The sequence below is a fragment of the Pollachius pollachius genome (assembly GCF_949987615.1).
Source record: "Pollachius pollachius genome assembly, chromosome: 5".
Classification (NCBI taxonomy): domain Eukaryota; kingdom Metazoa; phylum Chordata; class Actinopteri; order Gadiformes; family Gadidae; genus Pollachius; species Pollachius pollachius.
In genome coordinates, this window is record NC_136938.1 from 21283373 (window position 1) to 21355461 (window position 72089).

Below are 72089 nucleotides of genomic sequence, written 5' to 3' on the forward strand. Positions count from 1 at the left end.
GCGAGGCCTCACTATTGCATCTCCAATGTCTATTCAGGAACCTGTGCTCAAAACGACGGGATTAAAGCCAGTACATTGATTCACACATAAATCTTGTCTAAATTAAACGTTAATCTATTAATATAGGATTACTGAAAAATGTCCTATAGGTAATGGTTCCTTGCCATTAATAATACATCTATGTTAGTCACCAACCACATGGACACAACTCAATTAAATAAGGCTTTTGTACATTTTAGATTCAGTGTTTGACGTACTCTTATTCGAGTTCTTAGAGTAGGTCCGGCAGGGATTGCATCGGGTCAACAGTATCATGTAAATCCACCCACCAACTCAAATTTATGAAAAATATGACTGCATACATATTTGAGGGCTTGGCATTTCATGGCTTGTTTTGGACACCCAATAATGAATGACTGATTGGAACTAAATAATCCACCAGGAAAACATCTACCTTAAGTGTGTACTATAACAATAAGAGCACAACAGAATTCCCTGTATTTTCCATACATTGAGACAGGTAGAGGTATTGTTTTCATTCAACACAGATGTGTCCTGTTAAACACAACAATACAAATAAACAAAAACAAATCGCATTGACTGCAGTCTACCTGTATGATGCATTATTTCGGGCATCAAACAAAATTGTCCCTTTGGACAAAGGAAAAAGCCCAAACGGTATATTGTAACCCAGACCTCGTTTCCATGACCCAGCATCCTCTGCGTACTGTGAGCTGCCACCTCTGGGTGAGCCAGCTCTGAGACCTGGGGATGTCCTACATCTTTCAAGACACAGGTCAGCGGGGCCGGCCGGGGAGGAAGTACCTAACGCCGGGTCTCCTCTAGAGGGCAGCGCCTCAGAAGAGTGAAGGACCTTTTCACGGAATCCATCAGTGCGCACTGACAAACCCACCTGGGTCTGCATACCCCCCGGGCCTCTTATTGATATAGACTTCTATTTATATTACTGTTCCATTTCCATATACTACTGTTCTCAGACGCACGCACGCACACGCACACACACACTACACATAATAGAATCACTCGGTCATTTGAATATCTTTATTTATTTTACGTAAGAAACCCTGATTGAGAGTGCCGTGTGGAGACCCCAGGGGGGCACACTCAGCAGGTTAGAGAGAGGGGGTCTCCACGCTCAGAAGCCATGCGCAGGCAGCATGTTAGGTACAGCACAGTAGTACTACGTTAAGATCCAGTTAAAAACCAAATCACAAACCCCAACGGCCCCCCGCACGTACACATTAAGAGCGCTGGTTCACTCTCACATCGTCCATAAAAGTAAACCAAAACAAATATAAAACAGCGTTTTATACGGGACCGTTCAAACCTAAAAGAAATAGCCCAAGGTGGTTGTTTACTGTGTGGATTCTAATCAAGCAGGAGACGCCCAGACAGCAGGCGTGACGAACGGACTACGACCCTAGTTTTACAGAACAACGTAACCAAGGTGATCGTCTCATCAGCTAACGCACTGTGTTGCCTCACTAAACACCATGGCCAGATTTAGACGAAACTAACCGTTTCAGACACACGACTGTTGACCCCCCCCCCCCCCCCACCAACAGAGTAAAATATGACAGACATTCCCAAGCATCTCGAACCTCAACCGTCAAGATGGTCCCACACGCATAAATTAAAAAATAAATACAATCTTTTTCTTCCTGCCACTGGTGGCCAATAGACCACCAGCCAATAGACTAGGTGACTCTAGCAGGGCAGTTGCAAAGTAAAGGTGGCGAAACGCACACAAGAGCATAGGGAAGCAAAGAAACACATTTCACGCACAATAAGTTGTCTTTGTAGTACTGGATTTAAGGTGACCCCATGAGACAACCTGAGATGAGGGAAAGATACCATTGATCGTAGCAGGGACAGGAGTTCGCAGACATTGCAGAAGAAGAGTGGATAAAACTAAACTAATTGAACTGAACCAAATTATTCCCAGGTGAATCGGTAAAAAAGAAATACTGTTCTGTAATTGTTGGCAATGCAATGCCTCAAAATGTTGACATTCTCTCTTCCCGTTAATGACAAGAGACAAATGTTGAAAGTGAAATAGCAAAAATGAAGACATGTAACTTGTCCTTTGAGTGCAAACTTGGCCATTGCCTGTTCTCCAAATAAACACATACGGCTGGTGTCATATTCAAAAGGATAGCATTATTATGAAGGCTACGTATTACAACCATCACATAGAAACCAAACATCTCCTAACGATCCTCAGCTTATGTTGTTGTTTGTACAACTCTACGACTGCTTATCTCACATATTGATCCCATTTGACTGCCTTTCTCTTCAAAACAGACATGCATATAGACACAGGTATGCTTGGACACACACACACACACACACACACACACACACACACACCTGTGTCTAAAGGATGTGTCTGTGTGGAACACACACACACATACATGCACAAAGACGTCCATTACAGAGCATGAAAACATTTCCTTGACAAAATGGATTGAGACTTTGAACCCAGAATATTAAAAAATAAAACATAACGGATTCTGTGGTTGCCCACCCATCTGACTCATGTGAAGAGGGCTCAGGAGCCCGTCCCTTTGGTTGGAACTGGAGACGCCATGTTTGTGCTTAGTTTGCTCGTCCTCTGAACTAAAGAGTGCAGCCGCTGTCATCAGCCCAGACCGAGCATTGCATGAGCGAACTGGCCAGCAGGTCTTTGGATTCACCATGGCTGATAGTAAAAAATAAAAGTATCTATGGCTTTTGACAATGTCTTTCCCCATCACTATCGCTCAAAATATACATCTTGTGGATTCCCCGACAAACGGATAAGAGTACAAGGGAAAAGAAAAGTTATGTAGTTGAGCATGCTTGCCAAAAAAATATATCAAGAAATAATTTGGGTTATATTAACAGTAAATGGATTTTAATCATAGAGGCTATATAAAAATAACTTCAAAATACGTTCAGATAAAGGTTATTATTTTATAGATTTAAGGAGAGCAGCAAAAAGCAAGTGAAATTGAGTTTCATTCCCATCTTCTAGTGTGAATATTGCGATTGGAAGACCCTCTTCAACTAGACGGCCCCTAATGTAGGGGACTTATTCAACCCCTTTTTAGCCTGGCAAATACCTGGAAACCTTAGATTTAATTTGAAACATATTGCTTGTTGTTTTATGCATAGATACCAAAAACAAATCAAGTACTTTGTGAACAATTCCCCACCATGAAAATTATTTTAACCCCATCACCAGGGCCTTCCAGAGTAGGGACTTTGAAAAAGGCTTTGTTGCAGTGCTCAGAAACTATAGAGTTCTTAGTGGTGGCTTATTTCGAGCGAGTTCCCAGCCGTATCTTCTTAATGCCAGACGTGTGTCACACGTGAAAGACAGAGAGCCACTCTAGTACATGGCTAAGGGCGGTCCCTGTTGGAGCGGCGGTGATCGACAGTCACTCTACTCCGACTTCTGGACTACTTGGGGTTGAAGAGCTGCAGGTCCAGGCGCACCCACACCTCTCCCGTGGGCACCTCGTGGAGCAGCAGGCGCCGCGTGGCCGCGCCTTTGTTCTCAAGCTCCTTCTTGATGGTCGCCACGGGAACCTCGGTGCGGCCCAGGAAGTCTGCGGGAGGGGGAGGAGCCAGGTGGGGAGGGAGGGAACGGGACGGAGGAGAGGCGAAGAGTGGGAAGTAAGTCAGGGAGAAAGTAACAACAAAACAACTATGAAAAAAATAATTGAGAAAGATTTGTCCTCGAAATGTCAACACGTAACAATGAATAAAAAGCTCACCGAGATACGGTTTACAACCAACACGGAAAAACGAAATCAACAAAAAATGCGAAATTAAATAACTGAAATCCTGCTCCAAATTATTTGTCTTGAGGGTGTAGAACAGAGGAGAAGTGGCATTGGCCTCGATTAAGAGCGGAGCGCAGAAGAAAGGCACGGCGGGGCGTTGGACCGACCGTCGGGGGAGAACTGGTCCCTCTCGAAGATGGTGATGCAGAGCACGTCCTGGTAGAGGTCCCGGATGTGGAACTGGCAGTTGAAGTTCCACTTGGGGTTGAGCGTGTCGTTGAGGGTCCTGGACGTGTACATCTGAGCCCCCATGGTCACCTCGCAGTAGGGGTTGCTCTTACCTGCAAGGGGGGGAGAGATGAGGAGAAGAGGAGAGGAGAATGAGAGGAAAGTAGAAGAGAGATAGGCGTGGACAGAAAAGAGGAGGGAGAGGAGGTGGGAGAGAGGAGAGGATGTGAGACAAGGGATAGTGGGAAAGGAGAGAGGAGAAATAGAGGAGAGGAGAGGAAAGAGGAGAAAGAGAGGAGGGGAAAGGAACGAAGCAATGGAGAAAAACATGTATAAAAAAAGTGAATAAAGAAACAATGTTCGTAACAAAGAGAGAAACGAACACAGAATCGAATGACTGAGGCAGGTTCAGGAGGTCCGTGCTCACCGTGGGCCTTGTTGGCCTTGAGCTCGGTGGCCTCCAAGATGGTGACCAGCAGCCGCCCGATCCCACTGGGCTTCAGAGAACGAGCTGGAAGAACACACACGCACAGTCCAGCCTCAAGTTGTGTTGGAGTCATCCCAATTCATACGTGTGCAACTAGCGGGGACGTGCCAATACAAATAAATCATAAAACGCACAATAACTATAAGAGGACAAGAGTGAACAAGGGATTTAAAGTACTGGTATATTTATAGCAAAATACAATTATGTAGCTGTAAAAACTAAACCATTCCCTGTTTTCATGTTGCGTGCGTGTGTGCGTGCGTGCGTGCGTACAAACCCTGATAGGCTTTCTCTCTTTTCTTCTTCTCTGTCTCGATGAAGTTTTCAGAAGCAGCCTTAACCTTCTGAACCCACGCCGTCCTGCAAGCAAGCATTTAATTCACTGTCATTAGCATACACATTTTACATATTCACTTTTTTACACACGAAATGCGTGCGTGCGCATGTTTTCATGTATGTGTGTTTGTTTTTGTTTGTACGCCTAAGTACATATAATGTAGATGTGTGTGTGTGTGTACACGTGCATGAGTGTGTGTCTGAGTGTGAGTGTGAGTGTGTGTGCATCTGTGGGCATGCCTGTGCACATATGCATGCATATGTGTGCGTACCTCTCATTGATGTTGTCGGTCTTGAGGATGTACACTCTGTCGATGTGTGAGATGTGGAAGATGGGTTCATCGCTGGAAGGGTCCGGAAGCTTCACCAGGACTTCGTTTAGAAACACAGGCTGGGGAACGAGAGAGGACCAGCTCAAACGTTAACCATTAATAGCGTGGTCCACGTAGAAGGTCCCAACAATTAGATTGATTACACGTTTTTTTATCTTCAAAAAAAGAAAAGAAATACATAATACAAAAACATTCAAATCAAAAGGGGAGGACTAAAAGCGGGCTCATGTTGGGTCGTACCACCACTTGGAACGGGGTGGTTGTGTGTATGTCGGGTCATACCACCACATAGAATGGGGTGGTTGTGTGTCTATGTCGGGTCGTACCAACACATGAAACGGGGTTGTTGTGTGTCTATGTGGGGTTGTACCACCACATGAGACGGGGTGGTTGTGTGTCTATGTCGGGTCGTACCACCACATGGAGCGGGGTGGTTGTGTGTCTATGTCGGGTCGTACCACCACATGGAGCGGTGTTGGCACTGAGGCTCACCGGCTTGTACATCTTGAGCTGTATGTTGTTCTTGTTGCTAAACAGTTTGTCGGGACCAGATGAGGTGAACTGTTTGGAGGTGTGTGTGAGCAGGAGGAAGTCGTTAAAGAGGAACGCCCACAGCTCCTTGTTGCTCTTGGCCTTGTGCATCTGGGAGATATGAGAGAGGGAGGCCAGATGGAGACACAAGAGGGGCCGCACTCGGAGGTCAGCCATGGGTAAATATAGTTATATATAGGACAACACAGCCTGCCACAAGACGGAGGAGTAAAACCACTCAATATGCTCAACATCGTTTAGCTGCACTATTTAGAACGTTATTATTATTTTATTTCTTTGTATATATATATTTATATATAGATGAACGACATAATCTTATTCACACTTTACTCTGCTTTCATGCCCTCAATTGCCCCACCACCTTAATTAGCGCAATACGGAGTAGACTTGGTCCTGAAATTAACCCCACAATGTACTGAATTGCGAATAGATTTGGAACCAGGAATGTTTCTGAATCGAGAATCAATTTTGATTCGAAATTGTGACCCCCAAGAATCAAAATCGAATCGTGAGAAACCTAAAGATTTACACCCCTACTATTTAGCTGACGTCCACTTCAACAAAGGGACTTACAGCTGCACGTTGCTAAGGAACAGGTCAGGGTGAGGCGCAAGCTGCGGACGTTGGGAATCAAACCCGGTATCTTTCTACTTGGGGTCTAGCTGCCCTAGCAGCTACACTCTTCTGCACTTAAGATGTAAATAAATAGTAATACATTTAATTATTTCAGTTACATAAAGACGTTCCACTCACCTTGCCGCTGTGCAGCAGTTTCCTGGGGCCCAGGCAGTTAGTGAGGGAGTTAAACACCAGGTTCTGTGGACAGAGTAACAGTATGAGCGGCGCATCTCTCTGGATACATTCAAGTGAGGAACATACGCCAACACTTTTACATCATCCGTATTGCTTTAGGCATATCGCAAGTTTGAACTTAGGAATGTATAGTGAATGTGTAGTGTGCATCACAACGTGTCCCTGTGATCCCGTCAGGGTAATCAGAACTCGTTTCCAGTCGTGACGGTTGAAGCGGTGACTGTCCAGTGGTTCTGACAGTGGGCGGAGGAGTGACTCACCTCACTGACTCCGTCGCACTGCACGTGGTTCTGAATCCACTCCAGCCGATCCGAGTTCTCCTTCTCCCGCACGCCCTCGTTCACCTGGTGGAGCATAACGTTTGGATTGTTTAATCTTTGATTCGCCTCCGGAACCTCGTCCACTGTGGAGAAGAGGCTTGAGGGATGGGGACAGCAGAGTGACGCGAGGAGAGGGGAGGAGAGGAGAGGGGAGGAGAGGGGGACAGGAGGAGAGGGGAGGAGAGGAGAGGGGAGGGGAGGGGAGGAGAGGAGAGGAAAGGGGGACAGGAGGAGAGGAGAGGAGAGGAGAGGGGAGGAGAGGAGAGGAGAGGAGAGGGGGACGGGAGGAGAGGGGAGGAGAGGAGAGGGGAGGAGAGGAGAGGAGAGGGGGACGGGAGGAGAGGGGAGGAGAGGAGAGGGGAGGAGAGAGGGATGGGAGGAGAGGGGAGGAGAGGAGAGGGAGACAGGAGGAGAGGAGAGGGAGAGGAGAGGGGGACAGGAGGAGAGGAGAGGGGAGGGGAGGAGAGGAGAGGAGAGGGGGACGGGAGGAGAGGGGAGGAGAGGGGAACGGGAGGAGAGGAGAGGAGAGGAGGACAGGAGGAGAGGAGAGGGGGAGTCACCTGCTGACACAGCTCCTCGGCCCTCTCCAGGGCCTCCTTCAGGGGGCCCCTGTCTGCGTGGCCCTCGGCTGTACTCTCCAGGATCTGTGAGACACACACAGCACGTTTTCTAGTGTTTGAGGACCCTTGGACATCAGTGCACACTGAGATGTGGGCGGTGTTGGTCCGGGTCTTACGTTCTTGATGTGGAGGGGGTAGCGCGTGATTCTCTGCATGGGTTTCAGTAGGAAGCTGGACAATGGCATTCCTTTGCACCTGTAGTCAGTGGCTAGTTTCTGTGGTCAGGAAAAAATTTCACACGGTTAAAAGGAATAAATATCAAATAACCAGAACAAATACAATTATAATTCCACTATGCATACTATGGAAAAAAAATGCAGCCCCTAAGCTCACATTTCATCCATATTCTAACTTTGTACTCCTCTCTTCTCAGCCCTATTCTCCCTTTATCCTCCTGATCCCATTTAAATCTGTACATTAAGTCACTCAGCAGCCACTTGTATCCAAAGCATCTCTCTCCCTCTCTCTCTCTCCCCAAACTCCCCGACACCCTTCACCTTGAGGAAGTCCTTGAACTCGGGCTGGTTGTCGGTGCGAGTCTGGAGCAGGGAGGCGCCGTTGATCTGGCAGGAGCAGAAGCGGATGTAGGGCTGCAGGTGGGCTAGCTCGGTGGCCAGGATGTCTCCGATCACCTGCACCGGCATGTTGTCCCCGCCCGTCTTCTTACGCACACGCAGCGCCCTGGCGTGAACACACGCAAGCACAGACACACACACGCACGCGCATAAGCAGACACAAACACACGCATAAGAACACACACACACACACACACACACACACACGATATTTATCTAAACACATACGCTTACTATATTTATACTGTGTACAACATAAAACCAAGGCCAGATGAAAAAATGTCCTTGGGTTTTAGAGATAAAGCGAAGAAAACCCATCATTGAATAGTTGAGTAGAAGTTTATCTTATTTTGGGGACAGCAAGCTGCCTCCTCAAACTCTCCTGTTGTCTTTCGATCATCCAACGATCGTCGACATCTGCGGAGGCTATTAACGCGTCATGTTGGATCATTGGTTGCTTTCATTGGTTGCTTACTTCAGTAGTTTGGTGTTGCAGGCGATCAACTCCTTCCAGTTGACAAACATCATGCCCATCTCTGCTTCAGTCAAGCGGCCGGACTCGGACATGGGCTTATGGAAAACCTGGGAGCAAAGCAAACACGCATGCTCAAAAGGGGTGATTCAATCTAAATAGAGACCACAACACACCTTTGTAAGGTGATAATGCGGGAGTTACTGACACCTTAACCCTGGCCATTTTGCACAATACACTTTGTACATCTCCCTGTCTATCCAGTTTTTGTTTTACATATATTTATAATGTTCATTTCTGTTAAAACTTATGTATCTTATTTTAATTTGAGTATATTTTTATCCTATTGTATTTTGTTCTTTTTTGAGCACAGATAGTACCTGGTATGTCGACCAAACATTTTGCGGCATATCCTGTATGTGGATGTGACAAATAGAAACCTTTAAATCTTTGAGTTACCTCCAGGACGATCTGCAGGTCTTCCACGTATTTCTCCTCGGTCTCCATCAGCTCGTGGACGTAGCCCTGTCTCTTCCTCTCCTGGGGGCTCATGGTTTCAAGGCTGGACAGGTTCGCACACCCTGGACCCAGCAAGAGGGTAAGGGAGAGGGGGGGGGGGGGGGGGAGACCCCAAAACAAATGGGGGGCTTCTTAAGACAAGTGTACGAAGAACATAACTTCTTGTGTGAATCCATGGCATTGTACGGCATTTACCAACAACTTTGTTTGGTTAATTTTATTCATTTCTATTTTTTCCCTGTGTCACGGTGAAACCCCTTCTCATGAAAAGTGCTATGATAAGAGATAGACACACGTAGTGGCGGTGTCTTAGCGTTGACGTCAACCTCTGACTCAATACCTTTCCCCTGACAATTCAATAACACTCCTTCTTGTGCACACGTTAACCAACGCTCCACAGCAACAGCCACACACCAAAACGAAAAACACTGCAAAACGAAAACCGGCATCAGACACGACACTGCAATCCGCTTACCTGGATCTGCGTGGCTATGAGAGCTTGCGTGCACCTCTCCCAGACCGGCTGTTTTCTGTTCACCTCTATCTGACCCTTGACCTCCCTCCCCCCCTGATCCAACGCCGTCTTCTCCCTCCGTGCCACCCCACAGGGCCAGGAAGTTAAACCCGCACTGGCTCTGTCCACTCATGGCACTGGAGTCACCGTGCACCCTGTGGTATCTCCTGCCTCGTAGACCCCCCTGTGGTTCCCTTCTCTCCACTGCTCTTCCCCTGACTGTCTGTCCTGTCCTCCAGAGGTTCTGGTCGGAGACTAAAGCCAGTCTAAGCCCCAGCTGCCAAATCTGTTTGTACCAAAACATGGTGCCCTGCCAAAGGAATGGAGTTCAGAGTCCACTGACACATTTAAGGCCCTACAATCATTAAAGACTGTATAATGAAAAACAATTATGTAGTTAGTAAGATACTTTATTCTTATTCCTAAGAGCCTCTGGAATGAAATCAGTTTGTAGAGAGCAAAGGTCCCCAATTTGAATACTGCATAGGAAATGTGATGTTTAATCAAACAAGCACTTTGGTTTAAAAGACTATTGAGTGCATTTTATATAAATGTTGTCTAACAGAGGTGAAATGTAGGGTTCAATCTTCAATGTTTTATTAGCATGTGTAACATTGCTATGTCTTTCTGGAGAAATATCAGCCAATCTTATGTTCCTTGTATGTACTGAAAACATGCACAATGATGTGATGATGTGTCCCCCCACACACACACAGTCACACTATAACTTAGAAAAGCACTATAACTCCCTTTCAAACCGGAATATAATGTTTAATTTCACTCCAAAAATATATATTAAGACACATTTTCATATTTTTTATATATTCAAGATAAATATTATTGAAATCTCTTAAGGATAAACCATCATTATGTTTTCCGAAAATGATTCGATAACACAAAATCAGGATCGAAGTCTGAATCATTTTATCTGTTAACTATTTCTACACCACAATATTGGTTAATTGCTAAATCAATAGTAACATATTTGGAAGCACCATTATATGTATCCATTATATGCTGTCCCACAGCCTTTGTGGGAAGGCATAAAAATGGAAAGATGCAACTCCTGCCCCAAGTGGACTAAGCTAATTTCCTCCCCCATACATGTGCACACACACTCAAGCAAACACACACACGCACACCTAAATACATACATTGCATAGATTTAGATTCTTTAAAATAACTTAATCCACAAAATTAAGGCAATATAGATGGGCCACTATGTGATTCTGCATAGTTTGATCATATCTTTGCTCCATGCCTACGAAATACATTTGAACATGGTTGTTCTATTTTCACAGGGAAACCCAATATTGTTTGCCCAAAGCACATGTACACACACACACACACACACACACACACACACACACACACACACACACACACACACACACACACACACACACACACACACACACACACACACACACACACACACACACAAGGTAAACCACTTACAATATTCTAATCACAACCTAAACTTCAAGAGCAGAGTTTATGCCTTTGGCTTCTCAAGAAGTATCCCACACTTCTAGCTGATTCTAGCATGTTCAACATCTTATCAAAACCACCAATATCTTGAACTGTTATAGGCCTAGTGTAAGAGTGTCTGTTTCCAGAAATGTCTGCATCCTAAAGTCCTACAATAGGGCTAATGTAATAGCAACTGTACACTCTCTTTTGGGCAATACTGAAGAGCAACACAGGTCCTTGTAAGGGTTTTAAACCACAAGCCTGGCCAAAGATTGACAAATTGAGAGAGAGAGAAATAGTGGGCTACTTCAGAGTGCTTGAGACACAGAGCAGAAGAGAGGAACGCGATGATGACACAGCCCCCTTAACACCGAACAGGAAGTCACCATGGAAACAGAGACAGGCGATAATGAGGTGTACTCAAGGAAGAGCAAGGTGTGAAATAAAGGAAAATTAAAAAGGGTAGGGAAGGACAGGACAGGGAGACGAGAGGAGACGCCAAAGAGACCCACAATCCTACTGCTTCACCAGTGCCTGTGGTTTGTGTCCCCCGCTGTGATTGGAGGATATCGGTTCAGATTCAAAACCAGGAACCAGTCACGCAGTTTGGGCTGGACTTCTGACTTGATGAGAGTGACCTCTTGATTCTTGCTCAGAAACAAGTTGTTTAAAGAACAAAATAAGTGTCTCGGCTTTAGTTTATCAGTTAATTTAAAGACTCAATATAATAGTTATAATCTCCCTATAATACTTATCTATTTCTACATCCTGCATTGTGTATGCTCTCCATCTAGCTCACTCACACACAAACACTGACGCACACAAAAACATTTAATCAGAGAGGGTGGAGCCTTAACAAGGGGGCGGTGTCTCTGTAAACTCCGCCCACTCTGAGAAGTGTGACAGTGGGTCTCTCTGAAGCCCGGAGGAGAGGAAGAGGAGGGAGAGGAGAACTTTCTACCAGCCTAGAAAAACGAACAGACACAAAGGGGCAAACAAGGAAAACACAAAAGGAGTACAGGTAGGAGACAATGGGGAGGAGGGAAAAGGAGTAATCAATAACAACAGCTATGGATGGATGGATATTGAAAGAGAAAATGAGCACATTGAAAAAGGATGGAGATGAATAGGATGACAAATAGGAGAATATAGGGAGCTCATGTCTTGTGTCTGTCTGTGTCTCATCTATTGTGCAATGAGGATGTATAACATTTCTAATTATGGTAGAAAGAAATTTCTACTGCAGTAGGAAAGATAATACTGGAACCCAGCACTTTCTTTTGGGCACTGTGTGTTGATGTGTAGTCCTGTGTTTTTCAACCAATTCAGAATTTTCTTCATTCAATCAACTACTAGCAAGTCCCAGTAAGAAGGGTGTCAATCTTTCAACCCTTTTAACAACCCTTTTTTTCTGTCTTAACCTCTGTTGCAATTTGAGATTTTCGAATGTAAAGTGCTTTAAAAAATAAAATGTATCATTATTATTATTATTATTATTACAAAGAAACAGCCCGTTTTACTCACATTGCTGGCTGGGATCGCACTCTGTAGTGGTCATCTGGATGTAATTGGTCGGGAACAACCCCGTGACCCCGTTGAGTTCGCCTTTCCACCAATCAGGATCATTCTTGTTCAAAACATTGATCAGCTGCCCTTTGGAGAAGCTCATCTCGTCACCGTTCGCCGCCGTGTAGTCGTAAATGGCTATCACCTGACACACTGGAAGACAGACGGATTGGAGAGCCCTTTAAAAGGGGTGTGTGTGTGTGTGTGTGTGTGTGTGTGTGTGTGTGTGTGTGTGTGTGTGTGTGTGTGTGTGTGTGTGTGTGTGTGTGTGTGTGTGTGTGTGTGTGTGTGTGTGTGTGTGTGTGTGTGTGTGTGTGTGTGTGTGTGTGTGTGTGTGTGTGTGTGTTACCTGGTAGAGGTGCAGGTGTGGACTTTCCGCTGTTGGCTCCCAGCACGGTAACATGAGTTGCAGGGAACCAACCCTTCTGTCGTTTCTTACCCCGGGCCTGAATGCGCACACACACAAGAACACACACACACACACACACACCTAAAAGGTTTGTACCTTTCCATTAACCGTAGCACGCAGAGTGCTCTCTCTACCTCTGCATTTTTTAACAGAACCATCAGAAGAGTCTTTGGGGTTGGAGGTGGGAGGTCAATAGGAGTATACATCATGATAGCTCACCCCGGCCTACCCTCTAGTGACCTTGGCCGTGGGGGTTGGAAGGCCTCCAGCTATATCTGGCTCCACTCGCTACAGTTATTTAAACCCTGGACGCTGTGCGTTGGAGCTGTCTCTGAGCCAGTGAAATGAGAATACCAACACCTCCGTTTGCAAGACAAAATGCTGAATTTAAATGTTTTCATTCTACTATGTATCATATGCGAGTAACATGCCGAACTGACCTAGGGTCTGTTGGACTCTCAGTTCTATCCCCAACGCCCGAAGTCTAACCTGTAGGCATCCTTGAGCAAGAAACCATACCTTAAAAAATGGAGAATCCAGAATCTGTGTCTGTCGCACGCCTGTAATAAGTCATAATTTCATGACCTGAATAAAATGATTTGATGGCTCACCGGTCTGTGATTTTTCGGGGTTGGATACTTTTCAAGTCTAACTTACTCTAGCTGGTTTCTCCAAACGTTGCCTACCTTAACGACGCATATCTGAACTGTGAGTCACTTTCCACAAAAGCATCTGCTAATTGACTGAATGGTTAAAGATATTATACCACCAAGTGTGAGTGTGATTAGCCGTTACAAGCCGTTCTCATCTGTCCGTCATACATCTAGGTGGACACGCCCACTTGTGATGTCAGAAGAGGCAGCTTTTCAAAACGGCGTGGCCTGGTAGTATAATATGTCACCTTTAAGGTTTGAGGTTAAGGTTACTATGGCGACGGGAGACGGCCCACTGACCTGGAGCTCCCCGAGCCACCAGCCAGAGACGTTCCTGCTGAGGATGAGCACCAGCTGGCCCGGGGCCAAGCTCAGCTGACCCAGGCCTGAGGAGGTGTAGGCTGTGATCACCTGGCCGATCTCTGCACCCAACCACACACACACACACACACACACACACACACAGTCAGTGAGGGACAACATACTGACACATAGATATGAGGATCAAATAGCATTTGTATAAAAAGAAGAAAAAAAAGAAACTGATATGCAATCGGTCCTACCATTTTTCTTTTTGCCTGAAAGGCTGGATGTCTGAAACAACAGCAGAAATATCTTTGTTATTGAAGCACCGCATATCTATTCAAGCAGGGCAACCAATTATATTCGGTGGGTTCTGCATTGGACATTACCATGTCTGAGAGTCAGTGGGTGTAAGAGGTCACCGGCTATAATTCAACACTGTGTGATTTGGTTTTGTCAACCCGGGATAGTCGGTGACGGTGCCGAAAGGAAGAAATACCCCAAAAACTGACAAAAGCCAAAAAAAGAGCAAAGAAAATACAGTGAATGATTAGTGAGCTTACATCGCTCTCTTTGGGCTTGACGTAGTTGCTAGGGAACAGGCCGATCCGGTCGCCGATGGCGCCCTTCCACCACTCGCCCTCCCGCTGGCTCACCAGGATGACATCGCCCTCCTGGAAGGTCAGGTCGCCCGTCTGGGGAGACTCGTAGGTGAACAACGCCACGTACTCTGGGGAGCAAAGAGGGGGGGAGGTGAGGCTTGTTAAAACAGACGGACAGACAGACAGACAGACAGACAGACAGACAGAAAGAACGCGAGGCAGAGGCCCAGGGTCAGGAAACGAGGAAAGAGAGACGGTGATGGTTTAACAGTTGATTAGTTATGCAAGAAGTGCAGAGTGAGCGCACATGCAATAAATAAATAACAGGTCTTTTCTTTCTCTATGGCTAAACGTACTAAAGTTATTCCGATGTTGCTTTCTAACTAAAAGCAGTACATGAAAAATTCATGTAATTCATTGCCAGGCAAACACAGCTATACAGGTGGTGTGGTACCTGTCGACCTAGTGGACAAACTTAGTCAATAGAAAACAAACATAACATTAGGTAGGTATATAGGGGAACTTCGACATTTTGAATTAGGCCAAGATGAGTAATTCAATATGTATTAGGGTGAAGATAGAAGAAGCAGTAAATGGAAGTTTGCCATCTTACCTTCCAACATCTGGCTCGCGTCTGAACCGTCAGGAGTGGAAAAGACAGTGCTGGAACACACACACAGTGGTAATCATCACAACACTGCGGTATAGGCCCTGTGCAGGAACACTCTGAACTCACATTCGGTTTCATGATGTCACGGAGCATAGTCAGCTATGAAATGTATGAGCGTGACATTTAAGATAACATCCATTTATTTTGTCCTTGTAAGATTTAAATGAAAAACTTGATATTGAAGTTGATCTCAATTGCATTTAAAGTAAGAACAAATTTTACTAGTTTGTAAATGTTTTCAATGACTTTGCATTTTCTATGTCTTGGTGGCCATTAGAGTAGATGACCCACTTTCAACCCTTTGGGAATTGGCAAAAACATTCTCTAAACTCATGATAAAGATCCGCATTAGAAGCTATATTTTGACCTATGGGTTTTATTGTATGTGATCAGTGAAGGTCCATGAACTAGTTTGCTAGTTCACCAAGTCAGTTTCATTTTAGTTCTACTTTACTTTACTTTTTGAATTGCATATTATATTCCAGATCTTGGCAATTTGCAATTTTCCCCCCAAATGTTTATCACCATGAACTGAGGGTCCAAACAAACCCCTCAAAATAAGCAAAAGACCCAGAAAAGCCCCTCTGAGCACATAAACAGGACCTACTCCACGCTGGCCTCTGCGTCCCCCAGCAGGGTGACGTAGGTCTTGGGGAACCAGCCCTGGGCACCGCCCAGCTCGCCCAGCCACCAGCTGTCCTGCTGCTCCAGCACGCGGATCACGTCGTCCTTGCTGAAGTTCAGGTGGCTGTCCGTCTTGGCTGTCCAGGAACACAAGGCCTTGGCCTGCAGGTTACCCACCACCTGGGGGGAGGGAAGGAGAGAGAGAGAGAGAGAGAGAGAGACAAAAAAAAAAGATAAAGAGAGAGAAAGACAAAAAGAGAGAGCGAGAGGGAGAAAGAGAAAAAGAAAAGAGTGAGAGAAAGAGAATGAGATAAAAAAAGAGACAGAGAGAGAGTGAGAGAAACATTTACATTGTACTGTCAATAAAGACTACTACGGTGATGAGTGAAGACTAGTCCAAGTCCGTCAATCTTTGCTACGGTTCTGGAAAATATTTTGATTCACTCCGTCCACAACCTCATTTTTATCCTCTGTACCTTGACCTTTTTTATTACTACGACAAATCACTGGGATATTCCTTGCCAAAAAAGCTCTTTCGAATAGAATCAACAAGTGTGACCCTACACAGATTCATCCCTTAACCTTGTTCATCCCCTAAACCAAATCCTCCCCCTACACCGACCCACCCCCTACACGATCCATCCCCTACACGATCCACCCCCTACACGACCCACCCCCTACACGACCCACCCTCTACAGACCCACCCCCTACAGACCCACCCCCTACAGACCCACCCCCTACAGACCCACCCCCTACAGACCCACCCCCTACAGACCCACCCTCTACAGACCCACCCCCTACAGACCCACCCCCTACAGACCCACCCCCTACAGACCCACCCCCTACAGACCCACCCCCTACAGACCCACCCCCTACAGATCCTACCTGTCCCTGTGTCTCTGAGGGGGCGGGGTTTGGGGAGTGCGTCGGCGTGAAGGCGGACTTGGTCCCCACGGCCACGGCCACGGCCGCCTCCAGCGTGCCGTGGCCCCCAGGGCCCTTGGAGAGGTGGGGCTTGAGGGCCATCTTGGCCCCTGCCGCGCCGGGGGAGACGGGGGTGTCGGGGGTGTCGGCCGCTCTCTCCACGTAGCTCTCCGGGAACCAGCCCATCTTCCCCAGTTTACTGCCGTAGAACCAGCCGGCCTCACGCTCTGTGGTCTCATCAACCTGGACGGAGGGAGACGGGGGAGAGGGAGAAAGGGAGAGACAGGGGGAGGGAGAGAGAGGGAGAGACAGGGGGGAGGGAGAGAGAGAGAGGGAGATAAAGAGAGAGAGCGGTAGGGTGAGAGGTAAAGAGAGAGAAAGAGAAAAAAATGTCATTTTTATGAATAAAATGCATCAGTTACATTTGAGAGATAATGACAATGAAAGATTCTCTTCTCATCTTGACAACAACAGGGTTGTAAATATTGGGAACATGGAAGCTCCCAAGGGAATAGGAGACGTTTCTTTATCTTGAACAACCTCAGTCTGACAAACGGTACAATCGGCTTTCGGATTTACGAACCTCGATGACGTCATCGGCGTCGAAGGAGAGTTCGTCCTGGTTCCTGGCTGTGAACGGGTACAGCGCTCTGAAGGAAGTGAGTGCGGCTGACTTCCTGTGCTGCGTGGCTCTGGGCTGGAGGCCACCTGTGACACAAAAGCGTATACAATGAATCTCAGAATCCTCACACTTTCGCTGCCAAACCTCAATGAAGAATACACCAAAAAACGATTATAAGTGAACGACGAGATGGGTAACGCCGTTATTCTGTGCCTATACGCACTGTTGTCCATCATATCGAGACCTAGCTCGCTAGTGCGGCTACATGGCACCCTCCACAAAGGAGGGAGTTAAGTGAGTGATGGAGCCGCCGTGTCCCGAGCGTGGGCTGCGCCTCACCCTTCCTCTCTTCCAGTCCTCTCAGCAGAGCGGTCAGCTTCTCCTGGATGTCCAGCTTCCCTCCTCCTCCAGCGGCCTGCAGCAGCGACGGCTGCTGCTGCTGCTGGGATGCCTCGACCCTGCGTCTCCTCTCCTCCTCCCCCTTCTTCCTCTCCTCCTCCTCCTCGCGCTTCCTCTTCACCTCATCCTCCTGCCGTCTCCGCTCCTCCTCCCTTCTTCTCCTGTCCTCCTCTTCCCTCTTCTTGCGCTGCTCCTCCTCCCCGCGCCTCCTCTTCTTCTCCTCCTCCTCCTTCTCCTGCTTCTTCCTCTCCTCTGTGTCCCTCACGGCGGCCTCTGCGGCCCTCTGCCTCCTGCGCTCCCCCTCCTCCTTCTCCCTCTTCTGCTCCGCCGCCCACCGCTCCTCCTCCTGCCTTTTCCTCTCCTCCTCCTCCTGCCTCCGCTTCTCCTCTCTCCTCCTCTCTTCCTCCAACTTCCTCCGCTCCTCCTCCAGCTTCCTCCTCTCCTCCTCGAGCTTCCGCCTCTCCTCCTCCGCCATTTTCCTCTCCTCCTGCCTCCGGCGCTCCTCCTCGTCCCTCTGCCTCTGCTCCTCCTCCTGCCTCCTCCTCCTCTCTGCCTCCTCCTTGGCCCGCTGCTCTCGCTCTGCTTGCGCCTTGGCAGCCGCTAGGCGGGCCTGCACCTCCCGCTCTTCCTCCTCCCTCAGCTTGGCCTCTCTCTCCTCCTGGATCTTCCTCGTGCGCTCCTCCTCGTCTCTCCTAAGCTTCTCCTGCCACCGGCGATCCTTCTCCTCCTTGATACGCCTGAGGAGGTGGGAGACGAAGAGGAGGCCGGTATTTAAGTGCAATGTACGTACAACAACTGTTAGAGCTAGGGTTTGTCTGCTTATAATCGATAATATAATATTAGTAAATGCTCAAATTAAGTAGAGATATTATTTGTTTCATATTGTGTTGCCTGCGGATGTGTTATGTAAAGAAAAAAATACAAATAGGACAACTTTGCAAAAAACTCCAATCATATGTAAGATCTCCCCCCTCTCTCCGACTGGACCCGTCAGGATCCCAGTGCTGAGGTCATCATGAGAGACGGGACAGTGAGACGTGTACCTCTGAGCTTCCTCCTCCTCCCGCCGGAGCCTCTCCTCCTCCTGCCGTTTCCTCTCCTCCTCCTGTCGTTTCCTCTCCTCCTCCTGTCGTTTCCTCTCCTCCTCCTGACGTCTCCTTGCCTCCTCCTGCTCCATCTTCCTCTTTGCTTCCCGTCGTTTTTCCTCCTTGACGCTCATGAGCTTCTCCAGCTCGGCCTGCTGCTTCCTCGTGCTTTCTCTCAGGTCCTACACACACACACACAGAAACACACACACATAATCATAAGTAAGATCGATAAGCAATAGAGCATGATGAACTGGTTAAAAACGTTGTGGTTAAAAACGCCTAAAAAACTAGACAGTGAGGCAGAGGCAGAAATATCCATCAGGGGAAACAAAGGAAACAAAAACAATGGGGAAATAAGCTAACGCGGCAGAGAGAGAAAAAGAGGGGGTCAGGAAGACAGGGAAGAGTTGGAGAGGAACTCACCTGGACATCGTGGTTGTACTGGTCCATCTCGGACAGTTTGACGGAGGTGTCTCTCTCCAGGGTCTCCAGCTGCTGGCGGAGCTGACGACACGCAGCGCTCCTCTCGGTGACGTTCAGCTTCAGGGTGGACAGCGATGCACCTGGAGAATGAACACATGGACACGCATCAAAGTCTGTTTAACCTGTATTGTATACAGTCTTTTTTAAGATTTTAATGGTTCAGTTTAACCTGAGTAATATACAGCCTATGTTAAGTCAACCTGTATAGCATACAGTCGTTTTAAGTCAGTTTAACCTATATATAATACAGGTTTAACTGACTTAATAGCCTATGTTAAGTCAGTTAAACCTGTATTATATATAGCCTTTATTAAGTCAGCTTAACCTGTATTGTATACAGCCTGTGTTAAATTAGTTTAACCTGTATAATATACAGCCTATTTTAAGTCAGTTTAACCTGTATTATTTACAGCCTATGTTAAGTCAGTTTAACCTGTATGATATATAGCCTATGTTAAGTCAGTTTAACCTGTATGATATACAGCCTATGTTAAGTCAGTTTAACCTGTATGATATACAGCCTATGTTAAGTCAGTTAAACCTGTATGATATACAGCCTATGTTAAGTTTTACTTGGGAACATTTTGAAAAGTGAGACGTATCTGGTTTAACTGCACGTGATTTAGGCAATGCAATCATCTTGTGTAGAAATATTGTGAGGAGTGCACCGGCCTGTCACCTGGCCAGGTGTTCAGCGCTGCTTGTTCAATGTTTCAATTAAATGGTCCAATGTGTGGCCCTTGGCTTACTTTATCTGAGTCAGTCGAGATAAAACATGTGTCCATCCCTGCTCTCAACCATGTGGTTTTAAATAGACCTCATTGGCTGGAAGCAGCGTTCTCGGTTCCATCCGTATGGACTCCCCGCACTAACCTGGCATGCTGTTGTGTCCCATGGTCTGAAGTTTCTCAGTCAGCCTCTTCTGCTCTGGGCCCATCTGGGATAACTTCCTCTGGAACTCCTGGGCCAGAGGGCAGGGAACCAAACGTCAGGCATGCGGGGACATGGGGAACTCCCGACAGGAAGCGCATCATTCCTCATCCTCGGGCATGTCAAAGTCAGCAAGGGTTGAGGACGTCCCGAAATATCCAGGATGTTTTTCACAAGAAAATGTCCAGGCCCTCTTATTTTAAAGTGAATAAATAATCAGCAAACGCACACTTATGAACCAGGGAAATAAGCAAAAGAGGCTAAATGTAGGCAGGCCAGCACTTCCTACGGTATATGAAATATATGGCAGTCCACATGTTCGAAGTGATTCACCCCAAAACCCCCATCCCTAACCGTCTCCTTAATTGTCCTGGAATGACCATGGCAATGAACAAGGTATCTATTCGCATAAAGAAATATGGCAACGTCTTATTCATGTAACACACACACACACACACACACACACACACACACACCTCCAGCTGCCTCTGCAGCCCGTTGATTTCGTCCCGGCGGGTGTCCATCCTCTGGCCAATCAGGTCCGCCTCAGTCCTCTGGAGCTTCCTCCTGCCCTGGGCGTCCCGCAGCCGGTCAGAGATCTGCCGTTGCTTGTCACCCTGGGACACAAGCAGGGGGGAGGGCAACGGTCAGGGGAGGGACGCCGAACGAGGAGAGACATAAAACTAAGAAACTCAGAAGAGGTCAAATGCATGTATGGCGCTCAAAGAGGCTTTTCACAGTAAAAGCCTTCACCTTTCCATGATCCTTTCATCACTCATGTACTGTAGAGAGCTACGGCTGTGGCGATGGCACATTGGAAGTATTTTCCACAACAAATGGATCAATTCCGTTTTAATAATTCAGTCAACAGTTTAATAATTCATTTGAGGGGTAAAGGAATGGTCCGAGGTAAAGCCCTGGTCATACATTCACTTTCTACAATGTGAATGTAAACCATTTACACGCTTGGTTTATGCTTTACAAAACACAGACGTAGGGGTGTGCGGGGGGACAGTCATGTCATGGAGTCCCCCTGTGGGTGAATGGGGGGTCCACAGCCGCCAGCACCAGCCCAGCGTGCAGGTTCCTCCTCCTCCTCCTCCTCCTCCTCCTTCCTCACCACGGCCTCCAGCTCCATCTCCAGGCTCCTCTTGCGGGCCTTCAGGCGGATGATGTCATCCTGCTCCTGCACCTTCTTGATCTGCAGCTCGCCGCGCCTCCTCCGCTCAAACTCCTCCTGCCGCTGGCGCTCCAGCACACGCTGCGCGGCCTGGGACACACACACACACACCAAACGCAAAAGGTATTTCAAAGTTTCAAAAAACGTTATATTCTTACAGGGGGAAACAAGCACTTCTTAAGGGGATACAAACACCACACAAATAGGTATTTAAGAGTGTGTACTTTATATGCTTGAAAACGTGAACCAAGCGCTTCTTAAGCATCTTAAACTTGAGGCTGTTACTGAGAAGAACACTTCAATCACCCTGGATCGATTGCGTTGTGCCAAAGCGAACTAAAACTTAACAAAAAAATCGAGTCATTGGCAGATTTTCCATTTTGTAAAGCAACATTTAAAACAAATGGGCAACACAATGAAGATATAGGGCAGTAGACGTTCATGGAAGGGCCCATTACACAGCGCGGCGCTTCCCACCTCCTTTCTTTCTATCTCCTTCTGCCTCTCCTCCTCCTTCTGCCTCTCCAGCTCCCTCTGGCGCTCTAGCCTCCTCTCCTCCTCCTTCTTCCGCCTCTCCTCGGCCTCCCTGGCCTCCTTCTCCCTCCTCTCCCGCTCCACCCTCTCCTTCTGCGCCTGCCGCTCCTGCTCTCTCCTCTGCGCCTCCTGCAGCTGCTGGCGCCTCTTCTCCAGCTCGGCGTTGCCCCTCTCCAGGTTGGCTTTGAACTTGTCCTCAAAGGTCACTGAAGGGGTCAAGGGTCAGGAGGAAGGGCGAAACGAGTTAGTTAGGCGACGAGATTCACAGGAAGGGAGGAACTATGGTAAACACATGAAATAGCATCAGAAATAGTCTTTGTCCTCAGCAGGTGCTGATGGCTAACTTATTTTAATGGATATCTTAAACTGGGAATTTAGATAGTGATCACTTTAAAAGTGGGGATCATCCGGCTACTGAGGGAATTCAATTCATTTTGATGCAGCTTGTGTGCATGCAGCGCTAGAATGAGAACCACATATGTCCTACGCAAGCTTATAATGTGGAATCCATCTTGTTTAGCGTGAGCATTTATCTACTCTTCCTGAATTCACTTTGCGGTATCGTGTCTAACTTTAGGTGGTGACTTTTGGAAGCATTTCGGTTGCAAATTTAGCATCAGAGGCCGCGTTTGATGTGGAGGGTGAGAGAGACATATGGTTAGAGTCAGATGGCGAGAGACATACGGTTAGACTCAGAGGGTGAGAAAGACATACGGTTAGAATCAGATGGAGAGAGACATACGGTTAGACTCAGAGGGTGAGAAAGACATACGGTTACAATCAGACGGAGAGAGACATACGGTTAGAATCAGATGGAGAGAGACATACGGTTAGACTCAGAGGGCGAGAGAGACATACGGTTAGACTTGATCTTCTGTGGAGGCTCCACGGCCAGGTCATCAGTCAGAGCCGCGTAGAGGGAAGAGCTGGAGCCGTTCATAGCAGCCCTGCAAGCCAGTGTCAAAACATTTCTTAACGCGCTGCATGAATGACAGCATTCTCACCAACAAACGAAAATAAAAAAAATCCTCTTCAAGCGTTCATCCCACTCTAGAATGGGTCTAACGTCAGCGTGACATAAGTGTGTTGTGTAGCTGTGTAGGCGTGTCCTGGTCCAGTGCACCTGTGTGTGGGCGGGACTAGGTCCCCAGGCAGGGTCAGCGGTAGCGACTGTCCGCTCTTTGCCATGTCCACCAGATGCATGGCCAGGATGAACTCCTCAGCCTTCAGCTTGCCGTCCTTATCTAGGTCTGCCAGGTTCCTGAAGGAGAGAAGAACGGCGCACAACAGCCTTATTAGGACAACGTATGATGCCCTGGTTTGGTTTACTTCTCCGGGTCTACTGCGTAAACAAACACACACACACACGTATACACGCACAAACACACGCAGACACACACATCTCACCAGATTGAGGCCAGCTGTGTCTGAGTCAGCATTGTGGTTGCCATGGCGTTTCTCACCTGCAGACCTGGCAACAGCATGGATAACATGTCATGAATAAGGGGGGGGGGGAGGGTTAGGGCACTTTGCAACTATACAGCTGGCCCCCCCTGAGACCGAAATGCACCATCATTACTTTTAGTCGAAAGTCAATTTTAAATAATTCATGTGTGTGCCCACATGTGGGCACACATGTGGGCCACATGGCGAACATGGTTTAAATCTATGGTTACAGAGATTCCTTAAGAACATGTCATGAATAATGGGTGATGACCATTAACAAGTGACCAGCCTAGTCAGCCTAACCTATAAGTAGCAAGCATTAGGAATTGTTACTTGACAAAGCTTGTAATTAGCGGAATGAATATATTCTGACAACCCAAGAATTCAATCATTTCAACACTAAAAAACACACAGGGCAAAAATATATTCGAATTCTTGAATCTATTTTCTCTTTGTTTCTTTCTTGTTCCACAAGAAACTGGTCCAACAAGAAGTGGATGGTGTTCCTGGTGTGACTCAGAGTGTGTGGGCCTTTATGTGCACGTGTTAGTAAGTCACTTAGCGGGGTGAAAACACCCACAGCTCTTGGCCAACACACACAGGAGCTCTACTTCCCGTGGCTGTGCTGAGGCTGCATGGGCGTTAAAGTAGGGAGGGAACATGCACGGCATTACATGGACGACACGGTTCAGTAAAGCCTCTGACCCACACCTGCATTCCAGCCAACTGATTAGCACACACACACACACACACACAATGTATTTTTCCTATTTGTGTGTATGAGGACTCTATGCTGCATCAAAAATCTACCTTTGGGTACAAATTAAAGTAACTTCAGCACACACACACACACACACACACACACACACACACACACACACACACACACACACACACACACACACACACACACACACACACACACACACACACACACTTGACGGTGTATGGTGAAGGACTTGGAAGACCTCCAACAGGATGCCTGGTTAAGAAACCTGTACTTCCTTCCTTTTCACACGTAGCAAAACCACAGAAACGCTAGGGACAAGAGTCCTTTACCAGTAGCTACAGGTCCAACAGGATATGGCTGAAAAACACCCATATTGCTGTTGAGCACTTCTGCGTTCCCCATGGTCGACATCGGAGGGCTCATGCCCGTTGCCGTGGGAACCATTGGGGTCAGGGAGGTCAAAGAGCAGGTGAATACATCCACCCCGTTGTGACCATGTGCAGGGGTGTTCCCTCCACTCACAACACCAGGGCACGGCAGCGGCGGACTCACCCGTAAGGTACCCGGTCATCTGTTTGTCAAGACTGTTGAACTGCTGACGGTACTTGAGCCTGGAGGCGTGGGGGACAGACCAGTCGCTCGGCACCGGCAGCTTGGAGGACAGCAGGGCGGGAGAGGAGTTAGAGCTGGAAGACAAGAGGTGTGCGTTCACGTCACGTCTCTGCGGCCGCTGTCAGACAAGACACATGAGTGCCGGTGGAAGAGCCTGATTCTGAGGAAACCAGACGATGCTGCACTAAATGAGACACTAAGGTTGAAGTGGTAAAAAATAAATAAATAATAACAATAAGAAATTTTATATATATATATATATATATATATATATATATATATATATATATATATATAATGTGCTTCATCCCCAAGTGCTGTTAGCCTCCTCAACTGTGTAAAACCTAAAATATGCATAAATGTGTAGTTACTGCAGCATATTAGGAGGCACATTGTTTTGTTATGTTTTGAATGTCTTCCCCCTGGTTTGGGGGAATACAATACAACATTAAGTTGTATTGTATTTGAGAGGCAACACTGGGGCGTGTTGGCATGATTGAGCATATCCACTGCGATGACAAGGAGAAGTGTTATCCTAAGATAATAATACCACAGAGAAAAGTACTGCACAGCGCTTACTAACTAGGAGCAACCTGACAATACAAGTCTGTATTGTCTTTTAGCAGACGCTTTAATCCCAAGAGAATAACAGTGGATCCAGATACATGTACACAACGCCTACAGATATGTTGGAGACATTGGTGTATCGAACCCAGTAACTCTCCATCGGGAGTCAGACGACCGAGAATCTACCTACAACCGCCCAGCGCCTATTTCTGGGTTTCTGCGCGTGCGTCTGTGAGTGTACCTGCTGGATCCGATGTCGAGCAGGGAAGAAGTCCTGTATACTCCTACAGAAGGCGAGGCGAAACCCAGCGGAGAGGAGGAGTAGCCCGCAGACACAGGAAGGCCTTAAAACAGGGACGGACAGACGAACAGACACGACCGACAATATGACCAGAGAGCAAGAGTCTAGCCTCCACCAAAGTTCACATTCAGTCGTCACATTTGCCACCCCACAGTATGATGAGGCTTTCCTTAATAACCGAAAAACTTAAAAAAGGTGACATATTATACCACCAGGTGTGAGTGTGATTAGCTGTTACAAGCCGTTTTGGAAATCTACCTCTTCTGACATCACAAATGGGCGCGTAGATGTGTGCTGGATAGATCAGTCTACCAGCCTACCCAGTGGACTGTAGCAAAAGCTATTAATTTATCCGTCATACATCTAGGTGGACATGCCCACTTGTGATGTCAGAAGAGGCCGATTTCAAAACGGCTTGTAACGGCTAATCACACTCACACCTGGTGGTATAATATGTCACCTTTGAATAAATAAGAGGTCCAAATGAGACAAAAAAGGAGGGAGAAGAGGAGTCCTTTACCAGTAGCTACAGGTCCAACAGGATATGGCTGAAAAACACCCATATTGCTGTTGAGCACTGCTGCGTTCCCCATGGTCGACATCAGAGGGCTCATGGTTGCCGTGGGAACCATTGGGGTCAGGGAGGTCAAAGAGCCCATGGGTGAAAGCCCCGGGCTGCCCATAGTGAGGGGGGTCAGCATCCCGATGCCTGGACCTGACATCATGGACAGGTTCGACATAGTTCCCATTCCTTCATTTTGGACCACAAAAGATTGATGATTTATCACAAAGCATTTGTGTTGAGTCATGTCAAAGCATTCATATTGTACGCTTGTGTGTCAATTCCTTCAAATGTCGAATCCTTATTGTAGCAAACCTGCCAACAAGAACCTCTTGTTGTCAGGTTTGATTGATGTGATGCATGTCATACCATAAGCTGCGTTGAGAGTGGGGGCGGGCACAGGAGGCTGCTTCATGATGATAGGCAGAGCTGAGGGAAGGGGCGTGCCTTGGAGTTTGAGCTTGATGAGCTTCATGGCGATGGAGAACTCCAGCCTGTCCATCTTTCCATCCTTATTCATGTCAGCCAACGCCCTGGATTGGGGGGTAACAAGCAGAGACAGACCGAGACACGGACAGACCCATCGACAGACAGACAGACAGACGAAGAGAGTCAGTCAGACAGAGAGAGAGAAGCAGAAAGGACACACGGAGAATAAGACAAGGGCACATAAATGTTTTAAAGGTGGCCTTAAAATGAAACGTTTAACATGTTTGAGATGACTGAATGCTTTGGGATATTTGCTGCACTGCACGGTCGCAGTGTGTCTGTGACGGGACAGAGACCAGTGTGAACATCTCACCATATCTCTGCCAACGTAGAGCCAGGTAGGCCAGACTGCAGGAAGAACTTCCGTGCCTGCTCTCCTGCAGAGCGGACCCACAGACACAAAGCACAGAGAACATGGATGAGCGAACACAATTTCAATTTCTTTCTGAAATGTAGCCAATGGCTGGCAGTGGGTGTGCATGGGTGAGTGAGTGTGCGTGTGTATGTTTACCTGAAATGTAGCCCATGGCTGGAAGGAGGGTGTCAAACTTCTGGTCATGTTTGTTCCTCTCCTCTGGAGAAATTGCCCATTTACCAAGACTACCTATTAGGGGGAGACACACACAGATGAGAGCGAGAGAGACACACACACACACACACACACACAAACACACACACACACACTATAGAAACCAAATTGAAATCATAAGTCAATAGCCATTTATTCCTTATTCATACATTCAGATCCACTTGGGTAAATCAATATCTCTCTCTGTCTCTCTCCTTGTCTGAAACTCACAGCTAACAGCCCATAACTCAATGAAACAGCAAAATATGTACATGTTTGATCTAGCAGCAGCAAACACACAGCAGTGTACACACAGATTCAACCATGTACGGTCAAACACAGGCACAGATGGACAGACCACATGCAGGCACAGAAATGAATGCCCCAACCCACAGACACACACACAGTGTATGAATCTATCGAACACTTGGGTAAGAGTTGAGCAGTGAGAGTTCGGCTCTGTTCTGCTGATGCCCACATGCTTGTGTACACACAGAGCAGAGTTCTTACCATTCATCTTTGCAGGGGGCTGAGATGGGGAGGGGATCTCCCTTTAGTGTCCTCAGCTACTGCTCATAGTCATCTGAAACGCACAAACAGTCTGCTCATCAATCAATACCGCAGCTATGGAAAAGCAATGCCGTCTCTGACGAAGGCAGAGAGAGCTAAAGCTAGTGCGAATGCGAGTGTGAGTGCGAGTGCGAGAGAGAGCGAGAGAGAGATTCTGATCAGTCAGCAGAGCTGAACAGAGATTCTCCTGTTCTGTCCAGTGAAGGGGCTTGCTGGACACATCCCAAACATTTTACATGCTGCCCTGCCAGTGGGACGCGTTCCAATACTATCCCCCATCAGCGTACATTTAATTAGAGTTCAGCCCAATGCGAACAACATTTACCGATGTTATGACAAATACACTGTGTCCTACACAATACTCACGCCAATCATTCCTCAGAAAACCTGTATATGTGCACTGGCACACACACTCTGTGTACAGACAACAGCACGAATCAGGTAGTGTGCTAAAACACAAACAGAACAGACAGTAACATTTTATGGAACGTGTCTATGAAAAGGATATAGTGAATAAAGTTCACATACTGTCAATCTGCATGTTGACTGTCTTACAATACGATAAACACTCTACTCATGGATATTGCCTGCCACCTTTTCACTGTTTTGGTGGAACTAAAACGCCCACACACACTACGCACCCTTCTGGATTGGAGACATACTCTGATCCTTCTTTGCAGTTTGGCAGAACTGATCCTACACATTGCATGGCTGTCCTGTATTCAGCACCTGCTTCTTCCATGGCTTCCTCCCTGCCGTCATCTCTCTGGAGTCACATGACCGGGTCAGAGGAGGGCAAAGAATGGAATGCCAGTCTCAACGCTAACCACTTCCTCTATGTTAACCCAAGGACGCAAGAATGTTTTTGGCAACAGGAAGCAGGAAGTGACATGTTTTTTGCAGTGATGTGACTTTATGGCATGGGACGGGATAAAAGGGTCCTGAACTCCCGCATGATAAAATAATCTATACTTTGCACCGGGGAGGGAGACTATCGATTACTAACCTTTTAGCTATAAAAGGCGCAGTGTAATAATATATGGACAATGGCTTATGGGAAAAAAAGAGAAAGAAACGGAGAGAAAGGCGCAGTCATGTGTTTTAAGTGAATATGGTCATTTCACTAATGATGGATACCCAGTGGGGAGTAGAGGGCCGACAGGGAGGGGGGAATCCACTGCCTGCCATCTGTCACTCTCCCACTATTGTTCTGACACAGTCAAATCCTCCTCCGCCTCCATGTCTTCTCCAGTTCTAGCCATCTCACGTAGCTGTGGGTGCAGTGAATAACATCAGAGGCTCTACTACTCCCTGACAACATTTTACAACTGGTCAATACACACACACACACACACACACACACACACACACACACACACACACACACACACACACACACACACACACAGACGTTAATGCTTATTATTGCTTTTTTATATTTTATACTAATTTTCTTCATTCATCAAACCCAATATGTGTTGTTGATTAAGTGTGTGCATGTCTGTGTTTCTCAGGCCAGGAACACAGAGGCTGACCTGGAGAACCAGCGGGAATTTGAGTCAGGTCATCACCTGGCCAGGTATATGCATGTCTGCTTAGACAGCCAGCGTGTGAAAAAGAAAAGTAAAGACAAGCTACAACAAGCATAGCTGGCACAGTAGCAACAAACTGGTAGATAACTTTGAACAGACGGACGGAAACATTTCAGTGTGTTTCCAGAACCCGGGTGGCTAGTTGGTGGAGATTTGACGGATGGATGAATGTTTGACAAAGGGGCTGTCTGAACGAGTGCTTGGCGGAGTCACCAATTTGCAAATTTAATGCAAATTCACATAATGGCAACCCCTTCAGACAGACACATGTGCGCACGCACACACATACACATGCACAGACTCACACGCCTGAGTAGAGGCCTTTGGCTACCAAATGAACAGAGCCGGTTGGTGACACCCATACTTGGAGACTGTGTATTTGCACAGTGATAAGTGTGCTGTATGATCACATTTAGCCTGAGTCATATTGAACAGCACATAATAGGCAGATCAACACTTGAACGAATAATGCAGCTGGCTAATCTGTTCTCTTATATTCATACAAAATAACCCACAGAACTGGGTTATCCCTAGATCTACCAAAAGTGATGACTTACAGCAGGCTGTGCATTTAAAACAATCGAGTTATCCACGGTATATCAATGCAGTCGATGTTTGGTGTCACGGGTGTGGTGTACCAGACTAGCCTATCTGATGCTTAAAAGTACATGACTAAATATAGATGGCTGATGTTGAAAAATTACGTTAATTATGGCCTTACGCTACAGAATTGTGCACACTAAAAATGTATTTCCTCTGAACCAGAAGTGGGAACCAGTGTTTGTGTGTGTGCACACATATATATATATATATATGTGTGTGTGTGTTTTCTGAACAAGAGTTCATAACTCAAGGTAACATTCATTCAAAGCGATTAACAGATAGATGTCATTAATAAAAAGGCAGGGTGTAGGGTATTATGTTTAAAGGTGTGATATTATGCCACCAGGTGTGATTGTGAATAGTCATTATAAGCCGTTTGAAAATCCACCGTTTCCTGAGTTTTATTGGCATCACAAGTGGGAGTTTCAACCTAGATGTATGCTGGATAGATCAGTCTACCAGCCTACCCAACGGACTGTAGCAAATGTTGCTTATGGATCCATCATACATCTAGGTGGACACTCCTACTTGTGATATCACTAACAACTTGAAATGACTAACCAAACACCCTAGCCACTAACACTTCCCACATGCACATCTGGACCTATAATTATGCTATTATGTGGGGTCACTTCACTAGGTTTTCTTCCCTCCACCGTATAGAAAATATGTGCTTCTCTCAGCATCACTTCCAGCTAGCCAGGTAGGGGTTGTGAAAAAGAAGCCTTTCTTGTCATTCTCCTCAATTAGTATATCCTTCTATCAGCTCCACAGCACCCTCCCTTCAAGACTTTCTCAAGTGCTGAAGGTGCTACTCACCCTCACACATGCCTTCCTTAAAGAGGCCTCAATGCAGGCTAAAGGCATTGTGTCAGATTTGGATTGATAAATGTTTGCCATTATCTGTTTTGTATTCATAAGAGGCAAGGAATGACTCAACCACTAATGTTCTGTGTTGAGCTGTCCTGATCGGGCTAATCCATAAAAGGAAGAGGTTAGACATATGGTTTCTTTCTGATTTATTGGGAATTCAAAGTACAGGATTTATTCTCCTGATTGATTGTGGCATGAAATAAATAATATTTTATATATTATCAAAATAAAGTATTGTAGTACACTTTGACTATTACCGATAAATATTGAACAAATGATTTATTTCGGAGAGTTGAAGTTTGTCCTAAAGACAGAGTAATGTTTATAAGGTATTACCTTATAAATTACGTTCTTAGGGGAGTTGGGAAGGGCTAAACCAGTTACATGACAGCTAGCTATAGCTATGAAGCTATTGGTTAATTTGCAGGGCAGATGTCATAACTACACTTCATGGTAGATACACCGCACTGCTTATAGTTCTTTAAAAAAAAAAAGGAGGAAAAGGAGGTGACTACAGGTGGTGATCAGATCGTGTTGTTGAGTAATGTGTAAGGCACATCTCACTGACTAGACCAGAGGCATTACAGGGTAGAATTACGATCCAGTTAAACACTAGATGTTGCAGGCTCTTCCGCACGTCTATGCCTGAGATACCAAAACATGGATGGAGTGGTGTGTTAAATAAGAACACCACAATAAAGACAGCCAAACTCTAGCACAAACGTGCTACCCCAAAATGACATCCGCACCTGACAGGCATGCATTCAGCCCAGGATCCTCATTGATTAGAACCACAGCTTACTGTAGACGTCATCCAACGCCAGTAGTACTTATAGAGCCATGCAGGACCGTATTCACATCGACAACAATCTGGTCCACGTATCTCTCTCGCTCACACACACACTTAGATAAACCCATAGGTGACATTCCCCAACCACTAGCAAGTTTCATGACCTGCTACCTGCTCAACTTGTTTGGAGGTATTTAGGAATCTTTGCAACGTTTCTGTAATTGAAACCTGTTTTTTTGCCAACACAAAACTCAAATGTGTACATCATAATCAAACAGAAACATAGCCTACATGTTAGAAAAAACCGTTCATTTGCTCCAACTCGTAGGTGAATGGTTACTAGGAGGAATTATTTCGAGCTTGGTATCAACCTTCTAAGAAGGCAAAATGTACATTACAAAAAGCTGAACTAAACTTTAATTGTTAACGGTTGGAGACAACCTCAAACGCAATCCTGTTTATTGTTTACATAGCTCCAATATGTCATTATTTAATAAAAATGTCAAACTTACACTTATGCTTGAATAGGCAGTTTCGGGCTCGTACCTCTCTCATTTCTAGCAAACACCATGAACTTCCAATCTCTCTCCGAACCAATGCTGCAATCCAATAATCCTGAACGATCTCGCAGGTTAAGTATTGATGTTAAATTAAAGCAGAACACGAACTACTCGGGGAACGTTTACTGAAGTTGCCTACGAGCCTGTTGCTGACAGTTTCGTGTCACACAAACAACATGGCGTACCCGTATTCGAGTCGGATGGATGGGGAGCTGTAAAACCAAGCACGGAGTGGGAGGAGAGAGAGAGAGAGAGAGAGAGAGAGAGAGAGAGAGAGAGAGAAGAAAAATACAGGAGGAAATTATTCCAAATAAGTATTAATACTGTGTTACTTTTCATACAGTTGCCTTTTTGTTATTTTTAATAAATAGTGCACGTGATTTGTTTATTTTATCATTTGATTGAACGTACAACAGGATCTCTTGTATTTTTTAAGGGATACAGACCATGTATGTATAATTAGAGGCTGCAGAACCCAGTTCATCCACACAGGGCAGTGCACAAAGTGTACCAGGTTTTTGACTACTTTACGACAGATTGGATTTCAAACGTGCCGTAAAGCAGTTTGTCCACAAGTGTGTATCAACATCAACAACTGCACGTTTAAAAAAATGTTTAAGAAAAAAACAAGAAGGAACATTCGGCAAAGAAAAGGAGAATCCAGCGAGGAAGAGGATGAACATAAAATTGAAAACAAAGACGAAAAGAAGAAGCTTCTCGACCACTCCGCGGTGACCAAGCCGTCTCAAAGTTCACAAGGCCGCGGTATATCGTGCAGTTCAAGGCGAGAAACGACGCCGCCAGAGTCGGATCAGAGCGAAGGAGAAGATGCTTTTGACAGCAGACATTCTACTGAGCAGAAACAGAAAGCAAGCGCTGTGCTTAGTTTCTCCGAGGACAAAGACGGTAAATATAGGGTGATGAATATGGATGGGAGTGTCTGATGACGTTCTTGTAACACTGCTCTTCATGCAGTAGAGTAGACTACACTATTTGCATAGGTTTATAACGTTTTTTCGTGTAATGTATATTTCTTTCCCAAAAGTAATTATATTATCTTTATCGTTTATTATGTTTTTACTTAGCTGAAGGAGCGGAGTTTAAGCTAAGGAAGTCATCCGACAAGGCAATCGTTTTTCAAGCCAAAAGAAAAGAAGGATCATCAGCGAAGAAAACCCACAGAAGCCGTATGTACCGGTGCTGCTACCCTTGAACATGGATACTGCGACTTACTGATGCAGAAGCGACTCAAGATTGTTTTATAATTAACGTATACCTTTTTATTTGGACACCCACTACCGACATATATCCCCCTAGGTCCAGTGCAACGGGCTCCCCTGCCGTCTGGTTCACCCAGGCAGGATTCTTCGAGTCCAGCCTCCCTTCCCACACCTGATGAAGAAGATAATAGTGATAGTTCTACGTCATCGCTCTCAAGTTTGTCCTCCTCGCCAGCCTCTAATCACTCTGCTTACAAACCAGGTGTGTGTATGTGTGTGTGTGTGTGTGTGTGTGTGTGTCAAGAAAGAGGTTAATGTTTTTTGAAAGAGTGGACTCATCATTGCTCATGTGTAGTATAATCTAGTGTCCTAAATATTTCTTATCAATCTTTTACAATGACAAACACATTTCAACTCTCCAGCCAACACAACTATGCTTTATCGATTCTCATGCAGTTGTTAGTATTATTATCATAATTTTTTTCTATATTGCATGAATTCCATACGAGACCAACCGTCTCCAAGATTCAACCGCTGACTGTTGAAAAGCCCAATGTAAAGGGGGCGGTCCGTGATCCTGGCCTGTACTGTGTCCCTGTAGTTATAATCCCCAGTGCGAAAACCATCAAAACGGCCAGGAGGCAACGTCAAGAAGCAAGATCCCAGAAAGACTTCATCTCCCTGGGTAGGGATGGCCGGAGCTCTGCCGGCAGCACCCCTGACCGCTGCAGCAGGGACAGCGACCGCGACGACGATGAACCGGACGATTGCGAGCGAAGGATTGAGTTTGCCCCACGTGCGAAGAGCGTTCGAGAGAGGATTGCAGAGAAACTAGGTAAGGGAAAAGTGATGGGCAAGTTATGTCATTTTCGCACGTTGGTTCCGTGAATGCCTATGTTAGTTGCACAGCTGTGTCATTGCGTGTCTTGTATGTTGGGACAGGAAGCAGCGATGAAAGTAAATCTGACTCTGAGGAAGAGGAGCAGAAACTTTGGGAGGAGACTCAGATTTTCAAGGGACTCAAAAGACGTCCAGGTGAACAGGTAGGGAGGCCTTTTCACTAGACATTGTTTATGAGTTGGTTGTATTGGTTTGGAATGGTAGATGGCCACCACTACTGGGACCTAGCATAAAGACGAGCTCATACGAAACACAAATCAATGATAATCAAGCCAATAATACGTTCATCAGGTAGTCTGAGTATCTGTGGATACCTATTGTATACTAGTAGTTTGTAATTGTAACTCTTAAGAAATATGTTTTTGAGAGAGTCTTTAAGGCTATTTTCATCTCTTCATATCTTAGCCCTCTGTTTCTAGGGATCAAAATGAGTACAAATGTATTATAATTCGGTTCCACTGAAGAGAAAGTCTTATCATGCGAGTGGATGAAGCTTTCAGAAGAGGATATGATTAAGTGTATTTATACACTTATTTAACTTTACAGACACTTTTTTATGCCTTACTACTGCTGGCCAAGTGTGCATTTGCCATTTATGCGCTAACAGATGTCAGCCCCCAGCAACACCATTGGCCTCCAGAACTAATATGAAGCGAAAGAAAGTCAAGCGCCCGTTATCAGACTTTAGGTTAATCATTTAAAACCGGATTCTTCATCATTACATGAATTTTATCCCGTTCAGAGTAGCCATGAGTTGTACTTGCAACTAATCTCACTACTAAATCTCACTGCATCTCATTCAGAACTTGTGTAATATTAACATCCCCTGTAATGTTAACATGAACCATCCCTGGCTCACCAGAGTCCTTCAGGCAGTGAAGCCAGCAGCTACAGCAGCAGCAGCAGGAGGAGAAACCAACACAGGCAGAAGAAGGCCGGCTTCAACTACCCAGAGAGTCTGCCGCCTGTCACCGTCTCACTGGTGAAACGGAGGCTTGAGGGAAAGTCAGTAAACGCTAATTTCCGTCAGCACTGCGTTCATGCTAATTTCAATTAATGCTACACTTGTAATCACATTTCAGTAAGCCAGTAAAGGCCCATTTTGGTTCAATAAATGACACGCTGACTTCAGTTCCAAGTCACCAAGATCTTCCGTTTCATTTCATGCTACGGCAAAGCTTGCTTCAGGGAAAGTGCGGTCAAGGCTAAATTCCACCTCTGCCCCCCTCCTCCTCCTCCGTCCAGGCTGGAGTCGCTGAAGGAGGTGCACCGAGCGCGGCAGGCGGAGCTGAGGAGGATGGAGGGGGACGTGGAGAACGCCCGGAGCTCCATGGAGAACCTGGAGGGCAGTGCCTCGGACAAGCAGCTCTGCTTCTACAGGGCCATGACCCAGTACGCCAACAACCTGGTGGAGTGTCTCCAGGAGAAGGTCAGAGCTCACAGCAAGTGGCTAAACCTAGTGTTACTGTCGGGTTTGGGTATTATTATTATTAATATTATTATTATTATTATTATGACGGATTGGTAACACTTACAGCTTAGCCCCTGATTGCACAAAAGTTTGTCTACGATAGCTTGTATGTGTATCCCCAAAAGCAGTTCTTCAAAATGTTTGGTGGCTTCTATTAGCAGATGTGGTGTGGAGTTATTGAAACTGGCATGTTGATGGGAAAAAATCAACATGCTTGGTGTACATTCCTTATTTTAGATGCTGATATTTTTTGCACATGATCTATGCCTGTCTGATTCATGGTACTTCGCCTATAGGGGGCACAAAATCACACATAAACTGCATCTACTAATCCCAGTGCCTAACAGCAAAGACCCGCCCCTTTCAGAGGCCCAGTTGCGTCTTGGAGTAGTGACCTTCTCCTGTGATAAGCTTGAAAAGGGCGTTTGCTGGGATGGGCGGTGCGTGGGCTGTGAATACCTTTCGTGACTGCTCACAGTCCTAGTTACTATTACCTAACCATGGTCATTTTTCTAGTCTCGTATGAACCAGAATGTCACAGACCCTATTTGTATGAGATACAAGGTCTTGGTTCTAAGATATGAGTCATAATAGTAGGTCTTATCGATTTCTGAAATGTTCAAGCTCTTGATAGTTAAAGAGTAAAAATGTAAATTCATGTACCGTGATATAGTTAAAAGATATATTTAATCTTTTCATATATTTATTTTGGTACAAAATCTCATCCATGGAAAGTTACCTGAAGTGTGTCGTCCGTGTGACATGCGGCCTCATGTGTCTGCAGGTGGTGGAGATCAACTTGTTGGAGCTGGAGTTGCACACTCTCCTGTCAGACCAGATGGAGTCACTGTTGGCACACCGAAGGAAGAGTGTCAGAGAGCGGGCGGCTCACCTGCAGCAGCTGACCCGTGAGTAGCCATCGACATGTGCAGGTCAATGTATTGAAGGATACAGCAGATTTATTTATCACTGAAGGGAATTTAAGGAAATATAAGGATAAATAAAAAGGTTTTATTGGCAATTATTATGAACAAAAGGGTTGACTGGCAGGCAAAAGTGTGCCTGTGTCCGTGTCTGTATGTTTGTGGGCCCTCTGAGGAACTGCTCTGCTCATTTAGGTCCATGGGTTTCTTAAAGGGTAATTCCGGTGTAAAATGGATTTGGGATATGTTTTGTATGATAACGAGTTGAAACGTTCGTTTTGGAGCACAAAAAACGCATATAGACGCATTCTTCAGTTGGCTGTTTTTAGCCGATTTTATCAAAACGCTATAAACTTGGAACGATGGGGGCACTGGTTATAGTAAAAACTAAATCGCTATTTTAAACCACTTAAAAGGCTAAAAGTAGCCCAACACTTCTTTGGTAGTATAATAACATTTTACATTTTACATTTAGGGCATTTAGCAGACGCTTTTATCCAAAGCGACTTACAATAAGTGCATTTGTCATAAGAAGTGAAACAATATATCGCTGTCGGTACAGTAAAGATGTTCATAGAACCAAGTGCAAGTATTACAATCGCTAGGCTAACCCATTCCCAGTGTAAAGCAGCGATAGCAGCTACTGTAGATGCTAGACAATTAAGTACCTTGAATAAGTGCAATGTACAAGTGCCAGGACGTACAACATTCAATGGTGGTTGTGCATTGGTTTCTATGCAGAGTCGAGATGAACTCTGAACAGGTGAGTTTTGAGTCTTTTGCGGAAGCTGGTGAGCGACTCTGCGGTCCTGACATCGGTAGGGAGCTCGTTCCACCACTGAGGTCCCAAAACAGAGAAAAGTTGTGACTTCGCTGATCAACCTTTGCTTGCTCTTAGCGATGGCGGTACCAGACGTCCAGCTGAGGTAGTTGAGCGGAGGGATCGAGCTGGGGTGTGTGGCTTTACTAATGCTGGGAGGTAGGCAGGGGCAGTTCCATCGACTGCCTTGTATGCCAGTACCATCATCTTGAATCTGATGCGAGCTATTACAGGGAGCCAGTGGAGGTCTCGGAAGAGGGGGGTTACATGTGAGAACCTTGGTAGGTTGAACACGAGGCGCGCTGCCGCATTCTGGATGCGCTGCAAGGGTTTAATCGCAGAGGCAGGGAGTCCAGAGTGAGTTGCAGTAGTTGAGGCGGGAGATGACCAGTGATTGGACTAGAAGCTGAGCTGCTTTGTGAGGAAGGGCCGGATCCTGGGGATGTTGTAAAGTGCAAATCTGCAGGATCGGGCCACCGCAGTGATGTTTGCGGTGCAGCATAACTGATTGTCCAACACTACACCAAGGTTTTTGGCAGTTGGAGAAGGAGATACAGTGATGTTCTCAACAGTGACCAGTAAGTCCATGTGTGGGCAATCTTTCCCTGGTATTAAGAGGAGCTCAGTCTTGTTGAGGTTAAGCCTCAGGTGATGGGCAGTTGTCCAGGTGCTGACTTCTGCCAGACATTCAGATATGCGTGTTGCAATCAGGGCTTTGTCAGATGAGGGAAAGGAGAGAAATAGCTGAGTGTCGTCAGCATAGCAGTGATAGGAAAAGCCTTGGGATGTAATTGCAGAGCCCAGAGATCTGGTGTAGAGGGAGAACAGAAGAGGCCCCAGTACCGAGCCTTGAGGGACACCTGTATCAAGCATGCAAGGTTTGGACAAGGAGCCATTCCATGTTACCTGATAAGTGCGATTCATCAGGTAGGACGTGAACCAGGAAAGGGCAGATTCAGCTATGCCAAGCTCGGCGAGAGTGGCGAGGAGGATCTGGTGGTTCACAGTGTCAAATGCTGCAGACAAGTCAAGGAGAATGAGAACCGATGAGAGGGACGAGGCTCTGGCTGCCCGGAGGGACTCAGTCACCGCGAGGAGAGCCGTCTCAGTGGAGTGTGCTTTTTTGAAGCCTGACTGGTGAGGGTCAAGTAGGTTGCTAGATGAGAGATAGGAGGACAGTTGGTTATATAAGGGTCTTAACATATAAAACAAGGCATTGAGAACTTTGTAAGTGTATAGATATTAAAAAGGACATTTTATACACACAATACCATCAGTAGATCACCCGTCTACGCCATTTTGTTTTTAAGACTCGATAAGTAGATTGACGAACACAGAGCTTGCGTATTGCTGACGGATGTCATAATCTCTGTGTTCGTCAATCTACCTATCAAGTCTTAAAAACAAAGTGGCGTCGACAGGTGATCTACTGATGGTATTGTGTGTATAAAATGTCCTTTTTAATAAACAATCTGTACACTTACAAAGTTCTCAATGCCTCGTTTTATATGTTAAGACACTTATTATACTACCAAAGAAGTGTTGGGCTACTTTTAGCCTTTTAAGTGGTTTAAAATAGCGATTTAGTTTTTACCATAACAAGTGCCCCCATCGTTCCAAGTTCATAGCGTTTTGATAGAATCGGCTAAAAACAGCCAACTGAAGAATGCGTCTATATGCGTTTTTTGTGCTCCAAAACGAACGTTTCAACTCGTTATCATACAAAAAATATCCCAAATCCATTTTACACCGGAATTACCCTTTAAGTCGTTCTCATCCCTTCCTGTTCTCCTCTCCAGATGGCACCAAGGAGCAGGGCCTAGACTCCTCGGATGGGACTCAGGGGTGAGTGTGTCTAGTGATCACCGTAAACTTTTACTGGAAATAATCTGTTAATTGTTCTCAGACCTACAGTGGTTAAAAACCTGTATTTTCATGTTGTAATAATCTGAAACCTGACACATTTAGAATATTAATTGTATTGGCCCAACTATGTGAATTAAAGTGGATATTTTGAGGTTCATTGTTAAATCTTTCAACCTATCCTCCACTCTCGGTTCCTACGCGTTCCAGAGAGGTGACTTATGGGAAAGGAGGTGTTAAGGTCTATAACGACATACCAGAAGACATGCAGCCTTCATCTGAGGAAGAGGAGCAACTGCAGAAGACGAGGGGTGAGCCGGTTGACATAGAACAGCACATAAACATAGTTTAGCAACACGTTTGTGTCATAATCTATTATTTCTCCTTACGTCTCTTTCTTTTGTCGTATTCCGTTTTTTCCCCGCCAGCTGATATTCTTCTGCGGGCCCAGACTGTGTTCTCCGACGTCCAGGAAGACTTTTCAGACATTAAGAAGATCCTGTCCCGCTTCGTAGACTGGAGAGGTGCCTACTCAGACTCCTATCACAATGCCTACATTAACCTGTGTCTGCCCAAGCTGCTCAGCCCTTTGGTACGCCATCAGATGCTGGCATGGGACCCACTGAAGGTAAATGGAAATGGGACACACACACACACACACACACACACACACACACACACACACACACACACACACACACACACACACACACACACACACACACACGACTGATGCCAACCAATGCTGTATCATATGAGTCGATGAAGCTTAAAAGGCTTATGTGGGTATGTGTTTCAGGATGTCTGTGCCGACTTCGAAGAGCTCCCCTGGTACCGAGCGGTGGAGACATTCTGTCACGGCCAAGGCTACGAAGAGCTAGAGGACTCGGACACCAAAACACTGCCCAGTGTCATAGAGAAGACGGTCCTGCCAAAGATAACAGGTGATAACCGGCTTCTTTCACATTCATTCAGCAACAGAAACGCTCGGACTGCCTTCGATTTGTCATTGACCGTGTCTCCACTGTGCGCCCTCTGTGCTCAGCCTACGTTGAGCTGGTGTGGGACCCGCTGTCTCTCGGACAGACGGCCCACCTCTCGGACCTCTGCCACAAGCTGAACGAGGACTACTCTGTCTTCAGCGGCGAGCGGAGCAAGCCGGCCAAGGTAAAGCAACATACCGAAACATACGATGTGTTTGTTACTTCAGCAACATGGAAGAACGGGCAGCCGGGCATTATTTACCTTGAATAGTATATTCAAGTATCTATGTTAAAAAAAACAAAGACAATTTGATATTCGACATATCGACCACAGATCGATTCACACATCATAGTGTATCCTGGTTGCTGGTAGGAAATAAAAACACAACCTCTCAGCTTTTGAAAGGCAGTGCAGGGGTAATGAAATAGCTTTGTGTTCCATGCAGGTGTTGGTGGAGGTGCTGGTGACCAGGCTGAGAAGCTGTGTCGATGAAGATGTCTTCATCCCTCTGTACCCTAAAAAGTGAGTCGACGGGCTCATTACAAAGTCACGGTGTACATGTCGGGTGTTATATGAAATACACTCAAAGCGGCTCTTTCACGCTCCTCTTGCTCTCTCTCTCTCGCTGTCTCTGGGATAGAAATTCAGTCTGTATATCCAGTTACCTTGGTGAGTAAGGTAATAAAAAAAGAATGCAAAGGCACCACTCAGATCGCAGAGAAAGGGAATGCGATCCGACCACCACTTTGAATACCCGGTGTTGAAAAGAGATTTGGCAATTACGTTCTCATGTCTACTCATTTCTATGCAAACCATAATAATGCAAAAAAATAATGATGAAAGTGCCAAAAAATAATAATTAATAGTGGGAATTCAGTAGAAATTACATTTAAAATTGGATTCATCAATGGAATTGATCAACTCCCTATGTGTTCATCAAGTACCCCTGCCTAATGGCCTGGAAGGTCCAGAGACAAAGGTTGAACTCCAAGCTCTTCAGTTCTAGCAATGTTTGAATGAATAGCAAAACGGCACCATTAGTCAACTTCTCAGTCTATTAAATTACCCTCGACCTCAATGGTTGGATGCTCACTCTTATGGGCACTAGCTCATAACCTCACAGACCCGGATCCATAAGGAATGATCCACTTCTGGATTGCTTCTTTAGAATTGCCTCTTGAATCTTGTCCTTTATTGTTTGTTGAATTACTATAACTAAAATATATTTACATCTTTGTTTTATATGTCATATGGCTTGGAGCGTGGCGAGAGACCGTAAAGTGGGTTGATAGAGAGATGTTATGATATATAGGACAGTACCGCAGGCTTCTCAGAGGTGCTACCTGGTTAGCGTGTTGATCTCAAGCATCTCAATAACTTTTTAGTACCATTACCTTACTGACTCAGACATGAAATTGACCATCACTCATTCCATTTCCCTTGTTTGTGTGCATTCAATTCCAGGTTTTTGGAAGACCGAATGTCCCCTCAGTGTCTCTTCCGTGACCAACAGTTCTGGACCGCGGTGAAGGTACAGCTCACTAGAATAGTGTGATAGATAGATAGATGAATACTTTATTGATCCCCAGGGGAAATTCAAAGTCACAGTAGCTTGTACACGTCACACACAGCATACATATACAAGATAATAGAATTAAATAAAATATCCACATGGACGATAAAAGATATGCTCTTGGAGAATGTGTGACATGATGGTAGTGCAAATAAGTACAGCAGTGCAGGGATAAAATCTAGAAGCCAGCATTAAATATGGACAATAAAGAGGAATAATGCATAATGCAAGCATATTAATTTAAAAAGCATTGTACTGATATGATGGCATACTGCTGAACTTTATGATGTAAAGCATGTAACGTCATCGTATACATACAACCAAACGTGTGTGTGTGTGTGTGTGTGTGTGTGTGTGTGCGTGTGGGCCCTAGTTGCTAGGTAACATGGGGAAGTGGGACACGCTGCTGTCTGAGTCTGTGCTGAAGGAGCTGATGCTGGACAAGCTGCTGAACAGATACCTGATGATGACCCTTCTCAACCAGAGCCCAGCCAGCTCCACTGTGACTGCATGCAGCAAGGTCACTATATATAGCACACATACGCGTGTGTCAGTCTTTATGCGTGCCTGTGTGCGCAAGAATGCATCTTTTTGCCTAGAGGCTGGTTGTATTTTTTTTCTGCTTTTTTTTTTATGATATACTCAACCCGGTTTATTAATAATATGCATATTTCCTCCCCGCTAACTTTACCCTTTCCTTGTTCATCTCGGCCTGCAGATAGCAGGCGGTCTTCCCCTCTCTTGGTTTACGGGAGCTAGTGTGTGCCCATCGCAGCTTCAATCGTTCACCAACCATCTGGTCCAGACGGCCCACTCTATCTGCAACGAGCAGCCCCCCGAAGAGCCCCACACAAGGTAAGGCCATTCGGACCGTGCTGAGGGCTCATCTGATATGATTACCGTGCAACCGTGAAACCCAAGCACCTATTGGACTTCCACTGCTTTCCCTAGCATTGAACCAATGGGGGCGGGCGTGCTCACATGGGCAGGAGCCTGTTGTTATAGTGGCCCAGACATTATTTATATAACACTGGCTACTATGTCTTCACCACCTATTTAAATCCTGATTCTGGTATTGGTGTGTTCATGTGGTATTGTTTTTGATTTACTGTGGAACCACTCTTTTCCAAACACTGCCTTTTTTTTTTAGACAGAAACACTGCACTTTACCTCAGCAGCCCTTTTACCCCAACCCCTGGTTCAGGAATATATTTTAGGCAATTTGTGTTCTGTTGCTTTTCCTACCACTTTAACTAGTGGTGGTTGTAGCAAAGTCTGTAACCTGTGCACACTGATTACTCAATTTGCAACAGGTGTGCAGCCTTACCCAGAGTCCAATCAGACTCTGCCAGGTGAGACTGCTTAAACCAGCCATCCACACATTCTCCCACAGGGCTGAACTTGGTCAAAGGGGCAGGGGATGTTATTATAGTGGCACAGCCATTGTTTATAGACATTGGCCACTACATCACCATGTTCAGTCCCGATTCCAGCTAGAATTTAGTTTGCATACATGGATGTATATCCACATTTTTGCAAAACAGATTATAGGTAACTAGCATTCATGATTACATTTTCAAGATATACAGTACAAAGCACAATGTGCAAAAACAAGTGGTTTGAAATGTTCTTTAAATTACATTGTCAGGTAGACACTCACTTTAAGGCCAAAGACAACTAGGTTATTTGCTCCGATGACACATATGTTTTTCATTCTCATGTATCTTTTGAACAGTATTATTTCACATTTTCAAAGCATGCAAATGCATTTCTGTGAATCATTCAAGCCATGTGTTGGAAGACTCCGCACTTAATTCGGCCTCTGTTACCCCCGTGTAGGTCTGCCATGGTCAGTGTTCTGAAGGTGCTGAGTAGAATACGCTGTTATGACCCCATCATGACCATTGCAGAGAAATATAATTACCAAGACCTCATCTACACTCACCAACTCACCAATCCAGACACCATATGAACTGCAAGACGACTACTACTCGTTCTTAAATGTGACAACGTCGGAGGGCTATGTTTTGAGCTGGTTGGTAGGAAGGTCTTCCATGCGTTGTGATGCATTGGCTGTATTTAGTAGCCGCTATTGGCTAGAAGCATCTAGAAGATCAAACATGAGCCAATGTCCAATGCAGGCCACTTCATATTTTTATATAGGAATGATTATTTGCGACATTCCACCTGCAATGTTGAGCATGATGTCTGAAGAAGAAAGCGAACAAAACAATATCACTTTTTAACATATTGAGCTCTCTTGATCACCATTTGTTTTCATTGCCTGACAATTGCTGCAATAGTGGGTCTGTTTTTATATATTGTATACAGCAGGTAAATGTATGAGACAAACATGACAAATAAATGATTTGATGCATTACATTTTACAATTGTATTTTAATTGAGTAATTTAGCAATGCAGAAGGTTAAAGGAATCTCTCAGACAAGGGTCGTAGATCATTTAGGTTGGCAACTGCATAAAGGAGATCAAAACACTGTTCTTAAATTTAAATTCAAAAGGAATAGTAACATTGAAGTGCACAAGTCAGTGAGATGATTTTTATCTCCTATTTCTTCTTACAAATCATAGAATAGAAGACTCATAAATATATATGGCTAAATTGTTCAGTGTAATCATAGTTCATGTATACAAATGACAAATAAATCAGCAAACAATGATAACATATGTTTGAAGATACATGTCTGCTTCCCAGTATTGTGCAGATAAAGTAATGGTTGGAAAATGCCACAAAAAACTCCCAGATTTTCACCACTTTAGTATATATTTGAGTGATGATAATACTTTTCAAAGACATAACTGCCAACACAGGCCCATACATTTCCGAAATAATCCCCATATTCACTAAATGACGTTGAAGGCTCTTCTCTTCATATTGTTACCCCTTTTCTCTTGTCTCTACTGGACCTGGCTGGTTCAGGGACCAAAGAACTGATACAAGTTAACAGTTATGGCGAACCACGTCAGGTCACTCTGAACCTCAGGGTTCAGAGTGTAAAAGATTGTATGGCACAACACAGCTTTAAGTTCTTACTGAATTACACAAAACTTCAGCCTTTTGCTCAAATTTAACTGAAAACAGACTATATTCGTTTTTCCACTGCCAAATATGCCCGTCTTATACCCGCCTTTTTCCTGGTATGGTCCGCGCGTTAAAACTAACACTCTTAATATACCGGCTTTATTTCCCACCCCAATTTACCCTCTCAGAACCTGCACATATTGGCATGTGTGATGACGCGGCTCTTGGCGCGTCCTCACGCGTCCGTATTGAGGCCGCACCGGGGCATTTATCTTGCATGCAAGAGTAAGCGAGAGTAATGAAGTTTCTGCATTATGTTTGGGATTTGATGTATTATGCAATTGTGGGGCGGGTTTACGTATTGAGTGGTAAAAAAAACAACTGCTCACCGCCGTTGTCAGCTGTGCGTTCAATGCGGCTTCTAAGAAGCGCGCGCCCGGCTGGGGACAGCTATATGGTGCGGGGGCGTGCGCGAGTGACGCCGTTGCGTCTCCGTGAATTCAATTATCTTTATTTGAACATGTACTTTGTAAGTAGTGGCGTGTGTCCACGCAAAAATAATAACTAAGGCCTGATGTAGTTTAATTTATTATAGGTACGTTTGTTTTGACCAGTTTGATGCATATTTAGTTGATTGATATGTAAACACCCCCGGCGATATTTCATGGATTGGTATGTACCAATCTCGGGTGACCTGACGAGCAGATATAAAGGAGGCTTGTCAGTCCCGAGGGGGGAAGCTAGAAGGCGGAAGCTATGCCATGTGCTGCCTGTGTATTCTCAGTTGTTTGAAAGAAAAAAGTGGATTAAAATGGATTCTAAGTATGTTTTGCTTCATTGCTGCCTTTTTGTGCTGAACCTAAGACCCTCGACATTCCACCCTTTGACAGCATGTTTAATTTTCCCTACACGTATCGGCGGTGTCATTTTCACGTAAATGTGATTAGACGGCATCGCGGTTCCAGGGGCGGGACTTGGGCAGAGGTGTTGCGTTGTTTCTCCAACAGAGACGGGTATCCCGATGTCCCTGTGATGTCAGGATAAATAACATGTCAGCAAAATACAGAATATGTTTGGGTTTTTGCACTTGTAAATAGTTAATCGCGTTTTTAGCCTATACTCAGATGTCGCCTACTCATTCTTGCATGTGAGTGGCTTGAATAAAAATAAAATAAACATAGGGTGTAGGCAAATTATTCTTAAGAGGTCTACGGTCTGTGCGTAGCCCCGCCTACTCCAATGAACCAAGATAGCCGGCTCATTGACGAAGGCGGAATATACCCCCACGGTTTTACAAAGGCAAGACAGGGAAATTGCCGGGTGTGCCAAGCTGTGGCCGTATCGGCTTGGCAGTGTAAAAATCAAGTACCAAATAAACGCACAAAGTGAGAGTTAGTGAGAGTGTTGTGTGTGTTGGTCAGGTGTGCCGTGTTTCTGTTATGTTCGGGGTCGTTCAATAAAGGCAACTCTCGAGTCGTGCGGTGTATGGGGCACGAGAGTTGCGTAACCTGTTAACCTGGGCTCCCGTCTCGTCCTTCCCGTGCTGCTCGCCACAATATTTTGACAGCGCGTCTGCAGTTTCCGATGAGCCAGATGCACATGAATTTCAAACTTCAAATGGCTCCGTTTATGGCCAAATAATATGGCCTAATTCACACATGGAATAAGGTTTTCTTCCACAACTTCAGAAATACTGAGTCCTGAAATAAATTTCGGCAAAGAAAACTTATATGATATAACATTGTGGCGACTCCTCCGGGGTCGCGCAGGGGATCCTGGAAGTTAAGTGTTTTCGGTTGATGCAGGGGGGTTTTGGGGTCTTTGTTTGTTGCTGGGTTGAGTGAGGTTGATGGGTTCGGGGTGTTGTTTGGTTGTGTGTTGTTCAGTGTTTACATGTGTGTTTATTGTTGTCGCCACCATCACTGACTGTGTCATGTTTGTTCATTGGGTGTGCTGTTTTCTCGTGGGTTTGTTGGGGGAATAAAGGCAGTCCGTAGTTGTGCGGTGTATGGTGCATGGAACTGCATAATTGGTTCAACCTGGGCTCCCGTCTCGTCCTTCCCGTGCTGCTCGCCACAATATGATATGCGATAACTGTGCTTCTATTTAATGATTGACGCAATACATTATAAACATCGTTTTTATTAGTATTGTGGCGAGCAGCACGGGAAGGACGAGACGGGAGCCAAGGATGAACAATTATGCAGTTCCGTGCCCCATACACCGCACGACTACGGACTGCCTTTATTTACCACCACGAACATTACAGAAACACGGGACACCTGACCAACACACACAACACTCTCACTAATGGTCCCGATCACACAACAATGGAACACACAATTAACACACAACCAATAAAGACCCCAAACCCGTTAACCCCACTTAACCTAACAGAATAAATTAACAAAACCCCTTTTGTCAACTGACAACCCCAATTCCTAGAATCCCCGCGGCTTCGGAACATGGCGCCCACACCCGTGGTCGCCACAGTATTGTATGCATTATCGTCATCGACTTGTGTTCCTAATATGCATGTCCCCCCGTTAATATACATTGCCATGGACTGTTATGCGTTACGTGTTTAGTTTGTGTGTGTTTAAACAGATGGACGCACACACGCGTGCCCGCTTTCATTAATTATTTTACACATACACACGCGCCCGCATTCATTCATTCTTTTTAACACTCACTCGCGGTAAAACAATGTTTTCTCACGATCAAATACTCATCAATCCTAAAAATTATGGGCATGTACACGATGTCTGAGTCGAGAAAATATGTGCTTGCTGTACGGTGTTTGCAGATGCATTGATTTAAAAGTACAATTTATTACCGCTGTATCCGCTGTTCTTTCCCAAATAATTCACCAAGAATGTCCGGCTAGGTAGATGAGAGAAGCAAAGTGTATGCGCGAGGGGCACAAGCAACATTATGGATAAGTCCTTAAAATAGAATCTGAACAACGCGCCACTGACTTTAAACCAGGTATTTCCTGTTTTGTGGCGCAAGTGGCTCCTGAAACTGCAAAATAGCACCAGGGAACGTTTGCGCCAGAACACGCCTCCTCCTTTCGCCGAACCGCCCCTTGGGGCGCAAGATCATTCCCTAATTTACCGACGCGTGGCGCAGGACGGAAAAGAACGCTCTGTGCCAGTTGCAAACTGGCAACGACACATGCGCCAGTGATTAAGTCAATTGCGCTGGATGCAAGATAGGGCCCTAGGTCACACTTTGGCAGCTCTAAACTCAGATGCTCCTGAATCTTTGGTTTTATGAGCGATTAGCCACACCACCCATAGGTCTGCTGGAATGCCCACCACCAAATAAGAAAGCAGAATGGTACCTGCCATAGCTTGCTGGAAAGTGGCGAGGACTGGGGATACGGTATGACATTTTCGGAGTGAATTTGTCGTTGGTAGAGGAAGTATTGTGGTGAGCAGCACGGGATGGACGAGACGGCAGCCCAGGTTCAGCGATTATGTAACTCCCACGCCCCATAGACCACACGACTGCGAGAGTTGCCTTTATGAACACAAACACATAAAACATATAAACACACTCAACCTAACCAATTAACAAACGTCTCACTGGTGGCAGTGTCGTACACGCCAACAACACAAGTACACCACCGCCTAGGTATACCCCAACCATTTAACCCCACACAATGTGTCTGCCGCAAAGGACCTAGGAGGGCGCCAAAGGTCCAAGTGGCAATAGTCCAAACCCCCCAGGATTACTTGCGGCACACTGAACATGGGGACCACGCCCACGGTCGCGACAGTATTGTTGTATTCTGAAAACATGATCACTGACACAATGCTCTTGTTGTAGTCTTGTTACATATTTTAAACACATAAAGCTACCCACATATAGCCACTAGGAAGTAGGATCGAACACATAGGCCGTAATTAACATACATAGCCACTAGGAAGTAGGATCGAACACATAAACTGGAATTACCACACATAGCCACTAGGAAGCAGGACCCGACATTTTAAGCCGCAATAAATATTCCAGCCATAGAGGGCAGCACCTTTAGACAGGTGAGGAGGGCGAAACCAATACGTCATATAGGCCACGCCTACTCGGTATTCATGCAGGGCCTGAAGCCAACGAGATCAGAAACATCTGGCAGTCCATACTAGGGTGTTAGGTAGAGAGGCCTGCTGTTTGTCGCTCACACGCGTGTCCATACAATTCCCCTCCTTTTGCTTCATAGTTACCATACCGAAATACTTCGAAAACAAATGAAGTGAGTTAAAAGCGATCCGGATTAGACTACTTTCTTCAAGAACGCAACAGTCTTGAAAATTGTTTCACAGCTGACTGAGTGGATCTTCCCACATCGTAGCCAAAAAGTGTATATATATATATATATACAGAAAAAACCTGAATGCTCAAAATGTCAATGTATAACTTCATCTATATGTCTCATATTTTATTGTTCTCCACTTTGTCTCCTCACCGCACCCTCATTTCAAGGCATGTTTTGATAGCCAAAGAAATAAAATAGCCAAACATGCAAATTCTCTGAGCTATATTAAACAATTTAATAAATGCACAAATACATTTTTTATATGTAAAGTTTATTTATATAGCACCCGTCAAACCCAAAGACTATTTGTTGTGCTTTACAACAAAAAGCACAACAAAGGCATTATTAAAAGACGTCATTTGAAGTGAAATGGAAGAAAATATATGAGAATGTAAAGCAATGCTGTACCAGTGCAGAGATACATGTCATCTGTTTTATAAAAATGGTGTAAAAAGAAAAGTTTTGAGTGCTGATTTTGAAGTATATAGTGTTCATATGTATATATCGAGGAGTGTTATCACATCTGGCTTGGTTATCATTCCTTTAATGCTCTCGCTAAGTACGGCAATTCAAGTAAAGTCTAAAGCTTGGTTTTTAGTCTGCAACGATTTGGGTGTATTTGACCACTGAATTAAATGCACTCGATGAGTGAATCAATGGGATCATAGTCACCTGTTGTTAAAGCTCCTCTAATTTGAATGTCCCCCACTTGGTTGTGGTTGAAGATAATCATGTTTTTCATAATTTGAATTTAGTATGTAGTTTAAACAGTAATGACCCAGGAATTGACCCTTGAGGACCCCTACATTTTTGTTCCATCGGATATGCATTTACCATAGGCACAAAACAATAATAAATTTAATACCCTACTCGGTATTAATGCATGGCAAACGATTGCTATGATTCATTATATCAAAAACGTAGTCAAATTGAATTAATTAACAGATTTTTTCAGTCTGGTTTTCAGCGAATGCCATTTAGCATCCAAACAAGAGCTGTGTCATAAATCACAAAATAAATGAATATATAATAAAACAATCCATCTCTGATTCTTTAGAGCGATTTACATATGCACGGTCTTAATAAGCTCTATAAGCTATATGCTATAAGCATATGTAAATCGCTCCGTAAACACAAATAGATCCGCAACTGGACTGGGCAAGCAACACAGTACACACACCAGCTAGTTAATGACATTAACGGTTATGAGAAAACCTGTAAAGCGGAGTGACACATGTATAGTTAAAAGTCCCAGTGCTGTTATACTATATCCGCACTCATGGAATGCCCCAATCAAATTTCTTGGTCGGAACTAACTGTTGTATAATGTAGCATAAAGAATATTGCATGGCAACATTTAATCAATTAGCTATGGCTGGTAATTATATCTGGTTATTAATTAATTCATTAGAATTTATGTTGGATTGTTACTAGCAATTAATTCATACCAGAAATTTGCTATATTTGATGCAACCATTTAGAACGCTTTGGTACAGGATTTGTTTGTATTCAGTACGTTTATTATGAAAGCATTAGTTTTGTGTGCAACCATAATGGTTAACCTGTAAAGTGAGCTGTCGAGACGGTCAGGATTGGTTGGGAAAATGTAAAGACATTTCCATATAACGTCATAATTATGCGGTTTAAAGTTGTAATGTGTAACATTGAGTGCTTCCCAGTTAATAGGCTTTCAGACTTTCAACATAAAAACTCTAACTGCTCTGTCCTCTCTGGCTGTGATACTGAATCACTCTAACAAGTGTAGCTTGGCTTGGTGTGTAGTATGAGTTGGAGGGGTTTTAGGAGTGTTTATAGTAAAACTATTGTTAACGGAGAGAGGTAAGGGCTGGACAGCTTTTTTAATTTGGAGAATACATCAGTTACAGGATGAGATTTTATTGATAACATTATTAAAATCACAACCAATCAGAATTAACTATGTCCAAGTAATGTTTAGCTAATAAAATCTTTATGTTTGCATAATTTACTTAATGTTTAAACAAGAAAATGACACAAAGAAAACTTGTCAATATACAGGTAAAGATCACAATATAACGAAAAAAAATATGTCAATATAACAGATTACAATATAACAGGAAAAGATTTCAATATAACAGGAAAAGATTTCAATATATCAGGAAAGGATCACAATATAACAGGAAAATATCAAGATATATAACGAGAAAATATCTCAATATAACAGAAAAAGATCATAACAAGTTCTTATATACATTTTTATTCTTCCACTAAGGGTGCACTGCCATAAAAACCCATGTCCTAGGCAGTTTTCCAGCCTTTTGAAGATAAAGTAAAGGTTGGACAATCCCACCAAACACTGTCAAATACATAGCAGGATAATAGAGATAATCAAAGATTTCCGGAGACAAAATATTATTCAAAGACACAATCACCAAGGTGGGTAAATAAGTAACCAAAACAATCCCCAGATTCAATGAAATGATGTTGAAGGCTCTTCTCTTCATATTGTTACCCCCTGTCCTCTCTGTCTCTACTGGCCCTAGCTGCTTAAGGGACCAAAGGACTGACAAACAACAGAACCCAAACACGGATAGTGTCTTGAAAAAACTGCTTGCCATAATGACGAAATTTCTAGACACAATTATCAAAATAATCAACAGAATGAACGTTATGGCGAACCACATCAGACGGCTGCAGACCACTCTGAGACTCAGGGGCTTGAACCTGTAAGAGATTACATTACACAAAACAGCATTTGATTGTTATTGAATCAAACACAACCTCAGCATTTTAGGCTAATTTCACTGGAAACGGAAATATAATTTGTTACCTGATGAAGGTCAAAGGGTGAACGACAGCCAGGTAGCGCTCCACCATGATGGAACACTGGAACAGGGGACGGCCGTACCATATTAACGCCCAAAGCCCCATACGCAGGGTTAAAGGAATCTCCAACAGGAAAAGGGTCTCACATATTGCCATATTTAGATGGAATAGCTCAGCCGCCAATTAATCTTTTGTTCCATGAGTGATAAGCCACATCACTCACAGGTTGGCTGGAAGGCAAAGGACCACGTAGGGAAGCAGAAAGGTCAGTCAGTCCTTGGAGGTATGGTGTGAGTGCTAGAGGCTCACACTTGTCATGGGTTGAATTTGTCGTTGAATTGTCAGAGAAGGTATTGTTATATTCTGGAAACATGATCATCACCCCAAATGCTCCTATTTGGTTCCTGAAAATAGTGTCACGGCTGATTTGGCATATCTTCCGGTTTTGAAATACTCAGCAAAAGATTTTCTAAAGAGGTGTTCAATATTTCTATTACTATTTAAAACCTACTTTTTAAGAAAAACTAGTTAAGTTAGATTATATTATAATAATAATAATAATAATAATAATAATAATAATAATAATTGACTTGAAATAAGACTTGACTTGGTCTAACAATCAAAAACAGAATATGACTTTACCGCTTTTAGTTATCCTAAAACACAAATTTTGTCCAAACTGTCTTATGTTTCTAATACAGCCATTTGGTTCAGCTCAACTCATAATCTGACTAATGGAACACAGTCCTCCTCATTTCATATTCATCTGTCACATGACAAATTGTGTTGTGATAACTAAAACAAATCATATGCAAACACTACATTTGAGCTTTGTTTAAATTAACAAATAAAATCCACTTCAGATAATGAACGTTTCTCACTGAATTGCAATTTCACCCAAACATATTCAAGGACATTTAATTAAGGATATGCAATGATGAAATGGCTCAAAGAATAATAAGGTTGAAATACAGTCTAAAATAATGTCATGGGGTGAATCAATCTCATCCATGAGGCTTTTTCCATGAGTTTTGCGTGCAACCAAACTGTTCAACCATACTGTTCAACCTATAAAGGGTGCTGTCGTGACGCTCAGGATTGGTTAGGAAAATGTGAAAATATTTCCTTATAACGTCATAATTATGTTGTTTAAAGTTGCAACGTGCAAGATTAAGTCAGTGAGTAGGCTTTCAGACTTTCAGCATAAAAATCTCAATAACTGTTCTGTCAACTCTAATTTGATGTGAAAATGTGTCACTCTAACTAGCATAGCTCGGCTGGGTGTGTTGTGTAAGTTGGAGGTGTTTTGGGAGTGCCTATAGTAAAACTACTAAAAACAAAAAGAGATGTATGGGTTGGTCAGCATTTTTATTTATTTTAAAACATCACAAACAGGATATGATTTTATTGATAACATTATTGAAATCACTATAGATCAGCATTGACTGCGGATATTTCCAAGTCAATTTTATATAATAACATCTTATTTAAGTTTGTGAAATTTACTTAGTGTTTTAACAAGAAAATATTACACAAAGATAAAAACTCAATATACGGGAAAATATCACAATATAATGAGAAAATATGTCTATATAACAGGAAAAGACTTCAACATAACAGCGAAGGATTTCAATATATCAGGAAAGGATCACAATATAACAGGAAAATATCTAAATTGAATGAGAATTTTTTTTCTCTATTACAGAAAACAATCTAAATATAACAACAAAATATCTCAATAGAACAGAAGAAGAACGCGATATAATGAGAAAAAGATCTAAATATAACAAGAAAAATGATCGGATGATTAGAATACACCTCGTTATAACGAGTTCCTGTATCTGTTTTTTCTCCACTATGGGTTCACTTCCGTAAAAACCCATGTCCTATGCAGTTTCCCAGCCTTGTGCAGATAAAGTAAAGGTTGGGCAATCCCACCCAACACTGTCAGAAACGAACAAGGAGAAAACAGATAAGAAAATATATTTGAGGACAAAATATTATTCAAAGACAAAATCACAGAGGTGGGCAAATAAGTAACCAGAAAAATCCCCAGATTCAATGAAATGATGTTGAAGGCTCTTCTCTTCATATTGTTACCCCCTGTCCTCTCTGTATCTGCTAGCCCTGGCTGCTTCAGGGACCACAGAACTGACAAACAACAGAACACAATTACAGAGAGTGTTAGGAAAAAAGTGATTGCAATGGAAAGATTTCTTAACTCAGCTGTCCAAATGCTCAACAAGTCGATCGTTATGGCAAACCACATCAGACCGCTGAAGACTACTCTGTATCTCAGGGGCTTGAACCTGTAAAAGATCACATGACACAACACAGCATGGGATTGTTATTGAATCAAATAAAGCCTCAGCATTGAAGGCTTACTTCACTGGAAACTGAAAATGTTATTGGTTACCTGATGAAGGTCAAAGGCTGAACGACAGCCAGGTAGCGCTCCACACAGATGCAACACTGGAACAGGGGACGGCCGATGAATACTAACACCCAAAGTTCAGTGATCAGGATTTGAAAAACCGGGCCACTATAAGGACCAAAAAAGCAGTATAACTGTAAAGGACTCCCCAACAGGAAAAGGGTCTCACATATTGCCATGTTTAGATGGAAAAGCTCAGCCGCCAATGAATCTTTTGTTCCGTGAGTGATAAGCCACATCACCCATAGGTTGGCTGGAAGGCAAAGGACCACGTAAGGAAGCAGAAAGGTGCCTGCCATTCCTTGGATGTATAGTATGAGCGCTGGTAATGGAATTCCACACTTTCCAGAGATTGAATTTGTCGTTGAATTGTCAGAGAAGGTATTGTTATATTCTTGAAACATGATCATCGCCCCAAATGCTCCTCTTTGGTTCCTGAAAGAGTTTCACGGCTGACTTGGCTGATCAAGCATTTAAAATGCTCAGCAAAAGATTTCCTAAATAGGTGTTAAAAAATGGTATTACTATTTGAAACCTATTTTTAAGAAAAAAAAAAAGTTTAGATTATATAATAATGATAATGATTTGAAATAGGTCTAACAAACAAAAACAGAATATGACTTTACCGCTTTTAGTTATCCTAAAACACAAATTTTGTCCAAACTGTCTTATGTTTCTAATACAGCCTTTTGGTTCAACTCAACTCGTCATCTGACTAATAGAACACAGTCCTTCTCATTTTATATTCATCTGTCACATGACAAATTGTGTTGTGATAACTAGACAAATCATATGCAAACACTACATTTGAGCTTTGGTTAAATAAACAAATAAAATCCACTTCAGGTAATAAACGTTACTGCACTGAATTGCGGTTTCACCATTATATATTCAAGGACATTTGATTAAAGATATGCAATGATGAATGGGCTCAAAGACTAATACGGTGAAATACAGTCGGAAATAATGTCATGGGATGAATCGGCCTCATCCAATGGACTTTTTCCATGAGTTTTGCATGCAACCATACTGTTTGGCCTATAATGGGTGCTATTGTGATGCTCAGGATTGGTTGGGAAATTATTTCATTATCACATCATAATTATGATGTTTAAGTTGAAAGGTGTAAGATTGAGTCCTTCCAAGTAAGTCGATTTTCAGACTCTCAGCATAAAAAACTCAATAACTGCTCTGTCCACTCTTACTTGCTGTGAAACGGTGTCACTCTAACTAGCGTAGCTCGGCTGGGTTTGCAGTGTGAATTTGAGTGGTTTGGGTGTGTCTATAGTACAACCATTGTAAAAAATAAAAAAAAAGACGTATGGGCTTGCCAGCATTTTATTTGTAGAAAACATCATGACCAGGATATGATTTTATTGATAACATAATTGAAATCACTATAGATCAGCAGTGACTACGGATATTTCCAAGTAATTTTTAGATAACATCTAATTCATGTTTGTGAAATTTACTTAGCGTTTTAACAAGAAAATATTACACAAAGAAAAAAAACGCAATATACAGGAAAATGTCACAATATAATGAGAAAATATGTCTATATAACAGGAAAAGATTTAAATATATCAGAAGTAGATACACACGTGGACAAAATTGTTGGTACCCCTCTGTTAATGAAAGAAAAACCCACAATGGTCACTAAAATAACTTGAAACTGACAAAAGTAATAATAAATAATAATTTACTGAAAATTAACCAATGAAAATCAGACATTGCTTTTGAATTGTGGTTCAACAGAATCATTTAAAAAAACAAACTAATGAAACAGGCCTGGACAAAAATGATGGTACCCCTAGAAAAGATTGAAAATAATTTGACAATAGGGAAATGTTAAACTAAGGTGTGTCCTCTAATTAGCATCACAGGTGTCTTCAAACTTGTAATCAGTCCGTCTGCCTATTTAAAGGGTGAAAAGGAGTCACTGTGCTGTTTGGTGACATGGTGTGTACCACACTGAACATGGACCACAGGAAGCGAAGGAGAGAGTTGTCTCAGGAGATTAGAAAGAAAATTATAGACAAGCATGTAAAAGGTAAAGGCTATAAGACCATCTCCAAGCAGCTTGATGTTCCTGTGACTACAGTTGCACATATTATTCAAAAGTTTAAGGTCCATGGGACTGTAGCCAACCTCCCTGGACGTGGCCGCAGGAGGAAAATTGATGACAAAATGAAGAGACGGATAATAAGAATGGTAACCAAAGAGCCCAGAACAACCTCCAAAGAAATTAAAGGTGAACTCCAAGGTCAAGGTGCATCGGTGTCACATCGCACCATCCGTCGTCGTTTGAGCCAAAGTGGACTTAATGGGAGACGACCAAGGAGGACACCACTGTTGAAAGCAAATCATAAAAAAGTGAGACTGGAATTTGCCAAAATGCATATTGACAAGCCACAAAGCTTCTGGGAGAATGTCCTATGGACAGATGAGACAAAACTGGAGCTTTTTGGCAAGGCACATCAGCTCTATGTTCACAGACGCAAAAATGAAGCATACCAAGAAAAGAACACTGTCCCTACTGTGAAACATAGAGGAGGCTCAGTTATGTTCTGGGGCTGCTTTGCCGCATCTGGCACAGGGTGTCCTGAATCTGTGCAGGGTACAATGAAATCAAGACTATCAAGGCATTCTGGAGAGAAATGTACTGCCTAGTGTCAGAAAGCTTGGTCTCAGTCGCAGGTCATGGGTCCTCCAACAAGATAATGACCCAAAACACACAGCTAAAAACACCCAAGAATGGCTAAGAGCAAGACATTGGACTATTCTGAAGTGGCCTTCTATGAGCCCTGATCTAAATCCTATTGAACATCTGTGGAAGGAGCTGAAACATGCCATCTGGAGAAGGCACCCTTCAAACCTGAGACAACTGGAGCAGTTTGCTAATGAAGAGTGGGCCAAAATACCTGTTGACAGGTGCAAAAGTCTCATTGACAGTTACAAAAATCGTTTGATTGCAGTGATTGCCTCAAAAGGTTGTGCAACAAAATATTAAGTTAAGGGTACCATCATTTTTGTCCAGGCCTGTTTAATTAGTTTGTTTTTTTAAATGATTTTGTTGAACCACAATTCAAAAGCAATGTCTAGTTTTCATTGGTTAATTTTCAGTAAATTTTTATTTATTACTTTTGTCAGTTTCAAGTTATTTCAGTGACCATTGTGGGTTTTTCTTTCATTAACAGAGGGGTACCAACAATTTTGTCGCTGTGTGTATCTCCGTTCACTCCAATACAAGTGGGGAACAGGAATGTGTCTCCGCAAAAAATGTCTGGATATCAATCAAAGGCTCATAATTATCTTAATGCAATGTACTAAAAAAATTAAGTTTTCTTTTTTCGAAACGCCACCTAAAGCGTTTTATTAGCTGTTTTATGTATTTTTTGCTGGAGAAGGAGGGGTGGCTGAAAGGAGTCGTAGTGAAACAAATCGGCCCGGCATTCGAGAGGGCCTAGTGCACGGCTCCGTTAACTTCTTGTGTCCGAGGTTTTTCCTTTTACTTAACGTGAATGACGTTGATGGTTTTTAGTCACTGTGGTGACTTTTTATCACTAAAAATGTTTAGGTGATAAAGGGATTTTTTAGACTGGTTCAGCTGCTGCTCAATGACTCTCACGTTCCTCTGCTTGTGAACATTGCGATTCACCATGTATTGATCCATTTATTCAAAAGATCCAAAGACAAAGAACGGGTGCATTACGGTATCATTTTCATAATATTGTTAATAGCCTAATAAACATATCAGTTGCGTTAGTATTTAATTTTTCATTTGCTTGTTTAGGGCAATAAATTGGACTCTGACAAGAGTCACAGGCAGGATGTCATGCATTTTTATTTATAGAATACATCAGTTACAGAATGTGATCGTATTGACCACATTATTGAAATCACTATCGATCAGCATTAACTTCATATATGTCCAAGTCATTTTAAGATGGTAAAATCGTATTCATGTTTTTGTAATTAACTTTTTTGTTTTAACAAGAAATTATTATACAAAGAAAAAAAATATATAATGGGAAGATATCACCTCAAGAGGAAATATCTCAATATAACAGGAAAAGATCTCAATGTAAGGAGAAAATTATCTCATGAACAAGTTCCTATATCTATTTCTATTTTTTCACTATGGTTGCACTACCGTAAAAACCCATGTCCTAGGCAGTTTCCCAGCCTTGTGGAGATAAACTAAAGGTTGGACAATCCCAGAAAACATTCCCAGATACTGAGCAGCATTATGTAGATAAAACAAGATATCCAGAGACAAAATAGTTTTCAAAGACACGATCGCCAAGGTTGGCAAATATGTAACCAGAAAAACTCCCAGATTAAATAAAATTATGTTGAAGGCTCTCCTCTTCATATTGTTACCCCCTGTCCTCTCTGTCTCGCTTGGCCCTGGCTGCTTCAGGGACCACAGAACTGACAAACAACAAAACACAATTACAGACAGTGTCATGAAAAAACTAAATGTTATAATCCAATTAATTCTAGCATCAGCTGTCCAAATGCTCGACAAGTTGACCGAGATGGGGAACCACATCACACCACTGCAGACAATTCTGAATCTCAGGGGCTTGAACCTGTAAAATATCAAATAACACAACATATCATGTGAATGTTATTGAATCAAAGAAAGCCTCAGCCTTAAGGTTAACATCACTGGAAACAATGTTGTTGGTTACCTGATGAAGGTAAAAGGGTGAACGACAGCCAGGTAGCGCTCCACACAGATGCAACACTGGAACAGGGGACGGCCAAACCATAACAATACCCAAAGTTCAATAAGCAGGAATAGAACAACCTGGCCACCACCAGCAGGGTCAAACAAGCAGTTTAACTGTAAAGGACTCCCCAACATGAAAAGGGTCTCACATATTGCGATATTTAGATGGAAAAGCTCAGCCGCCAATGAATCTTTTGTTCCATGAGTGATAAGCCACATCACCCATAGGTTGGCTGGAAGGCCAACAACCATGTAAGGAAGCAGAAAGGTGCTTGTCATTCCTTGGATGTATGTTGTGAGTGCTGGTGATGGAATTCCGCACATTCCAAAGATTGAATTTGTCGTTGAGTTGTCAGAGAAGGTATTGTTATATTCTGGAAACATGATCATCGCCCCAAATGCTCATCTTTGGTTCCTGAAAACAGTTTCACGGATGACTTGGCTGATCTTCGAGCAATGAAATGCTCAGCAAAAGATTTTCTAAATAGGTGATACAATCTTTTATTAGTATTCTAAACCTACTTTTCAAAAATAATAAATTAAGATTATATAATAAGAAGAATGACTTCAAATAGGTCTTACAAACAAAATCAGAATAGGATTTTTATGCTTTTAGTTAAGCTAAAGCACAAATTCTGTCCAAACTGTCTACAAGATTTCTAATGCAGCCTTTTGGTTCAGCTCACCTCGTCATCTGACTAATGGTACACAGTTTTCCACATTTTATATTCATCTGTCAGATGACAAATTGCGTTGTGATAACTAAACAAATCACATGCAAACACTACATTTCAGCCCTGTTTAAATAAACAGATAAAATCAACTTCAGGCAATGAATGTGTCCGCACTGAATCATGCAGATGGTGTGCACAGTTCTTTGTTGGGATAGTCTGCAGTACATGTGGTCTCTAAGAAATATTTTCATATTCGTGGTTCTATCAGATAGGGCCGTAGCTAGTGTTTGAAAAACAGTGTACTTGGATTCTGTTCCCACACGCACCAGCTGATGTCACAAACTGGACACAAAGCAACTAAACTGAAGTCAGCATGCACTCATCTCGGAAAAGTTTTTTACCGCAGGTATAAAAAAAAAGAAGCGTTTCCTTTCCAATTTTATTCTTAGATGAAAGGGCTCAAAGGAATAAAAAGGTTGAAATACAGTGAAAAATAATGTCATGGGATGATTCAGCCTCATCCATGAGAATGAGAAAGAGGCACCAGGGGGCTCAGAACCTATCCTGGCAAAAGAGGCTGTAAGGGAGGAAGGTAGTTTAGCAAGGCACCGCAGATGGAGTTCTTCAGCGACAATACTGGACAGTACTGTACTGAACTGGAGTAGTGAGATGAGACGAGACAAAATATGTTCGTCAACAAGCCTTTTTCCCATTGCTACGACGAGACGAAGACAAGGCTGAAGCAATGTTTTAAAAACACATGACTTAGACTTTTAATGTGCCTAATTGTTGACAAATAAAAACAAAAAGTCCCTCCATTTTGCGTTCAATGTCCTTTACTGAGAACTTGCATTACTCATGTTAACCCGAGTAAGTATCCCGGTAAGTATCGCGATTTACCCTGCATACAACAGTATGCACGCTTTCACATTTCAGTACTGTATATACAGCAGTATGCTGGCACAATTCAGTTGCATTATTTCAGTTTTTTAATTTCGTTGGTGATTCTAAATACAATTTTGTCAGAACAAGTGCATCTATGTAAATGTTTATTGAATCAACAAACCATACACTTTTAGCAAAGTTGCATTGAAGATTAATTCATTCAATTTAATTCATTCAAGATGTTGGTTTTCAAGGCGATTATGACATTCAATCAATATTTTTGCTGTGTGGAACAAAATTCAACTGGAATGATAAAAAAAAATCATCCCTGAAATAAAATAAAAAAAATCGGAAATGTTTTGATGTTTTTTTTTTAAAACTTGTCAAAAATACCTTAAGTTCTCATTTGACTAAAACCAGACTTGAATGTTGAGACTTTTAGTCTACTTAAACATGACTAACAAAAAATGATATGTGAATGACTAAATATGACGAAGACTTATAAGGAACTTTTACACAAGACTAGGACTTAATTGGAAAATGGCCAACAAAATTAACACTACAGGGGAGGTACCGCTCACAGAAATACGGTACTGATTATATGAATTTGTATCTGGTTTTTGAAATAAAAATTAAAAATAGATGCACCGTATGACAACTTCAGGCAGTTTTGACTGATCAAAACAATGAGACAAATTATTTGGTTTGCTACATTTTACTATTCTCTCGCACCATTTTTCAGTAAAATTTGCCAGAACACGTCATAAACAACTGTAAAAATATCTAGGGTAGGTTCAATTTGATTTCAGACCTTGAATGTGCTGTTGTTTAGATTCAAGAGCAAAAGCTGTAGCAAAGAAATCATTCTGAGAGCTGATCTTCAACTATATAGTGTTGAGACCAACCCCAGCTATTCTGCAAGCTTGCTCCAGATATGTTTAGTTTATTTGTTTATAGTTTTGTCGACATTCCCCTTTGATTAACTGTACAGTAAAAAGAGCAGCTTTAGCCTATTTGGCTAATATCCAGCTGTAGTCCCCGGCCAGTTATCAATAGGCAACCTAAAATACAATAAGAATAAAATAAATTACATCAAATTAATAATTACAACAGGCCTAAGCAAAAGGGGAGAAAGACAAACAATTGCACAAACATATTGCAAACAATTGGAGCAAGAACAAGCAAACATGCACACAGTGTTTCCCCCAGGAAATTTCTTAGTCAAGGTGATCGCCGCCCAGAGCGAGGTGGCCCGGCGCATATCACCGCAGCGAAAATTTTGAAGTATTTTGCTCAAAGATGCCAACACGCATTAATGAAATAAACAACTGTTTATTTGAATACAAATGGATCTTATTTGTGGCACAGCTGACAAGAAGCATCCGCACATGCTGTCCTGCGTGGCGGTGCAAAGAACTTTAGGCTCTATAGGCCTATTGCGGGATAAAACCGCTCGCAAAGGTAACAGTTTAGCTAACTGTAGTCTATATTTTCATCTTTCAAAAAATTCTAGTGAAAAATTAAGTTTATTCTTGTATTTTATGGAGTTTAGGTTAATAGTTATCTTTCCTCATTGCTTTTAACTCGAAGCGATAGTTTTTTTAAATCAAGCTGCCTCACAAGATGATAGTAGGGCAAGTCGGACTCCGTTCCAATTAACCAAAGAGCAGCAAAGCAGCAGCGGGAGATTAGGGTAGCGCACGTGATAGCTTTATTGGCACAACTATTGTTGTAAACAGTATTACCAATGCATTTGTTTTTACTTTGTTTATGCATAATAATAATAATAATAATAAAAATATATATATATATATATATTTTTACATTTTTTTCAATACATTGGTAGTCAAGGCGGGGCCCTAGTGTTGTTAAGGTGGCCACCATAATCATATAGTGCTGGGTGAAACACTGCATGCACAGATGATGACAAAGACATCAAGGCAGTTCAAGCAACAAAAACAATACACAGGAGACAAGGTAAAAGAGGCCACAGAGGTCACATTGAAAGCATATACAAGACAGAACATGCATGCAGGTAACAGAGTTGGACAACAATGACTGTCACATCAAACAGACACATCACCTCTGACAAATATTAATGTGTGCAGTTATTATATTTGTTGGACAGACATGTTTTAAGGTGTGCTGTAAAAGTGGAGTATGTATGTACAGTGGGGCAAAAAAGTATTTAGTCAGCCTCCAATTGTGCAAGTTCTCCCACTTAAAAAGATTAGAGAGGCCTGTAATTTTCATCATAGGTATACCTCAGCTATGAGAGACAAAATGAAAAAAAAAAATCTAGAAAATCACATTGTCTGATTTTTAAAGAATTGATTTGCAAATTATGGTGGAAAATAAGTATTTGGTCAATAACAAAAGGTCATCTCAATACTTTGTTACATGCCCTTTGTTGGCAATGACAGAGGTCAAACGTTTTCTGTAAGTCTTTACAAGGTTTTCACACACTGCTGCTGGTATTTTGGCCCATTCCTCCATGCAGATCTCCTCTAGAGCAGTGATGTTTTTGGGCCACACAGACTTTCAACTCCCTCCAAAGATTTTCTATGGGGTTGAGATCTGGAGACTGGCTAGGCCACTCCAGGACCTTGAAATGCTTCTTACAAAGCCACTCCTTCGTTGCCCGGGCGGTGTGTTTGGGGTCATTGTCATGCTGAAAGACCCAGCCACGTTTCATCTTCAGTGCCCTTGCTGATGGAAGGAGGTTTTCACTCAAAATCTCACGATACATGGCCCCATTCATTCTTTCCGTCACACGGATCAGACGTCCTGGTCCCATGGCAGATAAACAGCCCCAAAGCATGATGTTCCCACCCCCATGCTTCACTGTAGGTACGGTGTTCTTTGGATGCAACTCAGCATTCTTTCTCCTCCATACACGACGAGTTGAGTTTTTACCAAAAAGTTCTATTTTGGTTTCATCTGACCATATGACATTCTCCCGATCCTGTTCTGGATCATCCAAATGCTCTCTAGCAAACTTCAAACGGGCCCGGACATGCACTGGCTTTAGCAGGGGGACACGTCTGGCACTGCCGGATTTGAGTCCCTGGAGGCGTAGTGTGTTAGTGATGGTAGCCTTTGATACTTTGGTCCCAGCTCTCTGGAGGTCATTCACTAGGTCCCCCCGTGTGGTTCTGGGATTTTTGTTCACCGTTCTTGTGATCATTTTCACCCCACAGGGTGAGATCTTGCGTGGAGCCCCAGATCGAGGGAGATTGGCAGTGGTCTTGTATGTATTCCATTTCCTAATAATTGTTCCCACAGTTGATTTCTTCACACCAAGCTGCTTACCTATTGCAGATTCAGACTTCCCAGCCTGGTGCAGGTCTACAATTGTGTTTCTGGTGTCCTTTGACAGCTCTTTGGTCTTGGTCATAGTGGAGTTTGGAGTGTGACTGTTTGAGGTTGTGGACAGGTGTATTTTATACTGATAAGGAGTTCAAACAGGTGCCATTAATACAGGTAACAAGTGGAGGACAGAGGAGCCTCTTAAAGAAGAAGTTACAGGTCTGTGACAGCCAGAAATCTTGCTGGTTTGTAGGTGACCAAATACTTATTTTCCACCATAATTTGCAAATAAATTCTTAAAAAATCAGACAATGTGATTTTCTGGATTTTTTTTTTCATTTTGTCTCTCATAGCTGAGGTTTACCTATGATGAAAATTACAGGCCTCTCTCGTCTTTTTAAGTGGGAGAACTTGCACAATTGGTGGCTGACTAAATACTTTTTTGCCCCACTGTATATCTTTGATAGTGGTAGGCAGTGAATTCAAATTTTGTATTGCTCTAACAGATGGGATTAGAAGGTCACCTTGTGTGGTGCTTCTTGTGATCTGTTGGATTAGGAATGAGTTTGAAGGAGGAGGAGCTGTGTTATGCTGAATTTTGAAGACCAGGCAGATGTTTGTATATTTGATTACATCTTCCCATCTCAGCAGTTTACGGATATTTAATATAATACAATGATGTGAACTTTTAAGCTTCTGGTCCAAATTTTTGAGTGTTTTTTTTTAGAAGAGTTGCTAATGGCTTCAACGAAAAGCTGTTCATTTGTCCCTAGCTTGTCATACAGTATGTCAGATGTGACATAATCATGGCATCCATGTATAGTTTGGCAGCATTAAAAGTTACTGCGTTTCTAATGTATTTTAAATTGGCTAGGGCTAAACTTGAGCCTGTTGCCAATTTCTTAATGAGTGCTTTAAAAGAAAGATTAGAATCAATTATAATGCCCAGATACTTAAATTGTGGCACAATACTAATGTTTTGAACAGAGATTGTTATATTTAACAAAATTTAGTTTTATTTACATTAAGTTGGAGGTAGGAACGGTTTAGCCAATTGGTGATCTGAGCCATAGCTGTGGTAAGTTTGACAGCAGCCATTTCCTTTGTCTTTAACTATGTCAATAGTAAAACTATTGTAAACAGAGACATATGGGCTGGCCAGCATTTTTATTCATTATCAGTTACAGGATGTGATTTTTCTGAACATTATTGAAATCACTATCGATCAGCTATGACTACAGATATATCCAAGTCATTTTACGCTGATAACATATTATTTATGTTTGTGTAATTTACAAGAAAATATAATGCAAAGAAAAAACCTCAATATGTCAGGAAACAAACAAAAAAGATCTCAATAGAACAAGAAAAGATTTCGATATGACAGGAATTTTTCTCAATATAACAGGAAAACAAATCGATACAATAAGAAAATAGCTCAATATACAAGATTCTTTTTTTTCCTATATGAGATGCTTTCTCATATATGAGAAAACATCTTGTTAAAACAAGTTCCTGTATCTATTTTCATTTTTCCACTATGCTTTCACTGCCGTTAAAAGCCATATGCTAGGCAGTTTCCCAGCCTTTCGCAGATAAAGTAAAGGTTGAGCAGTCCCACCCAACAGTGTCAGATACATAGCAGGATATAACAGATGCAAAAAGATATCCAAAGACAAAATAGTATTCAAAGACAAGAAAACCAAGGACGGCAAATAAGTAACCAAAATAATCCCCAGATTCAATGAAATGATGTCGAAGGCTCTTCTCTTCATATTGTTACCCCCTGTCCTCTCTGTCTCTACTGGCCCTGGCTGTCCCAGGGACCAAAGAACTGATAAACAACAGAACACAATTACAGACAGCATCATGATAAATGACCCGAGTGTTATAATAAAAATAATACTTTGATCAGCTGTCAAAATGCTCAACAAGTTGACCGTCATGGCGAACCACATCAGACCACTGCAGACTACTCTGTATCTCAGGGGCTTGAACCTGTAAAAGATCACATTCCACAGCACAGCGTGTGATTGTTATTAAATCAAACACAACCTCAGTATTTACTCTATCTTCACAGGAACTAGAAAATGTTATTGGTTACCTGATGAAGTTCAAAGGGTGAACCACAGCCAGGTATCGCTCCACACAGATGGAGCACTGGAACAGGGGACGGCCAAAGCATATTAACACCCAAAGTTCAGTTAGGATTCGAACAACCGGGCCACTACTACCAGGGCCAAAAAAGCAGTATAACTGTAAGGGACTCCCCAACAGGAAAAGGGTATCACATATTGCCATATTTAGATGGAAAAGCTCAGCTGCCATTGAATATTTTGTTCCTTGAGTGATAAGCCACATCACTCCTAGGTTGGCTGGAAGCCCAACGACCATGAAGGGAAGAAGAAAGGTGACTATCATTCCTTGGATGTATGTTGTGATCGCTGGTGATGGAATTCCACACTTTCCAAAGGTTACATTTGTCGTTGAATTGTCAGAGGAGGCGTTGTTATACTCTGGAAACATGATCATCACCCAAAGTGCTCCTGTTTGTGTCCTGAAAATAGTTTTGCGGCTGAATTGGCTGATCTTCCAGCATTGAAATGCTCAGCAAAAAGTTGTCTTAATAGGCGTTACATTTTTTTATTACTATTTTAAACCTGCTTTTTGACGAAGATAATTAAAATAAGATTATATAATAATTGGAATGACTTGAATTAGGTCTAAAAAACAAAAACAGAGTATGACTGTATCGCTTTGAGTTATTTTGAAACACAAATTCTAAATGTCCAAACTGTCTTATGTGTCTAATGCAGCCTACTGGTTCAGCTCACCTCGTCCTCTGACTAATGGAACACAGTTCTCCGCATTTTATATCCATCTGTCACACATGAACAATTGTGTTGTGACAACCAAACAAATCAAATGCAAATACTATATTTGACCTCTATTTAAAAATAAAATAAAATCATCATGGAAATGAGTGTGTCTGCATTAAATCATGCAGATGGTGCACACAAACCTTTGTTGGGATAGTTTTCAGTATAAATAGATCTGTAAGAAATATTTTCATAAATCTGGTTCTATCAGACAGGGCCGTAGCTAGGGTTTGAAAGATAGTGAGGTCCCGGTTCCAGGGTAGATTGGCGGCGCAGCTGATCTTCCAGAATATAAATGCTCAGGTGAAGATTTTCTCAATGAGTGTTAAAAAAATTATTACTATTCTTAATCCATTTTGTAAGGAAAATAATTAAGATTAGATCAGGGGTCTGCAACCTTTTCGACATACAGTGCCAGTTTGACATTTTCATGTTAATGAGTGTGCCATAAGCAAACCATTCAAGGCAATATCCTAAAGATTCTTTGCTTCGTTACTCATAACATAGGCTTACAAAAATCATTAATTGATCCCATTTCAGAATACTGCTTTCAGATACTAATTCAAAACATATTTGCACTGTGAGGAAATTTAAAAAAAAAGACTTAAGTGCATAAAATAAAATAAAAATCAGATTAATATGAGGAGTTTAGAATTAAGGGACGGGATAACCCTTTGTTCACAGCTGAGCTTTCCGGCCTTGATCATGAATGTAATGCGGCCTGGGCAAAGGCAAGAAAATCTGAGGATGACTGGCTTCTCTTTTGGCAGCTGAGAAAAAATGTCTCTTCAGAAAAGCCAAATCTGAGTTTTATCTAACTATGACTACAGAAAATTTGAATGATCCGAGAAAATTCTGGAAAGCAATTGAATCATTATTTGCTTCCAAAACCTCATATGAATTACCATCTTGTATAGTCAAAGACTCCATTGCTATTCATGATAAGGTTAAAATGTTAAACTGTTTTAATGAACATTTTATTTCTTCTGGGTTCCTGTTCAATTCTGCCCCACATTCGGCTGTGAAATCTGTAAATTTGAGTAACAATGCTAGTGATGTACACAACACAGAAAACCGTCTGGTCCCGATCACTTGGAACCAAGGTTTTTAAAATTAGCAGCATACTTATCAGCTGAACCATTGACACATCTTTTTAATCTCTCATTGGCTTCCAACAAAATACCTAAGTTCTGGAAAGCTGCTTATGTTCAACCCCTACTAAAATGAGGGGATCCAACTATTTAAAATAATTACCACTCTCAAACCTCTCATTGTTATCAAAAGTGCTGGAATCCCTGGTCAGTGAGCAGGTTAAAGATTATGTCCATACTCACCAAATATTAAATGTGCATCAATCAGGGTTCCAAAAAAAATCATAGTACCACTACTGCTGCCATGAAAGTTTTAAATGACATCATAGGAGCACTAGATAAAAAAGAACATTGTGTATCACTCTTTATTGATCTATCGAAAGCATTTGATGCTGTGGACCATTATATTCTAATGCAGCAACTTATTAATATTGGATTTTCTGATCATACTGTGGGATGGTTTGTCAACTACCTCACTGACAGAACTCAGGCCACTCAGTTTGATGGTTTCACTTCAGGCATTCTTAAAGTGTTTAAGGGAGTCCCCCGGGTTCAGTACTTGGACCACTTTTATTTACTTTATATATTAATAGCCTTTGACAAAATGTCCCAAATGCAGCTTTTCATTTCTATGCGGATGATAATGTAATTTATTGTTGTGCATCCACGCTTGGTAAGGCTTTTGAGTACATGCAAAGTGCTTTTAATAAAGTTCAGTCTGAGCTTTTTCAACTGAAGCTTGTTCTCAATGCTGAAAATACCAAACTTATGGTATTTTCAAATTCCAAAAAGAAGGTGTTAAATCAGCAAATTTTAACATCTCAAGGTAATGAAATTGAGGTTGTGTCGACCTACAAGTACTTGGGATTTATGATTGATGACCACATCCCTTTTAAAACTCACATACAAAATCTGGTGAAAAAGCTGAAACTAAAGGTAGGTTTGTAGGAACAAATCATGTTTTTCTCTTGAGGCCAGACGACGTCTTGTCGAAGCTACCTTCTTGCTGGTTCTTGATTATGGTGATCTGTTGTACATTAATGCATCAGCTCACTGTCTACATATGTTGGACACTGTGTATAATGGAGCCTTGTGGTTTATTACAAACAGCAGAGCCTTTTCTCACCACTGTACGTTGTACTCAAAAGATATCTGGCCTTCTCTGTCTATGCGACGTCTTAGTCACTGGTACGTTTTTATCTGCAAGGCTATTTTAGGTAAGCTCCCCTGTTATTTGTCACTGCATATGTCCCGGAAACGTGTTCCCAATGGGTTACGGTCTCACGGTCATGGTCCTTATGAGTGTTTCTGAAGCGCGGACAGAACTGGGAAAAAAGGCCTTTAAGGTTTTTGAACCATTTTCCTGGAATAACCTGCAGAAGCAGCTCAAGCTGCAAGACCTAGTTACTCTCAGTGAATTTAAAGCTGTTGTAAAGAGTTTGATGTCGGACTCCATTGGAAAATGCAAATGTTTTAGTCAATGATCTAAATGTATTATTACTATTGCACTTAGTATTGAACTTTGTCTTGTGTTTTATGTTGCAACTGTGTACTGCAGTCCATCTTGGCCAGGTCTCTCTTGTAAAATAGATTTTAATCTCAATCTCAACCTGGTTAAATAAAGGATATAATAATAATAAATAATAATAATAATAATAATAATAATTGTTGGAAACATCCCAATCAATATTTTTAAGACATACATGTGAAGGCCATGCATTTAGTTCACTTGCAACCATATTTTAAAGATTTTCTTCTCTATTACTCACACTAGGGGTTTACTAACTATTAATTTATCCCATTTCAGAAAACTGCTTTCAGTATCTCATTTAAACATATTTGCACAGGGAGGAAATGCCCAAAACAGAATAAAGTACAAAAAAGTAATGATTATGCTGCCGCATTGAAGCAGTGAAAAGATTAAATAATAATAATAAAATAAAAAATAAAATAAATATACTTGCTTTTTGCAAATGTGCCAATGATTATTCTGTCACATGCCAGTGGTGGCACGCGTGTTTAGGGTTGCCGACCCCTGATTTAGTTTATATAAAATATAGACTCGGCTCCCACATGCACCACCAGAGGGGCATTCCATCAAAGTCTCTAATGAAGGCGGCGCTTCGTTGATTAAGCTCAGTTAGAACGAAAGTTATGTATGAAACTACGGTTCTATGAATTCTGGATGACCACCAGAGGCAGTGCTTAACACTGGATGTTATCCATCGTGCATGCGCAGGTCATGTATTTAATCAACAAAGTCACATGTGACTGGGGATGATGTCGGGCCGCCCGTCTATATAAGCCCATGTTACTGTCAAAGATGTCGCTTCAGAATCTTCTCGCAAGATTCAGGTCATCCAGAATTCATAGAACTGTAGTTACAAACGTAACTTTCGTTCTATTTCATTCTTGCTGACCGCAAGAGGCAGTGCTTAACACTTGATGACTATTACCAACGTAGTCACAAGGAATCCTGTACCAACCTATTAGGAAGGGCCTGAGGGTTCCTGGAAAACAGCTTCAGCCACTGCGTGGCGAGCAGCTACATTGACCCTGTAAAAACAGGCAAACATGCAGAGGCAATCCTCGCTGCCCAGGAAGTGGAGACACTCCTGGTGGAATGGCCTCTGATGTTAAGAGGCAAAGGCAGTCCTCTTGACATGCCTCCTCAATTACCTCCACCACCAACTTGGAAAGCCTCTGTCTGGACAGCGCTTGCTCCTTCCTCTTCCTCTTCCCTTCCTTCCGCTGCCCCCGTAGCAGACAAACAGGCCATCAGACTAACGAAAACCAACAGTTTTCCGTATGTAACATCTCAAGGCTCTCACCGGGCAGAGTAGTTCTGCTGAACTAGCTCCCTCCTCCGGTGGGTGTGAGGGGCCATAAGCTGCTAGCTCTAAGACCTGATTACAGTGGGCCGAAGGGAGCCTCTTTGGAAAAAAATATGGGTTAGGCCACAGTGCCACCCCTGTGCCATCTGAGTTCCAGAATATGCAATGGTCATTCATCTCCCTGGCCAGTTTGGGGCAACCAGCAGGAGTCTGCGGTTCCCCTTCTGAACTCTGTGTAGAGTTAAGCCTAAGCCAATCAGTGGAAATGGCGGGAAGGCATAAAGGAGCTGACTGGCCATGGATGTGCCAAGGCATCCTGTCCCATCGGACTCGTCTCTGACAGAGAGAACCAGAGAGGGCAATGTGTTGTGGACTCCGAAGCAAACAGGTCCACCTCTGCTGTGCCATATTTGCTCCATATTGGCTTTACTAGAGGGTTTAGTCTCCACTCCCCTGACGGAGGTATCTGGCGTGAAAGAAAGTCTGCAAACGTGTTTTGTGGCCCTGAGGCTGGAAAAGTAAGGTAGCGCCCATACAAGGAGTTGCTGTGTAACCTGTAATGACTGAGCCGACCTTATGCCCCCTTGATGGTTGACATTGTAGACAGCTGACTTGTCGTAGCATCGTACCAGTGTGACCGGCTGAATCTTTCATTTTTCTTAAGTAGAGACGTGACCCAGGATCTCAGTTCGGACTCGGGAAATCCGACGTCCATTTATTGTTTGCCGCTGAAGATGAATATAAAACAGCTTCCTTTCAGAAAGTGCCCTTAAACAATCCTCCAACTCCTCTTCCCAAGAGAATCAGAACAAAAGGGCTTACGTGCATACAACTTTATCACAAAAATCTTTTAAATAAAAGACATACCTGAAGATAAATATAAAACAGCTTCCTCTCAGAAAGAGTCCTCAAACAATCCTCCAACTCCTATAAAAACACACACAGAGGGGGAGGGCTACTAGCACGATTACACGAAGGTCAGGTGCATGCTAGGATATTGTAATAAAATATTAAGTTCTCCAAAACACTGCAATCTATGCATTG

At 43.2% G+C, this 72089-nt stretch overlaps 2 protein-coding genes across 4 annotated transcripts; one reads left to right on the plus strand and one right to left on the minus strand.

Moving 5' to 3' along the window:
- Positions 1-1047: 1047 nt before the first annotated feature.
- Positions 1048-32457, minus strand: itsn2b (intersectin 2b). 3 transcript variants are annotated; one of them, XM_079737121.1, is made up of 40 exons: positions 32270-32457; positions 27806-27878; positions 27239-27331; positions 27041-27104; positions 26608-26771; positions 26197-26427; positions 25617-25719; positions 24749-24882; positions 23428-23491; positions 23144-23281; positions 22879-22967; positions 21964-22226; positions 21427-21576; positions 20783-20923; positions 20250-20337; positions 19317-19456; positions 18849-19072; positions 17746-18542; positions 17368-17492; positions 16746-17027; positions 15843-16039; positions 15179-15228; positions 14527-14693; positions 14224-14254; positions 13961-14082; positions 12948-13044; positions 12557-12751; positions 8986-9107; positions 8530-8636; positions 7977-8160; positions 7596-7694; positions 7420-7503; positions 6800-6883; positions 6480-6542; positions 5667-5816; positions 5115-5233; positions 4784-4866; positions 4447-4530; positions 3959-4132; positions 1048-3614 (listed from the first exon to the last, which is right to left on the minus strand). In XM_079737121.1, exons 2-40 carry the CDS (start codon positions 27810-27812, stop codon positions 3466-3468), a joined length of 5658 nt encoding a protein of 1885 aa, XP_079593247.1. In that variant the 5' UTR covers positions 27813-27878; positions 32270-32457; the 3' UTR covers positions 1048-3465. The 3 variants fall into 3 exon arrangements, with proteins under 3 accessions (XP_079593247.1, XP_079593248.1, XP_079593246.1); XM_079737122.1 differs by having other exon boundaries at positions 26197-26391; positions 32236-32457; XM_079737120.1 differs by having other exon boundaries at positions 32236-32457.
- A 392-nt stretch (positions 32458-32849) lies between these two features.
- Positions 32850-44643, plus strand: gcfc2 (GC-rich sequence DNA-binding factor 2). The gene is made up of 18 exons (XM_079737207.1): positions 32850-33189; positions 33369-33470; positions 33601-33765; positions 34105-34338; positions 34446-34546; positions 35266-35408; positions 35649-35832; positions 36659-36782; positions 39417-39462; positions 39691-39791; positions 39909-40108; positions 40280-40424; positions 40526-40647; positions 40910-40986; positions 41929-41995; positions 42411-42557; positions 42756-42892; positions 43877-44643. The coding sequence occupies exons 1-18, from the start codon at positions 32895-32897 to the stop codon at positions 44007-44009; spliced, it is 2523 nt and encodes an 840-aa protein (XP_079593333.1). The 5' UTR covers positions 32850-32894; the 3' UTR covers positions 44010-44643.
- The last annotated feature ends 27446 nt before the right edge of the window (positions 44644-72089 follow it).

What these genes read in the sequence shown, in the direction of transcription:
- itsn2b (XM_079737121.1), bottom strand. An exon ending in AGTACAACCACGATGTCCAG is followed by an intron (nt 19,073 to 19,316) that starts GTGAGTTCCTCT and finishes GTGTGTGTGTAG; the next exon opens with GACCTGAGAGAAAGCACGAG. An exon ending in ACCCCCTCCACATCAAGAAC is followed by an intron (nt 7,504 to 7,595) that starts GTAAGACCCGGA and finishes TGTGTCTCACAG; the next exon opens with ATCCTGGAGAGTACAGCCGA.
- gcfc2 (XM_079737207.1), top strand. Translation starts at nt 32,895, where the DNA reads ATGTTTAAGAAAAAAACAAGAAGGAACATTCGGCAAAGAAAAGGAGAA. An exon ending in TGGCATGGGACCCACTGAAG is followed by an intron (nt 40,109 to 40,279) that starts GTAAATGGAAAT and finishes TATGTGTTTCAG; the next exon opens with GATGTCTGTGCCGACTTCGA. An exon ending in CCCGAAGAGCCCCACACAAG is followed by an intron (nt 42,893 to 43,876) that starts GTAAGGCCATTC and finishes ACCCCCGTGTAG; the next exon opens with GTCTGCCATGGTCAGTGTTC.